At 41.8% G+C, this 72,089-nt stretch overlaps 1 protein-coding gene across 1 annotated transcript; it reads left to right on the top strand.

Moving 5' to 3' along the window:
• The first annotated feature begins 28,206 nt into the window (after nt 1-28,206).
• On the top strand, nt 28,207-51,504 carry ctsc (cathepsin C). Its single transcript, XM_069890884.1, has 7 exons — nt 28,207-28,549; nt 29,169-29,314; nt 36,714-36,871; nt 39,385-39,540; nt 41,214-41,332; nt 49,139-49,270; nt 50,030-51,504. The coding sequence occupies exons 1-7, from the start codon at nt 28,333-28,335 to the stop codon at nt 50,530-50,532; spliced, it is 1,431 nt and encodes a 476-aa protein (XP_069746985.1). The 5' UTR covers nt 28,207-28,332; the 3' UTR covers nt 50,533-51,504.
• Nucleotides 51,505-72,089: the final 20,585 nt, after the last annotated feature.

A 72,089-nucleotide genomic window follows, 5' to 3' on the forward strand; every position in this document is an offset into this window, starting at 1 on the left:
CTTTATATAGCAAAGATAAGGAAACTTAATCAAAGTTTTGGGTTTGAGCCCTTCATAAAAGGTGTGTAGTTTGTACATTGTACAATAATATTGACAATAAACGTTATCATTATATCATAAGGAACACAAACTGATACAGGTACTATTTATTGTCATGTAATAAACAGAACTGTAATTACACAAAATTGCCTTTAGTCTGCTGAAATTCGACATTATCATCGTCTAGTGCTCGTTTTCAGTCAGGGAAAGAAGCAAAAGAATGTCCTCTCAGAGTAGTTGAGTGTCCATGGATTTGTCTCCAGCACTCCTGCAACCTCTGCAGCCATACAAGACTGCAGTTCAGTTCAAACCATTGGAACCTCTGACATGACAAGGAAGCCTTCAGTGCCCAGGGCCCCTTGGGAGCCTTTCTTGGCCTCACCACTGTGAGAGATGGGAAAATTGACCTAAAATTATGAACATGGAAGAAACTAAAGTTCATCAGTAAAATGGCTGAAACCAGTTCAAACAGGATAAGTTTGGGGCTTAGGATGCAGGAAAGCAGAGTCAGCACGATTAACATAAGAATCTTCTATCCTTTGTGACAAGACCATAGGACTAAGATAAGGAATGGTAAGGTACAATAGAATGTAGGAAGTTGAGGTAGTCTGGATCAGATAAGGGTCTCCTAGCCCTGGACAGAAGTACCAAGTCATACATTTCTAATTAGCTAACCATACACAGATTTATACATATGAAATTAGCCAACCCTAGATAGAATGAGTCAACTCTGCATATTAAGAGACTGTAGCCCAGAGAATCAGGAAGGTGTGAATAAGGACAATGACATGATGGGGCACCCACAGGATACCCCCTGGTCCTCCAAGTGTACTGAAACTGCACGTAGGCAGGAAGAATTACCTATGCCAAACCCATCCAGGGGGCAGAAGAATGTAAGGGGGAGGGCATTCTGATACTGAAATTGACTGTATAAAAGTTGGGTGAGCCCCAGTATGTGTGTGTATTCCCAGGGTAAGGGGAAGCACCCAACTTTGCATTGTTGTAGTAATAAATGTTCTTTGTTCTCAATTTTTGTCTCGAGCAATTTCTTTAAAGGTACTTTAATTCCTAACACCACCTTCTCGAACCCCAGATCCATGAGCCAGTCTCCAGCAGCCTACTGCCTGGTGTGAATCCAATTACTTCAAGTTGCCAGAGCCCATGGCCTGTGTGGGTTCTTTGCATGCAAGTTGCTAACAGCCTGCAGCCTGTGTGTTCTTCAGCTGCAGAGCCCCTTGCTGGTCACCATCCTTGGGGGTCATCTCTGCTTCTCCTACTCAACTTGGTGCCCTGCTCCAGTCCACTGCTTCCCTCTAATTTATGGTACAGTACAGGCCCTCATGGCTGCTGCTGTACACTGGAGCTGCCATCTTGGGCTCAGACCCCACAGTCACAGGATTTTAAATAAAACACCATAGGCTCCTTTTATAGGCTGTTTAAAGCCTGTACGGAATTGTCAAGTCAGACAAGGAAGTAGGGATGTTTGGGGAAGCACTGTGTCTCTGCTCCCTGCTCTCTCCAGGTCCATACCAGCAGCAGTGCTGCTGTGAGATAAAGTGAATTATTCCAGGGTAGGGGAACTAAAATTAGAGGACATGGGTGTAAGGTGACAAAGGAAAGATTAAAAAAGGATCTGAGAGTTGGCTTTTCCACACAGGTATGTAGATGAACTACTGGAGGAAGCTGCAGAAATGTATACAAATTTTAAGAGATATTTAGTCAGCTAAATGGATAAGAAAGCTTTAGAGGGATACGGGCCAAATGTGAAAATAGGGCAAGCTGAGGTAGTAGATAACTTGATCAGCATGGATTTGTTTAAGTGAAAGGCTTGTTTCCACACTGTAAAACTCTGATATACACAAGTACATTTGTATCATCATATTGAGAACAGCATTGGTGCTTGTGATGGGGAAGTACAGAATGGACATATTGTGATGTTAATCAGTCCGCATTGCTGAACTGATAACACCACTACCAAATAAGTCCTCCATAATACACCCAATATCATCAATTAGCTGAAGGTTTATACTTGATTGACAAAATATTGATTGGAGTAAATAAAATTAATCTTCATTATACTTTGTGGTGGTTCTTCAAATCTGCCAGGAGCAATTTTATAGAAGGAAGTATCATATATCTTCACTCTAAACTGAAAAAGCTTTAATTCTGGGATATGGCTGCTTTTGTTACCATCTCTCAAAAATGCAATATTATTGAATGAATGCAAGTTGCAATATAAGTATGGAAACCACCCATTAGAGGAAGGAAGGACAGGGAAAGGAACACTCAGTTGGAATATTTATTTAGTGAGGGTATCTAGGGACCAATTCTCCCATGTCCAATGTAGCAAGGAATGTTGGCTTTGCATTCTCCTTGTCACAAATCATCTATTTATTTATTTTTAACAGAGAGTTGTAGGTGCCTGGAATGCCTTGCCAGGGATGGTGGTGAAGGCTGAAACATTTGGGGCACATGGATGGAAGAAAAATAGAGGGTTATGGGGTAGGGTGGGTTTAGTCCTTTTTTTAAGGAACATATTGGTCAGCACAACATTGAGGGCTGAAGGGCCTGTACTGTGCTGTAGTATTCTATGTTCTATAATACCCACATTGGATGTAATGTAGCTTCCTGATGATAGCTGGGAGTCTGAGCTGGCACCCTGCAGTTTATGATGTATTCTAGGAAATGCAGTTTCCCCATTGCATCATCTTTGAGGAATCCAATCTTTACTGGCTCTAAATGCAATCTGTAGAGAGAGAAGCCGAATAGCTGGGTGATGGCATTATGTTAACAAGTATGACCACTAGGAGTGATTTTTTTTGTCCAAAGTGCTGCCCTTCACAACATTGTTGTAAGGTAGAGATTTCTTATGTCTGAGTTTTATCCTGAGAAGCTTTTTAGAAATACTGGCTTAAAGAAGCTGTTGGCTGTCCATTTCAAAGTCATGACAAGGATTTGGTAAGAACAGCAAAAAAAGCTTGAAAGTTTTTATTTCTTCATCTAAAATGTACCTCTTTGTAACTACTGAAATTGAATTTGGTCACCAGTAATATAACTCAAAATTATGACATAAAAATTGTAATAACAGCTGAAGCAGCCACTGCTATTAAGAATGGGGAACTTGTCCCAACCCAATTCACTGAGGCTGCAGGTAGGTGTGAACTAGTGATTCACAGTAAGTTGGTTCTCATTGTATTATTAGCAGATTGTCTTTATTATAGAAATTGAGAAGAGAATCTTTCTGAAATATTGGATGAATATACAGAAGAAAAATTGTATTCATTGCATATTTTACCTCAAAGCAGAATGTTGAATATCTTTCAACAAACAGGAATTTTGTAATCATGAGTGAGCACTGAAAACACAGGCAATGACAAGGTTCATTAAAGCAATTTCAATGGAAAGGCTTGGAATAAGATGTCAAACTGTTTAATTTGCTTGAGAGTCCAAGATCATTGCCACTTTCTCAGGATAGAGCCCATGAGGTGGAAAGACAAGAAGATATGACTATAAATAAAATCAAAGGAATGAAGAAACCCCCGCACAGAACTATGGTTCCAGAGAATGATCATGAGCATCAGAAGGTTAAGGTGAACCCAGAATTGTGGCTGTTACCCAGACATGGCATAATGTCCTGTTCAGAGGAAACAATGTGAGATTATGTGGAAAAACTCAACCATTTTGTGAAGATAAACAAGAAAACCTGCAAATGTTAAGGTGCAGTACAGAAAAGTGCTTCTCTTTCAATCTTAAATTTATTAACATTTCATAATGTACACAGCATAAGGAGAATAGAAATAACACAATTAAAAAGGTTTGACCAAGTCTACATAGTATATAAATTCCAAAGAGTGAAAATGTGACATGAGAAATAACTTTCATAACAAAGAAAACAGATAAAGAAAAACCCACCCATCCACCACCACCCACCCACACACCCAGAGTCAGTTGATGTTTCATGTTCGAGACTTTCTTCGAGAATGAAGAAAGGCTCAGGCCCAAAATGTCGACTACCTTTTCTGCACTGTTACATTTTGTGAAAACTTGTTCAGCAAGCCCAATATATTGGAACCCATCAAAGTGTGCAGTCAAATGCTAGAGTTGCTACAAAGATTAATAATTATTATGATGTATACATTGGTATTTACCACATTCATTTGGGTCCTAAGCCCAGAAAGAAGTGAACACTTTAAACTAATGCAATGAGTAATGCAGGTCACAAAACCATTTCTAAATAAACACCATGGAAAAACAATGACACTGTGAGAGATGAGTACAACTGATATAAAAATATGAAAATGAAGAAACTAAAATTGATACATGGGTAGATGAATAAAGCCAGTGTGAACAGGATAAGACATGGATATTAGAATGCAGGAAGCAGAATCAGTCTGAGTAAGATAAGAATCTCCTAGCCTTTAGACAGAATCAGCAAGTTCACTGTATGAATGAGATAAGGATAGATAATAGAATGTAGGAAGTAGAGTTAGTCTGAATGAGATAAGGGTCTTCTAGCCCCAGATAGAATTAGCAGGTTTGCATATGTAATTAGTAAGCCTTAGACAGTATTAGCCAGTTCTCCATATGAAGGTGAACCAAGCCATGAAAGACCCCAACAATGAAGACGCTGTTTACATCCGGTACCGCACGGATGGCAGTCTCTTCAATCTGAGGCGCCTGCAAGCTCACACCAAGACACAAGAGAAACTTGTCCGTGAACTACTCTTTGCAGATGATGCCGCTTTAGTTGCCCATTCAGAGCCAGCTCTTCAGCGCTTGACGTCCTGCTTTGCGGAAACTGCCAAAATGTTTGGCCTGGAAGTCAGCCTGAAGAAAACTGAGGTCCTCCATCAGCCAGCTCCCCACCATGACTACCAGCCCCCCCACATCTCCATCGGGCACACAAAACTCAAAACGGTCAACCAGTTTACCTATCTCGGCTGCACCATTTCATCAGATGCAAGGATCGACAATGAGATAGACAACAGACTCGCCAAGGCAAATAGCGCCTTTGGAAGACTACACAAAAGAGTCTGGAAAAACAACCAACTGAAAAACCTCACAAAGATAAGCGTATACAGAGCCGTTGTCGTACCCACACTCCTGTTCGGCTCCGAATCATGGGTCCTCTACCGGCACCACCTACGGCTCCTAGAACGCTTCCACCAGCGTTGTCTCCGCTCCATCCTCAACATCCATTGGAGCGCTCACACCCCTAACGTCGAGGTACTCGAGATGGCAGAGGTCGACAGCATCGAGTCCACGCTGCTGAAGATCCAGCTGCGCTGGATGGGTCACGTCTCCAGAATGGAGGACCATCGCCTTCCCAAGATCGTATTATATGGCGAGCTCTCCACTGGCCACCGTGACAGAGGTGCACCAAAGAAAAGGTACAAGGACTGCCTAAAGAAATCTCTTGGTGCCTGCCACATTGACCACCGCCAGTGGGCTGATAACGCCTCAAACCGTGCATCTTGGCGCCTCACAGTTTGGCGGGCAGCAGCCTCCTTTGAAGAAGACCGCAGAGCCCACCTCACTGACAAAAGGCAAAGGAGGAAAAACCCAACACCCAACCCCAACCAACCAATTTTCCCTTGCAACCGCTGCAATCGTGTCTGCCTGTCCCGCATCGGACTGGTCAGCCACAAACGAGCCTGCAGCTGACGTGGACTTTTTACCCCCTCCATAAATCTTCGTCCGCGAAGCCAAGCCAAAGAAAGAAGAAAGAAAGAAAGAAAAGAAATATGAAGGAGACACAGCCCTGAGGGTCGGGAAGGTGTAAATTAGAACAAAGACAGGGTTGTGAATAAGGACAATGAGGATAATGACATGATGAGACACCGACAGGATACCCCCTGGTCCTCCAAGTGCACAGAAACAGCACGTAGGCAGGCAGGATTGCCAAACCTCTCCAGGAGGCAGAAGAATGTAAGGGGGAGGGTATTCCTATACTGAAATGAACTGTATAAAAGTTGGGTGAGCCCCAGTGTATGTGTGTATTCCTGGGGTAAGGGGAAGCACCCAACTTTGCATTGTTGTATAATAAATGTTCTTTGTTCTCAATTTTTGTCTCGAGCAATTTCTGTGAAGGTACTTCTGTTTCTAACAACACTGAGCTACAACTTATCCTATTACACATGAAATAAAGAAAAGTATTATTATAGCTGTCAGCATCAAAACTGGAAATGCTTCATGGTAACCACATCCTTTTGTGCTAATGCAAATAGACCTCAAGATTCATGATGACTGATGATCACACCTACATCAGACCTCATGCCATGTCAGACATGGCCACAAACTTGATTAATGTAAGAGGCATAAGCAATAAATTTTAGATGCTAGAGAGCCATAAGACATGAAAAAATATTACATACATATTTTTTAATTCTTACATATTTTGTAACAAAAAAATTATATAAATATTAAGAAATACATGTACTTAATAATATTTATTAATGTTTGTGGTTTTTAAACTGTTAATTTGTATTAGTTTCAATAATCAAAAAGTACACAAATACTTAACAAATATTTTCAAAATCCTGGCTTATTTTCCAGGAAATCTCTGCCCAAGGAAAGAGTTGAGACTGCCTCATTAAATATTTTTAAGATATTGTAAGAGGTTTTTGCATAGTAGAGGTTTTTAAGAGTCCATAGTCAGATCAGCTGTGATCTCACTTAAATGAGAGCAGGCTTGACAGGCCAAATGGACAATTCCTTCTGTTTCTGATGTGTTCTCATTGCAAATGCTACTGCCACTGGTCTCTGTAGATACCTGCACCATTGCAGCATCCACAGCCGTGCACATGATGCAGGGAGTGCCTAATGCAAAGCTGCCTCCTGTGGCAGGGAGAGGCCAGGGGGCCCACAGCTCTGCTTCCTCTTTCAAGTTGCTGGCGGGATAGGGAAGCAGCTGCTGGAGGTGGAGGCTGGGATATGGAGTGGTCTAATCTCTGCGCGGTCTGGTGCTGACTCTTCATCCAGTGGGGGAAGGGCTAGGTCCCTGATAAGACCTTCATTGCTGCTGCCAGCTCCAGCTCTGTCCTGGCTTAGTGCCTAGAGATCCTCTTTGGGGACCCTCTCCAGCCTCTCCTCCACATTTATGACATCTTGCTTCCTCTCTGCCAGAGTGCCAGCCTTGGACAGACACCCTGCCTCTGAGGGTAGCCTTGCCTCATCATAGCCCCAGCTTCTCAATCTCTGTGGCACTCCCTGCAGATGACCCTCAGTAGTGTTTCAAGATCAAACCAGCAACCACAAAGAAGGCATATCACACAGGGGTAAAGATGAACAATTATTAACAAAAAATTCACCTTCAAACTTTAATTCAAAATCCCCCCTTTTATAACAATGCCCACTGGTTACTATGCAAATTTCTATAACAGTGTAAAACTAATAAATTCCCCAGCCTCAATATAACATATGCAATTAAATTCTAAGTTATATTTCCAACCAGCCCACAGAAAAACTTCGACACAAAACAAACACAAAACACACAAGACTCACAAAACTTCGATCTCAACTGAAGCAAAGATCATAGACAAAATTCAGTTTGCTTGGTAAACTGAAGCCAAAAGATCTTTGAGAGAGAGAGAGAGAGAGCACAAAATTCAAAGTTGTGTTCTTGAGTTGCTTGCTTGCAGAGAGAGAGGAACAACGGGCTTGGTCTGGATCCTTCTGGCTGCCTTCGGAATGTTCATCCCTTTTTGAAATCCCAACATTTTAAACTGTCCTCCAGACCATGACTCTGCTTGGGCCTCCTTCCACTCCACAGCACCACCCCGTGGTGGTTTATCATCCAAGTCCAGAAATTTCTAGATCATTTTCTGCACGTGCCCACTCTCTCAGCAGTCCACCTTCACCTTGGCTCTTAAAGGCAAACTGTCACTTTTTAACATAAACCACACAACACCTAGGTCGATACACAACACAGAACTCTGTAACAGTAGAGAGTGGCCGCAGAGTAGAAGTCTGACCCTCCTACCACACAACGCACATTGGCGATACTCTGCTATGGTGTGGCCCAGCCTGAGCGAGGAGAACCCGAAACCGGTGTGTGCTGCTCCCTCTGCTTCTCTGTAGGGGCTGTTCCTCCAGCCTCCCCTCCTTTTTCCATCTCCTGGTCATGCAGCCTAGGCTGTAACCATCCCAGAACCCCCTCATCTGGCTGCAGGGCTTCAAGAACGCTGGTATCTCCTCCACCCAACATATTTCCGCAAGCCCCACATTACATGTGGCTTAAGAAGCTGCAGTTTGGCCACCCCTGCCACAAGCTTAAAAAATGATACCCCAGAGTCAATAATAGAATATCTTATAGACATCGCTTATGAAGGAATCATGAAAACTTAGAAATCCATTAACAAGAGCATGGTTCCCAACACCACAATGTTTGGTTGAACACAAAATGAAGAAATGTTCAGCATCTTGATAACCACAATGTAAAACCAACCAGGTCCAATTGAAACGTCAGTTACACACATCCCATGGTTCAATATTAATATTGCTTTTAAAGATCATAATTATAAACATTTGTAATTATTAACAACTACAGTAAATCTCCAGTTATGGAAATTGTCATTTTTATGTACTTGAAGCTAACACCCGAAGTTTGATTGTATCTTCACACTGTGAGAGATGAGTAACACTGATCTAAAAGAAAAGTGAGGATTGTGAGAGATGAGTAAAACTGATATAAAAATATGAAGATGAGGAAACTAGTATAGATATATGTGTAATGAATAAAACCAGTATGAATAGGATAAGAATAGATATTAGAATGTAGGAAGTAAAGTTAGTCTGAATAAGATAAGGGTCTTCTAGCCCTAGACAGAATTAGCAAGTTCCGCATATGTAATTAGTAAGCCCTAGAAAGTATTAGCAAGTTCTGCATATTAAGAGGTTGTAGCCCTGAGAGTCGGGAAGGTGTGAATTAGAACAAAGGCAGGTTTGTGAATAAGGACAATAAGGATAATGACATGATGGGACACCGACAGGATACCCCTGGTCCTCCAAGTTCACAGAAACAGCATGTAGGCAGACAGGATTGCCTAATGCCAAACTCATCCAGGAGGCAGAAGAATGTAAGGGGGAGGGTATTCCTATACTGAAATCAACTGTATAAAAGTTGGGTGCGCCCCAGTGTATGTGTGTATTCCCAGGGTAAGGGGAAGCACCCAACTTTGCATTGTTGTATCATAAACGTTCTTTGTTCTCAATTTTTGTCTCGAGCAATTTCTGTGAAGGTACTTCTGTTTCTAACAATACTGTGTGTGCTGCACAACTGTGAGGGCAGATAATTTATATTTGCTCAACAGGGTGAATTCAGGACATTTACAATCTAGATGCATTTTATACATTGCTTTCTTTCTTTGGCTTGGCTTCGCGGATGAAGATTTATGGAGGGGGTAAAAGTCCACGTCAGCTGCAGGCTCGTTTGTGGCTGACAAGTCCGATGCGGGACAGGCAGACACGGTTGCAGCGGCTGCAGGGGAAAAATGGTTGGTTGGGGTTGGGTGTTGGGTTTTTCCTCCTTTGCCTTTTGTCAGTGAGGTGGGCTCTGCGGTCTTCTTCAAAGGAGGTTGCTGCCCGCCAAACTGTGAGGCACCAAGATGCACGGTTTGAGGCGATATCAGCCCACTGGCGGTGGTCAATGTGGCAGGCACCAAGAGATTTCTTTAGGCAGTCCTTGTACCTTTTCTTTGGTGCACCTCTGTCACGGTGGCCAGTGGAGAGCTCGCCATATAACACGATCTTGGGAAGGCAATGGTCCTCCATTCTGGAGACGTGACCCACCCAGCGCAGCTGGACCTTCAGCAGCGTGGACTCGATGCTGTCGACCTCTGCCATCTCGAGTACTTCGACGTTAGGGATGAAAGCGCTCCAATGGATGTTGAGGATGGAGCGGAGACAACGCTGGTGGAAGCGTTCTAGGAGCCGTAGGTGATGCCGGTAGAGGACCCATGATTCAGAGCCGAACAGGAGTGTGGATATGACAACGGCTCTGTATATGCTTATCTTTGTGAGGTTTTTCAGTTGGTTGTTTTTCCAGACTCTTTGGTGTAGTCTTCCAAAGGCACTATTTGCCTTGGCGAGTCTGTTGTCTATCTCATTGTCAATCCTTGCATCTGATGAAATGGTGCAGCCGAGATAGGTAAACTGGTTGACCATTTTGAGTTTTGTGTGCCCGATGGAGATGTGGGGGGGCTGGTAGTCATGGTGGGGAGCTGGCTGATGGAGGACCTCAGTTTTCTTCAGGCTGACTTCCAGGCCAAACACTTTGGCAGTTTCCGCAAAGCAGGACGTCAAGCGCTGAAGAGCTGGCTCTGAATGGGCAACTAAAGCGGCATCGTCTGCAAAGAGTAGTTCACGGACAAGTTTCTCTTGTGTCTTGGTGTGAGCTTGCAGGCGCCTCAGATTGAAGAGACTGCCATCCGTGCGGTACCGGATGTAAACAGCGTCTTCATTGTTGAGGTCTTTCATGGCTTGGTTCAGCATCATGCTGAAGAAGATTGAAAAGAGGGTTGGTGCGAGAACACAGCCTTGCTTCACACCATTGTTAATGGAGAAGGGTTCAGAGAGCTCATTGCTGTATCTGACCTGACCTTGTTGGTTTTCATGCAGTTGGATAATCATGTTGAGGAACTTTGGGGGGCATCCGATGCGATCTAGTATTTGCCAAAGCCCTTTCCTGCTCACGGTGTCGAAGGCTTTGGTGAGGTCAACAAAGGTGATGTAGAGTCCTTTGTTTTGTTCTCTGCACTTTTCTTGGAGCTGTCTGAGGGCAAAGACCATGTCAGCAGTTCCTCTGTTTGCGCGAAAGCCGCACTGTGATTCTGGGAGAATATTCTCGGCGACACTAGGTATTATTCTATTTAGTAGAATCCTAGCAAAGATTTTGCCTGCAATGGAGAGCAGCGTGATTCCCCTGTAGTTTGAGCAATCTGATTTCTCACCTTTGTTTTTGTACAGGGTGATGATGGTGGCATCACGAAGGTCCTGAGGTAGTTTTCCTTGGTCCCAACAAAGCTTGAAAAACTCATGCAGTTTGGCATGCAGAGTTTTGCTGCCAGCCTTCCAGACCTCTGGGGGGATTCCATCCATACCTGCTGCTTTGCCACTTTTCAGTTGTTCGATTGCCTTATATGTCTCATCCTGGGTGAGGACCTCATGCAGCTCTAGCCTTAGGGGCTGCTGAGGGAGCTGGAGCAGGGCGGAATCTTGGACTGAGCGGTTGGCACTGAAAAGAGATTGGAAGTGTTCTGACCATCGGTTGAGGATGGAGATCTTGTCGCTGAGGAGGACTTTGCCATCTGAGCTGCGCAGCGGGCTTTGGACTTGGGGTGAGGGGCTGTACACAGCCTTTAGAGCCTCGTAGAAACCCCTGAAGTCGCCAATTTCCACGCTGAGCTGGGTTCGTTTGGCGAGGCTAGTCCACCACTCATTTTGGATCTCCCGGAGTTTGCGCTGAAGATGGCTGCATGCGCGACGGAAGGCTTGTTTCTTCTCTGGACAGGACGGCTTTGTAAGGTGAGCCTGGTGGGCAGCTCGCTTCTTTGCCAGCAGCTCCTGGATTTCCTGGCTGTTTTCGTCAAACCAGTCCTTGTTTTTCCTGGAGGAGAAGCCCAGTACCTCTTCAGTGGATTGCAGTATGGTAGTCTTCAACTGATACCAGAGGGTTTCAGGGGACGGGACATTTACAATCTAGACGCATTTTATACATAGCTTTAAGTTTAGGCTAAAGGCAGGATCAAGATGTGGTGAGCCACCAAGTAAAAACGATCTGCAGTTTTGATAGAGCAGTAGGTCCACATAAAGTGCTCAAAGTATGTCGTTAACAGAGCAGTCTGATGTGTGGACACAATGTAATGTGCAATCCATTAGCAGGCCCCCCAGAAACCCTGCATAAACTTTCACAAACCTTTACACAGACCTGACTGTTGCTGCTCTCTCCAGAATAGTATCCAAAATGTAGGTGTTATTGAAAGGAATTACCACAGGAGAATCTTGCTTTCCCTTCCTAACCCTTCCACTTCTCTTGGTGATCACCCAGTTATCTGCCACTTGCACCTTGTGTGTGACCACCACACTAAAACTCCCATCTATGATGGTCTCAGAACCTGAATCTTCCTCAGTGAATCCAACTGCAACTCCAACCACATGATGTGATCAGCCAGGAACTACAGCTGGGAACACTTCCCACAAGGAAGTCAGCAGGGACACCGGAAGTTTCCCAGATCTACCACATCTTGCACACTAGCTAAACACTGCTTTCAATGCTAGTACATCCATGACCTGTAAAACAAGCTGATGAAGTGATAGGCATGCAATCAATTACACAATGTAGAGGAAAGCCTACAATCCCTGCCAAGCGACCATTTCACCAGTTGTTCTCTAGTACGGAGTAGGAAATGAGCATACCTCACTTTGAAGACTGTCAATAAATGCTTTTGAATTGATTTAATTTTTTATAGCTATGTGCACTTTGATACAGTGGAAAAGTTTTACATGCAATCCAGGCCACTCAATTCAGATTTAAATGCAACAGGTAGTCCAAAATAAAACAGAAGTACAGAGTTACAGAGAAAAGTCCAGTTAAAATAGTGCAAGGGAAACAATTTTACCAAGGATAACTCCATTCAGGAGTCATAAAGTGAGGAGGAAACTGTCCTTGAATCTACTGGTGCTTCTTTTCAAACTTATGAGTCTTCTGCCTGATGGGAGGAGAGATAGAGAGTGTGACTAGGGTGGGATGCGTTTAAATATGTTGGCTGCTTTACATAGGCACCAGGAATTATAGACAAAGTTGATGGATGGGAGGTTGGTTTGTATGATGCCCTGAGCTGTGTTCTCAACTCTTTTCAATTTCTTGTGGTCTTGGCCAGAAGCAAGCTTTGATGCTTTGGATGGGAATCTTTCTGTGCTCCATCTATAAAAGTTGTAAGATACATTGGGACATGACAATTTTCTTTAGTATTCATGATTGAATGAGGTGTTGGTACTTTTTTTTGGCTACAGCATCATTCACCAATCCTCACTGACTACGATATGCAGATTAGGATGTTGAGGATCCAGTTCCAGATGGTGGTACTGAGGTCCAGGAGACTGGAGATATGTTTTCATCTGGGGCTATGATGTTGAAAGTCTGACATAGGTGTCACTGTTATCCAAGAACACTGGACAGATAATTGCAAGTTATTCCAAATATCTTCTGCTGAAAACGTCCATTATAACTGAATAAAACATACTAAATATAACACATCTGACAGCTTGAAATTATTATGGTAAAATTATTGAGCATCCATAAGCGCATGGTGCTCCAGCAGTAGAAGTAGACACTACTATAATCTGTAACCTAATAACCTTGTATATCTCATCTTCCAGACTGTCAAGATCACCCTGGTTGAATGAAGAGTGCAGTAGGACATGCAGGGAACAGCAATAAGTATTCCTAAATATGATGAGGTACTATTTTAATGAAAATGCAATACAGGATTGCATACATATATTACAACAAAACTGACATGTGGTGCACAGAACCAAGCAACCTTGCAACCAATGGATGAGGGCAAAAACAATGAAGTCCTACCATAACTAGCCATGAATGATGGTGGCCAATTAAACAGCTAACAAGAGAAGGACATTCCAAGATCTCCTTTATTCTCAATGATGGTGAGACCTAGCAGGTGGGAGCTAAAGCATTTGCAACTAGAACTATTGAATAATCCATTTATTTTTATAACTAAGACTGTCAGCATCACAGAATTCTGAGCTAATTCAATTCACGCTGTGATACCAAGAATCAGCTAAGCATCATATGCAGCAAAGTCCATCGGGCCAGACAACTGCACTGCAGAATTGAGGGCTTGCATCCCCATATTATCTGAACATAACATAACATAACATAACAATTACAGCACGGAAACAGGCCATTAGGCCCTTCTAGTCCGCACCGAACCAAACACCCCTTTCTAGTCCCACCTCCCTGCACAATGCCCATAACCCTCCATCTTCTTCTCATCCATATACCTGTCCAACCTTTTCTTAAATAATACAATTGACTCCGCCGCCACTATTTCTCCTGGAAGATCATTCCACACAGCTACCACTCTCTGAGTAAAGAAGTTCCCCCTCATGTTACCTCTAAACCTCTGCCCCTTAATTCTTAACTCATGTCCTCTTGTTTTAATCTTTCCTCCTCTTAACGGAAATAGTCTATCCACATCCATTCTGTCTATCCCTTTCATAATCTTAAATACTTCTATCAAATCCCCTCTCAACCTTCTACGCTCCAAAGAATAAAGACCCAATCTGTCCAATCTCTCCCCATACTCCAGATGCTTAAACCCAGGCAACATTCTGGTAAACCTTCTCTGCACTCTCTCCACTCTGTTTATATCCTTCCTATAATTAGGCGACCAGAATTGCACACAGAACTCCAAATTAGGCCGCACCAACGTCTTATACAATCTCAACATCACCTCCCAACTCCTATATTCCATGCAATGATTGATAAAGGCCAGCATACTAAAAGCCTTCTTCACCACCCTATTCACGTGAGTTTCTACCTTCAGGGAACGATGTACCATTACTCCTAAATCTTTCTGCTCTTCTGTATTCCTCAATGCTCTCCCATTTACCACATATGTCCTACTCTGATTCTTCTTACCAAAATGAAGCACCTCACACTTATCAGCATTAAATTCCATCTGCCATTTTTCAGCCCACTTTTCTAAGCAGCCCAAATCCCTCTGCAATCCTTGAAAACCTTCTTCATTATCCACTATTCCACCTATCTTAGTATCGTCTGCATATTTACTAATCCAATTCACCACCCCATCATCTAGATCATTAATGTATATAACGAACAACAATGGGCCCAATACAGATCCTTGAGGCACACCACTGGTCACCGGCCTCCAACCTGACAGACAATTATCCACTACCACTCTCTGGCCTCTCCCTTTCAGCCAATGTTCAATCCATTTGACTATCTCAAAATTTATACCTAAAGACTGCACCTTCCTAACTAACCTTCCATGTGGTACCTTATCGAAGGCCTTACTGAAGTCCATATAGACAACATCCACTGCGCTACCCTCATCCACATTCCTAGTCACCTCTTCAAAAAATTCAATCAGATTGGTCAAACATGACCTTCCTCCCACAAATCCATGTTGAGTGCTCCTGATCAGACCCTGTCTATCCAGATGTTTATAAGTACTATCTCTAAGAATTTTCTCCATTAATTTACCTACCACAGACGTCAAACTTACAGGCCGATAGTTGCCAGGCTTCTTCCTTGAACCCTTTTTAAATAACGGAACCACATGCGCAATGCGCCAATCCTCCGGCACTATCCCCATATCTAATGACATTTGAAAAATTACCGCCAGAGCCTCTGCTATTTCCTCCTTCACTTCTCTCAATGTCCTGGGGAAGATCCCGTCTGGTCCCGGAGACTTATCCACCTTTATATTCTTCAAAAGCCTTAAAACTACACCTTTTGTAATCTCTATATTCCCCATATTTACCCAATTTGCTTTTTTTTATCCCACATCTCCCAATATCCTTCTCCTTAGTGAATACCAAAGAAAAGAAACTGTTCAATATCTCCCCCATTTCTCTAGGCTCCACACACAGTTTTCCACTCTGATTTTCTAAGGGACCAATTTTGTCTCTAGCTTTCCTCTTACCATTAACATATTTGTAGAACTCTTTTGGATTAGTTTTCACCCTGCTTGCCATAGTTTTCTCGTACCTTCTTTTAGCTTTCCTAATTCCTCTCTTAAGATTCCTCTTACATTCAATGTATCTTTCAAACATCTCCTTAACTCCATGCTTCTTATATCTAATGTTCGCCTCCCTTTTTCTTCGAACCAAGTTTCCAATATTCCTTGAAAACCACGGCTCTCTCAAACCTTTTGCCCCTCCTTTTAACCTAACAGGAACATAAAGCTTTTGCACTCTCAAAATCTGATCTTTAAAAGACTTCCATCTCTCTACTACATCCTGCCCATAAAACAAATTGTCCCAATGCACACCCTGCAAGTCCTTTCGCATCTCCTCAAATCTAGCTTTTCCCCAATCAAAAACCTCAATCCTTGGCCCTGATTTCTCTCTTTCCATAATGACATTGAAGCTGATGGCATTATGATCACTGGACCCGAAGTGCTCGCCAACACTAACCTCCGTCACTTGACCCATCCCATTTGCCAACAGTAGATCTAACACTGCTCCTTCTCTGGTCGGAACCTCTACATATTGTTGTAAAAAACTATCTTGCACACATTTCACAAACTCTAACCCATCCATTCCTTTCACAGAATGTGTTTCCCAATCTATATGTGGAAATTAAAATCTCCCATAATTACAACCCTGTGCTTATCACAAATATCTACTATCTCCCTACAGATTTGCTCCTCTAGGTCTCGGTCCCCTCCGGGTGGTCTATAATACACCCCTACAAGTGTAACCTCTCCTTTCCTACTCCTCAGTTCCACCCAAATAGCCTCCGTGGATGTGCCCTCTAATCTATCCTTCCTAGGCACCGCTGTAATATTTTCCCTGACAAGCAATGCAACCCCACCTCCTCTTGCCCCTCCGACTCTATCACACCTAAAACAACGAAACCCAGGGATATTCAGTTGCCAATCACATCCCTCCTGCAACCATGTCTCACTAATCGCTACCACATCATACTTCCAAGTATCAATCCACACCTTCAGGTCATCCACCTTTTTTACAATACTCCTGGCATTAAAATATATGAATTTCAGGGATTTCCCATTTTTTAATCCCTGTTTTCCCTCATCTTTAAGAACAACATTATTTACTTTTCCTGACAATTGCCCTTCATCTTCTTCCAGAGCATTTCCCTTCTCTATCACCTGCCCATCCATATTCAAATACTTACTACAAACTTTCATTGTTTGCATTCTAACCTTCTCCTTACTGCTCTGTACTATTTTGTTCCCTCCTCCCAACCATTCTAGTTTAAAGGATCCTGAGTAGCCCTAGCAAATACCTCTGCCAGGATTCTGGTCCCCCTGGGATTTAAGTGTAACCCGTCCTTACTGTACAGGTCACATCTCCCCCAAAAAAGGTCCCAGTTATCCAGAAACTTAAAACCCTGCCCCTTACTCCACCCCTTCAGCCACGTGTTAATCCTCCACCTCATTCTATTTCTATTCACACTGTCACGTGGCACAGGGAGTAATCCAGAGATTACCCCCTTTGCGGTCCTTTTTTTTAACTCCCTACCTAACTGCCTGTACTCACTTTTTAGGACCTCTTCTCTAATTCTCCCTATGTCATTGGTACCTACATGTACCACGACCTCTGGCTCCTGTCCCTCCCACTTTAGGATATCTGGAACCTTGAACCAAATTATTTCAGTACAGTTACATCAAACGGGTGGAAGATTGCCTAAGTATTGTGCTGTTCACAAAACAAGACAAAGTCAATCTGGCTAATTACTAATCTATTATACACTCAATTATCACCAAAGTGAGGGAAATGAACATCACAATCCAATCGAGTGACATTTAATCACCAGCAACTTATTGATCAATGCCCATTTTGCGTTTTACCTGGACCACGTGGCTCCAGACTTCATCACAGATGAGGTCTGGAACCAAGTGGTCCAAACAGGCACCAAAGAGCTGAAGTGAGCAGAGAGTGATTGTATTTAATTTTAAGGAAGTAGTTGATCAAATCAAGGTATGAAACTTAATGGGTAGCAAGGGCAATTATAATCAAATGGTTGGAGCAATATATTACAAAGATAAATTGTGTTGTGGTTGCATGAAGTCAGGACATAATTCAAAACATTCCTCAGGGCTGTGTCCTCGGCCTGTCCATCTTCAGTTGCTTCATCAATTACCTTCCTTCTACCAATGCAGAAGCTTAATAGCCTGAATATGCATGAGATTGTCTGACCTCAGAAGCTAAGTAGGCTCAGGCCTGGTCAATAGTTGAAGGGGAGACTGCCTAGGAACACCAGGTACTGTAAGTTTCTGTGAGGGGCACTGGACAAAGTGGCGACTCTCTGTCTGCCTTATGATAGACAAAAGTTGAAGAATTTCACATGTTGTATTATGTGACAATAATGGAACCTTTACAGTACCAAATGGGAATGTACACTGATGATGGCACAATGTTCACCAGACTGAAAGGCTGTTTATTCTCTGCAGTCATCAATACTCCTGAATGGACACCATAACAGTGATATCATGCTGTCATTGCTTGGTGCTAATTGATTTTTTTTTTCTGTTCATTGCAATCCTCATCTTCATAATTCTGCTCTTTGCACACATTACGAATACTAGAGATAACCTGCTGATTTGCTTGCAGAAGGAAGCACACCTGGGCCTCTGCACCATCCTTGGCAACTGGATTCTTGACCTCTTCATCGGAAGACACAATTCGTGTCGATCGGTAACAACATTTCCCATCTCACTTTTACTAGGTATTTTGTGAGAAATAAATTTTATAAACTTAAAGGAAGTGTTGGTGTCTGTTTCAGCAAGATCAATACAACATTCAGATTTGGGCTGATCAGAAATAAGTAATGTTCACACTGCAGATAATGTAAAGAATGATAAAATGTAAAAAATTGATGATAGCCATGCAAAAATGATCAAATGACTGAACCATAAATATTGATGTTTGCAAAGGTTATTTTATCATAGGCCCAACAAATTTGGTAATTCTTTTTAAGGAACTGATTTTAAAGTTTCCTTGGTGGATTTCTGCAGCGGAAATCTACGGTTCAGACATGAAGGGAGGCTTTGATAATTGAATATAGCTTTGTATAACAAAGTCTTATGTGTGGTGTAATTACTTATGTCTGCCTCTGCAGCTTCTTATCAGCACAAGATGTCTTTCGATATCAAAACCAGTATCCTATTCAGAGTTTAAATGTGCAGAGATATAAATAGGTTAAGTGAGTGGGCAAAGGTCTGGCAGATGGAGTATAATGTTGGTAAATGTGAGGTTATCCACTTTGGAAGGGAAAATGGAAGGTCAGATTATTATATAAATGACAAGTGATTGGAGCATGCCAATGTGCAGAAGGACTGGGAGAGCTTGTGCATGAATTGCTAAAGGTTGGTTTGCAGGTACGGCAGGCTATCAAAAAGGCAATTGAAATGTTGGCCTTCATTGCAGGAGGGTTTAGGAACAGGGAGGTTGGGCTGCAACTTTACAGGGTACTAGTGAGGCTACATTTGGAGTACTATATGCATTTTTGGTCTCTTACTTGAGGAAGGATGTACTGGCTTTGGAGGCAGTGCAGAGCAGGTTCACCAGGATGATTTCAAAGATGAGAGGATAAGTCCTATGAGGAGAGATTTAGTTGTCTGGGGCTGCACTTGCTAGAATTCAGAAGAATTGGAAGGGGTCTTGGAGAAATGTATAAAATTATGAAAGGCATCGATGTTGGTAAATTGTTTCCACTGGTAGGTGTAATTAAAACTAGGGGACATAACCTCAAGATTCAGGGTAGTAGATTTAGGATGGAGATGAGGGTGGACTGCTTTCCCTGGAGAGTGATGAATCTACAGAATTCTCTGCTTATTGAAGCAGTGGAGTCTACCTCAGTAAATATATTTAAGACAAGATTGGATAGATTTTTACATACTGTAGTAAGGGAATTATGGGATATGGGGAAAAGGCAAGTAGGTTGAAATGAGCTGATGATCAGATCTGCCATAATCTTATTTAATGGTGGGGCAGGCTAGATAAGCCAGATGCCCAACTCCTGCTCCTATTTCTTATGCTGTGTTTCTTCCATTCTGTCTCTGTATATAATAGCTGCTTAGCACTTCCCTCATCTTGTGATGACAATCTGTACTGCCACCAGGCACCAGCAGTTGAACTCAAAAGTGACAATTGTTACAGTCTAGGGCCAGGCCCTGCAAGCTGTTAAAGCAATGTAACCATCCACTACCACTGCTCTGTACAGAACATTGCTGATCAGTTCAGAGCTAGTAATTCATAGCAATGTTGAACATGGTTCCATGCAAAAAGAAGCATTTGTAGCCACTGGAATCACAGTGGACACGACAAAATAAGCACACAAGGTGTTTCTAGAGTGAATCATAAGGATTTACTCTTCATCACTCACGCAACCTTTTAAAAGCCAGAATCACACGCTTGGCACGTGCTGATTTCATCATGCACTGATATCACATGACCAGTTCGATGCCTCCTGGGAGTTGTGGTGCTGCTCAACACTGTACAGAACAAAGGAGTAAATGAACAGCGAAATTTGGTGTTTCACCAGTCATCATAATGTTTGGCTGATTATACAAAAACAAATGCAAAGATTTGCTTGTCAACTTTGGCTGCAGTATTAAAATTCATGTTTGCATGGAGACAAAAATAAAAAGCACTCCTTCAAAAAAAAATTAGCAAAAGCAAAGTTTGACATTCATTTGAATGTGTACGATATTCATAGTAACTGAAGAGAGCATGAACTCAGGCAACAATGTTTGAATATAAGAATATGGTACAAACAATTTGACCTATTAATCTGGACCCAAAATGCAAAGACTTCAAAACTTGGCCTCTGCACCTTCCTCTGTAACTGGATCCTTGACTTCTTCATCTGACGACCAAAATCAGATTGGTAACAACATCTCCTCCTCATTGACCATCCACACAGGTGCACCTCAAGGATGCATGCTTAATCAACTGCTCTACTCTGTCTACACCATGAATGTGTGGCTAAAGCACAATTAAAATACCATCTACAAATTTTCAGATGACACCATGGCATCACAGACAGCAAAGAGGAAGCATACAGGAATTTTATAGATCAGCTAGTTGATTGGTTCCACAACAACCTTACACCACCATTAGCAAAATTAAGGAATTGATTGTGGACTTCAGGAAGGGGAAACCAGGAAAACACAAACCAGTCCTCATCAAGGGGTCAATACTGGAGAGGGTAAAGAACTTCAAATTCCTGGGTGTCAACATTTCAGAAGAGCCATCATGACAAACTAATCACGAATAAGGCACATCAGTGGCAATATTTTATTAGGAGTTTGAGGAGATTTGGTACATTACTAAAGATTCTTGCAAATTTCTACAAGTGTACCAAGGAGAGCATTCTGATTGGTTGTATCACTGACTGGTATGGAGGTGCCAATGCACAGGAAAGGAAAAAGCTATAGAGGGTTGTAAACTTGGCCAGTGCCATCATGGGAATTAGTCTCCTCTCCTTCAAGGATATCTAGAAGAGGCCGTTTCTTGAGAAAGAAACCTCTATCATCAAGGGTCTCACCACCAGGCCAAGCCCTTTTCTCACTGCCACCATCAGGAAAGAAGGACTGGAGCCTGAGGAGACACACCCAATATTACAAAAACAGTTTTTTCCCCGCTACAATCCGATTTCTGAATGGGCAATTAATCTGTTAACACTATCTTCTTACACAAATTATTATTTTAAATATTGTATTTACAAACCATAATTTATCACAAGTTTGCACCATTATACACAAAACTGCTGCTGCAAAACAACAAATTTTGCGACATATCTTAATGTCAGTAAACCTGATTCTGATTCTGACTACCATACTTCAAGAGAGGGGATAGTCAGCTATGTATTTTAACCTGGTATTTCTCACAGACAGCAAGTATCTCATGAGTATGTGAAGAACTGTTTTCAATTTGTGGTCACAGATAAAAGGAAGTGAAAACACACAATGCTGGAGAAACTGGCGATTGTGACTCAGACATTTTAGGGGACTTCCATCTTTTGGCGTATGTAACAGACACGAACTGGTTGCTTCCTTTGATACATTGGAACAAAGGATGCTCGGAGGGGAAGTAAAATTCAGTTGTCAAGAGTTGTGCTGATTTTCAACAGATATGCCATTTTCCTACACTGTCTTCATATTCCTTTCTTCCCTTAATATTTAGAAATTTACTATGCTCTCTTTTGAGTTAACTCAAAGTTTGTCTCCGTAGCATTTATAGGTTAGAGAATTCCAGATTGATCAATTTCCCAGTAAATAAATTTCTCACCTCACTCCTAAATTCTTTACCATTCATGTCATTTTCCATCCTCACCCACAAGATTGTATCTTCATCCTGTCTATAAAGGACTATTAAAAATGTGCAAGTTTCAATGAGTCTAAACGGAGAATACAATCACCTTTCTCACATAACAGAACTGTGTCATCCACAGAACCAATCAAGTGAATTTTTGCTAGTACCTCTAGTCTATTCTATAACCAAGAAATGAACAATACACAAAACTTAAAGTGTAGTCTGACCAAGGCTTCATGTAACAGCCGAAAGATGCATTTGTTTCTGACTTCAAATTCTCTCATCATGAAGCTTGGGGGAAAAAAAAAATGCTTGCTTCAGGATTCTTATGTGGCCATCTTGCTCACCGAGCTCTGAGCAAGCAACATCAGCCATCTGTCAAACTTCAATTGTCACTCTACTGCAATGACCCTTATGTTACACACAAATGGAAACACAGCTGCAAGAGGGAAGACTTCATATTGCTTCTCCCACTATCTCAACATATTGTTATGCCTGAGATATTATGGAGATTGAGTGACAGGTCAATTATTTCAAGATAATTTAGATGAGAATGTGGCTGTTGGATGCAAGCCCAATCTCTAGACTACACACAGAACATAGGGTCCTGCAGCTGGGGTTCAAGTAATCTTTTTGCTGTCAAAATTGGGTGCTTCATTGGTCACCTTGCTGATCCTTCAACATAACAGAAAATGGGAGATGGTTCCAATTCAAAGCTGTAGAAGAGCTCCAGTCTTGAATGCAGAGCCCAGCCAAGCCTTTAGTTGGCAGATGTGATAGGTTACTTTTCCAAGGAGCAACATCCAAGGAAAGTATGTTCTTTCAGGCATCATGCCAATGGGTGCTGTTGGATTCCTCTTTACATTCAATTTCTCAGCATGATGAATTCCAAAATGAAGAGGGAAATGCTCTTAAAATTAGTAATGTAGCCACATGGAATGCAGTGGAGACCACTATTATTGCTCAAACAATATTTTGTTTCCTGAATTAGTCTGAACTTACCCTCCAGAGAAGATCCCTCACTACATTTTGGAATGTGGGGCATGCTCCACCCTCCAGATCACTTCATAATGGCTTGTTCCAAATTCCTAAGTTTAATAATGGCATGGAAGCAGCCTGATATTATATTGAATGATCATCAATTGAGTTGAGCTTGCAGTGACCAAGATTAAGCATTACATATTCAAGAGTACTTTAATTTTGGTAAAGACAACTGAATACAAAGAGGAGTACATTATAAAAATGAATAACAAGGGCAAAACTGAAAAAGTACCTTTGGTCCATTGGATCAAAAAATAATAAATGTCACACTTTTATTTACAAAGGATGAGATGTTGTATGCTGGAAACTACAGGCCATTTTTGCTATTTTAAAATTTTATAGCAAAACACTGAGAAACATTCAAGGTGGTCAGGCAGATTCAACATAGATTTGTGAAAATAAAATGATGATTGTCCAAATTATTGAAGCTCTTTGAAGAAGGAACATGTCCTATATATAAAGAAGTGGATATACAATATTTATAATTCCAGAATTATATTTATAATCTTATTTGATAAGATGTAGTCAATTATAATTTAGTTCAAAAGTTAATCCATAGTTTTTAATCTATAGTTTTTTGTATAAAGGGCTATAAATGCTCAGCTGCCTAATGCATTCATGAATGAGATTTATACATTTTTGGACAATTTCTGAATCAAAGGTCAACACTGAGGGTTATGAGTGTGAGGTTAGAAAAATTAGTGTTGTAGAGTAGGTTTACATAGGTCAGCTCAACATCATAGGCTGGAAGCCTGCACTGCACTTTAATGCTTTATGTTCTAATTTATATGGGGTGACAAATAGAAAGCTAAAATTTCCAGATCATCCAAATATGAGTAACTTCCACCCCCTTTTATTCACCTTTAACAAAATACAGGGCTTATTAGGGCATTTTGCATTGATAATAAAGATCACCACAAGCAGAAATGCAATGTGAAGTGCCTGAGGAGATTTCTACAGGTGTACCGTGGAGAGCATTCTTGCTGGTTGCATCACTGCCTGGTATGGAGGCATCAACTCTCAGGACAAGAATAAACTCCAGAGGGTTGTTAACTCGGCCTGTGACATCACAGGCACCAGAGTTCACTCCATCAAGAACATCTACATGACGCAGTGTCTTTAAAAAAAAAGCAGCCTCTATCCTCAAAGATGCCCACAATCTAGGTCATGCCCTCTTCTCTCTGCTACCATTGGGAAAAGGTACAGGAGCCTAAAGACGAACACTCAGTGGCATAAGGACAGCTTCTTCCCCACTGCCATAAGATTCTTGAATGATTAATGAACCAAAGACACTGCCTTACTTTTTGTGCACTACTATTTTTTATTTTTAAATATATTATTGTAAGATTGTTCATAATATGAATGTTTGCCCTGCAGAACACTGAATTTCGTGACATGTTCATAACAATAAATTCTGATCTTATTGCACTATTTTCAAGAGTAGAGGAAAATCAGTGGAACTCTGTATTGACGTGCTAGAGAAACTCAGCATATTTCCGTGTTGCACTCCAACACAGCATCTGCAGATTTTCTTGTTTGAACTTCGTATAGGGCTGGTCTAGATGTGTATCTGAAAGAACATTTAAAAAAAAATATTTCTGCAACTTCCCTATGGAAGCTTTGGACAATTTGAAAGCAGACTGGAGAGATCCATTGTCATCCCCCTCCCACTTCATGCTCTTGAACTCACATTCAATTCTACAGGATTTCCCTCCCCCCTTTTATTCTATCATGTCTAATCTGTACTTCCATTATTCAGTGCTGGTAGCCTATGTTTTCACCTATCACCCTCCAGCCTCACTGTTGACTCAAACTCTTCAATCTGTGGCCACGATTAGCGCAATGCTATTACAGTGCTAACAATATGGGTTCAAATCTGGTGCTGTCTATAAAGAATTAACAGGAAAGTCTGAAGATGCTGTGACTTTAGTGCAATACGCAAAAGTGCTGGAGAAACTCAGCAGGCCATTCAGAATCTGTAGGAAATAAAGGATAACCACCGTTTCGGACCTGATCCCAAGGGCTAATGTCGGTTACTCTTTACATCTGATAGATACCGTGTGATCTGTTGAGTTTCTCCAGCATTTTTGTATTTTGCACTATCTACTTTCTCCTGCAGCTTGTGCAGGATTTCCCTGGTCTGCTTTCCTCCCGCCTTCCAAAACATATGTGGTTGCTGGGTCTAACTGGGCTGCCTGGACAGGTTTTTCTGCTGTGTTGTATCATTAAAAGGTTGTAGTGGACTGTGCCTCAACATTTGTTAAGATAGCTCTAGCCGTAGCAAAAAAATGTATTATGTTAACCTGGAAATTGGAAGATAATTTGAAAATTCAACAATGGTATATAAAAATGAATAAATGTATTCCATTAGAAAAAATAACATATAGTTTAAGAAATAATATTGAAATATTTGAACAAATATGGGAGCCTTACATGAAACACAATAGAGAAAACCTACCGGGGACATTCACTACCTAAATTAACGAAAGGAGAAGGAAATGAAAATAATTGACTCAGTGGAATTTCTTGTTTATTTTTATTGAATGACAACATTGTTTGACTGGTTTAATGTATCTTAGATTTTGTACTTTAAATGGATGGGGGGGGGAGGTAGGGAGGGTGGGATGGGAGGAGGGAGGGGGGGGAGAAAATGACACTGTATATATTTGAAAAGGAAAATGTATGTATCATGGTCAATGTGATTTATGGTGTGAAAAATAAAAAATTAAATTTAAAAAAAACCCAGCAAACCATAGTGCCAATTTCCATAGGCCGTCAGCAGAACGGTGAAACTGGTCAATCACTGCCAGTGGATTGCAGAGGGCCCAATCAGAGCCCAGGCATCGAAGGTAACCAATCGGCAGCCAGCCCATACAAGCCATGCCCCAGTGGTGACGCAGCCAAGCAGACTATAAAAGGCAGACCAGCTACTGAATAAACAGTGTTGAATATACTCTACTGGTGTGTGTGTCTTTCTTCTCCTGAAGATTCGAGCTGCAGCCTTAAAGCTTTAACCTAGTTGTAGCTATAGTGACCTCGCTACATTGGTGACCCTGACTAGTCCAAATGGCACTTTGGATCCGAAGATGAATAGCAACCTGCAATCAACACCAGTGTTGAAGCAGCCCGGCTTCTACACATCACAACCACGGGTGTAGTTCCAACAAGCCGAGACGCAGTTTGCCATTTGACAGATCTCCACTGACGACACATGCTACTACTGTGTGGTCAGCGCCCTCGATCAGGACACTGCAGTCTGCATCATCGACTTCCTCCAGCAGCCCCTGAAATAAGGAAGGTATGTAGCCAAAGAGCTATTAACCCACATTCTCGGGCTGTCAAAGCGCGAGCGCACTGCCTGACTCTTGCATATCGATGGTATGGGGGACAGGGCCCCTTCCGCCCTCATGAGTGACATGCTCGCTCTCAATGATGGCAACACCTCCAGCCCGCTATTCCAGTGGTTCTTCCTCAAGAGGCTGCCAAAGGACATCCAGCTGCTCTTCGCAAAAGACTTCCATGACCCCAAAAAGGTGGCTGTCTGAGCAGACCTGCTATGGGTGGCGAAGAGGGATGCCTGTGCTTTGCTTGAGCACCATGTCAACAGCACCCAGTTTGGAAGACTACCAACCGACTGACCACCCAAATGCCACGTCCACTGGTGAGCCATACTGTTTCCATCACCGATGGTGGAGTTCTGAGGCCTGTCAACATCGCTCCCCCTGCGCGTTCCAGGGAAACTCCCAGGGTGGCCATCGTTAATGGCTGTGACAACCGGCCAACTGCATAGCCTCCTCTACATCCAAGACTCGCTGTCGGGCCAACATTTCTTGATAGACACTGGGCATAATACAGCCTGGAGGTCTGCTGCGGCAAAATGTGCCGGGAGCAATGAACGGCAAATGGTTCCAACATCCAAACATTCGGCACCTGCACCATTCCCCTATGTCTTGGGGACAGACAATTCAATTGGAAGTTTATGGTGGGGGCCGTGCAACAACCATTACTCGTTGCAGATTTCCTACAGGCCAACTCACTCCTGGTGGATATAAAGGGATGCCAGCTGGTGCACGCCTGGACATTTCAGTCACTCTCGTTCAAGGGCATTAAACTCACCAGTCCATAATACCTGCATTCAGTACTGCTGACAACGAATTCGCTCAAGTCCTAGCAGATTTCCCCTCCATCACCACACCTCACTTCCATTTGGCAGAAGCCAAACATGGGGTGATGCACCAAATCGTTATAGAGGGCCCTCCCCTCCACACCAGGCTGAGGTATCTCTCCCCTACCCCCCCACAGAAACTCAGCCTAGCCAGGGACAAGTTCAAAAAGATGGAGGAACTCGGCATTGTGCGGCATTCCGATAGTCCTTTGGCCTCCCCTCTCCATATGGTCCCCAAGGCAGCGGGTGGTTAGAGGCTGTGTGGAGACTTCCGCCACCTCAACCAGGCCACCATACTGGACAGATAGCCCATGCCCCATATCCAAGACTTCACCGCCAACCTGCAAGGGGCACAAATACATTCAAAGGTGGACCTCATCAGGGGCTATCACCAAATCCTTGAACACAGGTCATAGCCGTTGAACATGGCGACTGGCAAAAGCATCGTGCAGGCTAAAACGCCCGTTTCCATACAGCGGAGAAACTGGCCAAACACCGCCGGCGGATCGAAGGGGGCCCAAAGAGGGCCTGGACATCCAAGGTAACCAATCGGCAATTGGCCCGGTCAAGCCATGCCCCAGTGGTGATGCAGCCAAGCTGACGATGAAAGGCAGACCAGCCACTGAATAAATTGTACTGGTGTGCATCTTTCTTCTTTTGGGGATTTAAGCTACAGCCTTGGGACTAAAACCGAGAGATCTAACCTCACTGTATCCGTAGCGACCTCGCTATAAAGTATCATTGTTTTGTCTCTCTTTCCCCTGGTCTCCCAACAACACCAGCCCCATGCATCCTTCCTGACTGCTCCCATCCTGCCCGTCTGTGTTTCCACCCGAAATCCTTCTCCCACCGATGTTGCCGGAGCTCCTCCAGCGTCAGGACCTTCAACTCCAGCCATCTGACCCAGAAACGCCCTTAAAGATGAGCGAAATCCCGGAGCAGTCGAGGCGGAAACTCCGGGCAGAGCTCGGGTCGGAGCGCACGCAGCCCGGGGGGAGGGGGCACATGACCTGGCAGCTGACCCGAGCAGTCACATGACGGTGTTCCCGGTCGGAGCTTCGCCGCGTTCCCTCGCTGCTGGACGAATGATGGAGAGGGGCTGGTGTGTTCTCTCGCTGCTCGCCGGGCTCGCCGTGCGCTCCTCGCTTGCGGACACTCCGGCCAACTGTTCTTACGAGGACTTGCTGGGGACCTGGGTGTTCCACGTTGGCCAGGAAGGACAGGACAGAAATGTTGATTGCTCCAAGATGGGTAGGTTGAAGCGAAGCCCTCGCCCAAACTTTGGCCACCCGGTCTTTTTAAACCACTCTTCCTGACCGTGCGAGTTCAGTCATTCGACGAGTTAGTGTAACAAGGAAGCCGGCTGCGAGATCGCTCTTTAAACTTGAGAAGTAGTTGCAAGTTTACAGCCACCAAATATTGGGACGTAACTTTCTGAATTTTAACGCTAGGGGTGGTGGTGGGGGGGGGGGGGGGGTACAAGTAATTCGGGTTGTGTCCCGAGTCTGGCCATCAAATATAATTTTAAACGCCGAGTTTGTTTTTAACGGGAAGTAAGGATTCATTTTGTCCAATAGGAAAAGAGGAGAGAAAATTTGCCCATAAAATAGATTTTACCCCCTTCGAGCGATGAAACCGAAACGGCGAAGAGGGAAATAATCGTCCTGTCGTTACTGAATTGGCAGAAAGTTACTCGGAACTCGCCAAGTTTAAAAGGTTACTTTTTGTGCTCCTTACCATTCTGGGGGCGTAAAAAGTACTTTCTGTTTCTTAAATCTCTTAAAGATGATTTGATACTTTTTCAGAAGTCTTGAAACACCAAAATTTACATTAACAAACAATGTTGTATTGACACCTTTTCTTGCCGTAGGTCGTCCAATAAAATCTGTTACTGTCCATCTCCAGAAGTTTGATATTGTTGAAGGTGATCGTGGGGACTTTGGTTTTTTCACTTTGATTTACAACCAAGGATTTGAAGTGGTTTTTCAAAATTACAAATGGTTTGCCTTTTTTAAGGTAGGTCGCAATTTGTAATATATCATTATAGTTATGCCCTTGCATATTTGAGATTCACTTCTGTTTGATTAGGCCAGGGGTGTCAAACTCAAATTCACGGAGGGCCAAAATTAAAAACTTGGACTAAGTCGAGGGCCGAACTAAATATTTATTGAAAATTTTCAACAACATTTGCATGTTTTCTCTTCTTTCAACATATGTAATGTTAAACTTTTTCTTATTAAAATAAATGTTTAATAATAGTTTTGGATAAACTCTTTCCAGAAGCATTAACAAATGAGAAATAAAATATTCAATAAATAATATTTCTCTAGAGAGGATTTGTCAAACGTTGCTAGTGTGCTGTCAAATAGTAAAATCTGAGGGCTATTGAGAATGTGGGAAAATAACATGATTCCTGAAACAATCAAATGAGTGACTGATTGTGGGCATGAACTCTAGCAGGGTTATTTGCCATGCCCTTTTTCCATTGGTACAGATATCCTTTGATTTACACACTTTTCAAGTTTTATGCCTAATGAGCTTGTATCCAGGTGCAGGACCATTTTTAACCAGGAATATATTTATCACTGTGACATGAAACTATTGGAAGGTCGTTTTATCCTGAGATTAAAGTTCATAATACTTACTCAGGCCTGTGTGCGGGAGGGCGGGGTTTGCGGGCGATCGGGTTGGACAACGACAGTGCGGGGGCATCAGCTCTCGCTGCAGGGCGGCATCTCGGCGGATCAGTGGCCCCGTCACTGTGAGTCGTGGGTCGGTCTGCGGCAGGGAGGGGGAGTGGGCAACGGTCCTGGCAAGGCCAGGCCCGAGGCCTCCGGTTCTGGGCGCTGGGAAGCGTCCTTGGCTTCCCCTGACACCGGCCAGGCCCCAAAACCAGAGTCCACGGTGAGACCCTGCTACGTAAACAGAGGAGGTGGGGGCGATTAGCGGGCTGACGCCAGTGCATTCTGGGATTTGTAGTATTAACTGTGCATGCGCTATACTGGCGCGGCGGCCAGCGGGCCAGCTCTAATACATTTTTGAAATGATCTTGCGGGCCAAATATAATTATAATTTGGCCCGCGGGCCAGAGTTTGACATGTGTGGATTAGGCCATCACTAGTGAATTTTGGGTGAGGTTCTTTTTAAAAGGTCAAGGTTCCATGGCATAAGTGACTTCAAACGACCAAATAACTGTACTTAAAGCACAGGGCTCTACCTGGTTCAATATTTGTCTCAATTAAAATTACAGCAATTATCTGATCGTACTTTATGGTTTGAGTTTGTGTAATGGAATAGAATATTATTGTGTGAAATTTTTCAAGTGGCAGTGCATGTGGTCAGTCAGAAGCAAACACACAAAACCAAAAGACTATACAACACTTTATTTGACATAAACTTCTACAGAGCCAGCTGTGAGGAAAGCTGCTGTAAACTCTGAGAGTGTCTTCAAAGGGATAGCTCAGGCTTGTATCCCGGAGGGTGATTGACACCCGACTGGGTGGGGCTTGGTCTATTCAGGTTGGCAGATTGACAGCCGGCCAGGTGTTGTCTTGTCCCCATGCTCTTCTGCAGGTACAGAGGTTGCCCTCTGCAATAGGACAGTGGTGTACCACCACATTCACCCCCTTCTTTAAAATTGTACCGTGGGGGGGGGGGGGGGAGTTGTAGTCAAAGCCCCAAAACATATATACACAGTATATTACAGATTGAGATGGTCCAGCAGCCGTTGGAGTCTCTGCGACCGTTGTAGGACTCGCTCCTGATCACTGGTTGGTGAGGGGCCTGGGGGCGGGGTCCAGAGCAGCTGGCTTGGTGCAGCATGGAGGAGTGGCCGGGGGGTGGGGTTAAGGCATATTTGTCTTATTGGATGGGCGGGGGCGCGGGTTCGTCCCCCACGGTTGTAGTAAGTCCTTGGTGCCCAAGGATGTCTTGAGTGCCCCATAGCTGTCGGGGGTGTGTGCCAGGCCGGTGTGGACCTGGGCTGGAGGATGCTGTGGTGGGTGTTCCTGCTGGTGCCAGGTCCCTGGTTGAGACAATATCCTCCCTGCCGCTGCCGAACCTAAAGTAGGCGTAGTTGTGGTTCGCATGTAGAAGGAACACCTACTCAACCAGGGGTTTGATCTTGTGTGCCCGCACGTGTCTACGCGGTCACGAGCCATGCTGAGAGAGACGTTCCCGTCACCAATCTCCTGGGGAAGGAAAACAGACATTCATGAGGGGTCTTGTTGGTAGCCATGCACAGGATTGACCGAATGGCATGGAGGGCCTCGGGAAGAGCGTTCTGCCAGTATTCTACGGACCACCCCTTTGACTTAAGGGCCAGGAGAACTACCTTCCAGATCACCCCATTTTCACGTTCCACTTGCCCATTACCTCTTAGGTTGTAACTAGTCGTGCGACTAGCCATGATGCCCCTTGCTGTCAGGTACTGGGGTAGTTCCTTGCTCATGAAGCTAGATCCCCTGTCGCTGTGGATAAATGCGGGGTAGCCAAACATGGTGAAGATCTGTGTCAGGGCCATGATGACTATGGCCGTGGAGGTGTCTGGGCAAGGGATAGCAAAAGGGAAGCGGGAGTACTTGTCTATGACTGTGAGGACATAGAGGTTCCGATCTGTGGAAGGCAGGGGCCCTTTGAAGTCCATGCTGAGTCGCTCGAAGGGCTGAGTGGCCTTCACGACATGAGCCTGGGGTGGGCGGAAAAAGCGAGATTTGCATTCTGTGCAGATCCAGTACACCTCTATCATGGTCCTGATGTCCCTGACTGCATACAGGAGGTTCCGGGACTTGATAAAATGGTATAAGTGGGTGACGCCCTGGTGGCAGAGGGACTAGTGCAGTGCCTGCAGCTGGTCATTATGGAGCGACACGCAGTTCCGGAAGAGGGTGTCAGGGGAGTCATTAAACTTCTCCAGACGATACTGGATGTCGTAGCTGTATGTTGCCAGCTCAACTCTTCAGCGCAAGATCTTGTCGTTCTTAATTTTGCCCTGTGGGTGGTGTTGAACATGAACACCACTGCCCGCTGGTCGGTGAGGAGGGTGAAACTCCTGCCAGCCAGGTAATGGCGCCAGTGGCGGACCGCTTCCACGATCGCCTAGGCCTCCTTTTCAATGGCGGAGTGCCCTAGTTCGGAGCCGTGGAGGGTCCTGGAGAAGAAGGCGACTGGGCGCCCCCCCCCTTGTTTGAGGGTAGTGACGAGAGCTGTATCGGAGGCATCGCTCTCCACCTGGAAAGGGGAGTCCTTGTCCACGGCATGCATCGTGGCATCTGCAATGTCCTTCCTGATGCGCATGAAGGCTGTCTGCGCTTCAGTTGGGAGCGGTAAAGTTGTGGCCTGGCCCAGTGGGCCAGTTGTCTGAGAAACAGGGAACCCACTGTGAGTAGTAAGAGAATGAGCTAAGGCACCTGCGGGTGGCTTTGTGTGTTTGGGGGGGGTGGGGGGGAGGTGGGGGGAGCTCCAGTATCAGGCACATCTGTTCTGCATCTGGGCCAATGACACGTGCTACGATGTACCCCAGGATGGCGAGGTGGGTGGTGCTGAACACTCACTTCTCTTTGTTGTAAGTGAGGTTCAGCTCCTCAGCCATCCGGAGAAATTTCTCCAGGTTGGCATTATGGTCCTGCTGATCGTGGTCCTGCTGGTCATGGCCGCAGATGGTGACATTATCCAGGTATGGGAAAGTCGCCTTTAGCTTGTGCCAGTCTACCATCTGATCCATCTCCTGCAGGAAGACAGAGACCCCATTTGTGACCCCAAAAGGAACTCTGTGGAACTGGTACAGACGCCCGTCTGCCTCGAAGGTGGAATAGGGGTTGTCCTGTGGGTGGATGGGGAGTTGATAATAGGTTGACTTCAGATCAATTGTGGAGAAGACCCGGTAGCGGGCCAATCCTTAAATTGTTGACCATGTCGGCTATCCTTGGTAAGGAGTAGGTTGATGGTCTAGCTTTAATCCATGACCGTCCTCTGCTTGCTTCCCTCTTTGCCCACTAGACTTGGGCTCTATGACACCCTCTGCCAGAATCCGCCGCTCCTCCGCCCTGATGAAGTCTCTGTCCGCGGCACAATAGCGCCTACTTCTTGTGGCAATTGGCTTGCATTCTGGTATGATAAGAGCGCGGGAGGGGTGATGCTCAGTGTGGAGAGGCTGTAGGTTGGCTGTGGCTGGTTGGACGGCACGCTGTGGAGCGTGAGTGAAGTTAGTGGCCTCCGAAGGCGAGGGTGACACTCTCCAGGTGGCATTGGACTTCTAAGCCCAGGAGGACTGGGGCACAGAGTTTGGCCATGACCAGGTGTATGTCTCTCTCCTCATCACCCCCCCCCCCCCCCCCCCACCGTCAGATCAGCCGAGCAGTGCCCGACGGTATTGATAGTCCGATCCTTGGCAGTGAAGGCGATAGAGAAGGTGGTGGGGTGGATTTTTAGCTTTAGTGAGTGAGCCACGCTCGGGTGAATGAATCTCTTTGTGCTGTCACTGTCGATTAGGCATTTTGTTACCTGCCTATTGATTTTTACGTCCATCGTGAAGCACCCGAGATCGTGGGGAACATTCCTGGTCAGGGTGGTGGCTGCTAGGTCCACCTCTGGGTTCAGTCGTTGTTCCCCAATGGTGGAGGTGAGTTGTGGTTGTTGGTGTCCTCTGCAGGCCTCATGAGAAGTGAGTGTTGACCGGTGGTGCTCTTCGTAGACATGGGATGCAACCGGAGACATGGGGTGTGTTGTTAGGGTGGCTTGGTTAGCGCCTGTGTTGACCAGGTTGTCATCGTTGGAGACCTGGGAGGGCCTCGGTGACGGCAGTGTCCACGCCTGTCCAGCCCAAGATGGTGATGCCGCATGGGAGGGTGAGGCATGGCTGGCCTTCTTCCCCAGCTTGATCTAGGGCCACAGCAGCCGAATGTGCTGACCATGCGGAGGCCTGAGGAAGCCTGGAATCGAAGGCTTCGGTGTGCAGGGCTGTTACGTCTAGGGTTCTGACTACCTCCACTCTTTTGGCTAGGGAATAGATATTGTCCTCCAGCAGCTTCTGCCGGATGGCCCTCGGAAGTAGGCATCTCTGATCATCCTCTCAACCTCCCTTTCATTTACCCCGTGTTCAGCCAGATAACATCGGGCCAACTCACAGGGCTCCCAGGTAAGACTCTGCAGTCTCCCTGGGTGGTTTGGCATGGATACTTGGGAGGCACCTTGCAAAGACCACATTCGTGGGAGGTTTGTACATGCTCTCAAGGGTGTTCATTGCTTCTGAGTACTCAGTGCAGTGCCTGGAAGGCTTGGGGACCCAGTTTTGATTGGAGTAAGATAAGCCTCTTTCAATTGGGGTCCAGGATGTCCTCGATGTCAGCCTCGATGATCGCTTCAACCGTTTGCTTCCAGATCTCAAAGCGTGTTTGTGCTTCTGGGTGGCATGGGTTGATTTTGAAGCTCCCGGCACTCAGGAACTTTTCCATAGCAGCCTTAAAAATTTATGTCGAATAAATTGTGGTGCGCTGTCAGTCAAAAGCAAACACACAAAACCAAAAGACTGTACAACAGGCTTTATTTGACATAAACTTCCACAGAGCCAGCTGTGAGGAGAGCTGCTGTAAACTCTGAGAGTGTCTTTGAAGAGCCAGCTCGGGGTTATTTCCCGGAGGGTGATTGACACCCGACTGGGTGGGGCTTGGTCTATTCAAGTCGGCTGATTGATAGCCGGCCAGGTGTTGTCTTGTCCCCATGCTCTTCTCCAGGTATAGAGGTTGCCCCCTGCAGTAGGCCAGTGGTGTACCACCACAGCATGTTGAAAATGTACACCGGTGAAGTTTTGTATCACGAGCAAATAATTGGAAAATCACTCTGCAAGAGTTAAAATGATTTGATGTATAAATGATCAAGGAGTTTTCTAGTCAATATTCCCTTGTTCTCCCAACTCCATCCCCATTCAACCTTGGTGTTACAAAAAATGTAGTGTGGTGCATAGCCGTTTGCAAATTATCCTTAATTTTACTGTCAATAAGTGCTGCTCATTTTGGATTCCACAGCAAGTTGTCATAATTTTAAAGCACGATCCTGGAAGTAATGTGTGCCAATGTGCTGTTCATTTGTGGAGAGCGCAGTTAAAAAGCTGAATAAAAATCTGCTTGAATAATGGTGATGAGAAGCGATCTGAATGAAACCAAAGCAGAAGCAGTGAACTAACAAAATGGGTATTGATTGCAAATCTGCAGTTAGAGGAAGAGAGGGAGTGGGCTGATAATGGAAAGGTAAAGAACTGGATGAAAAATATTTAGTTAAGACATGGAGCAGAAATGGGCTATTCAGCCATTGAGTCTGCCTGCCATTCAATCATGAGCTGAACTATTTTACCTCTCATCCCCACTGGCTGGACTTTTCCCCATAACCTTTGATGCCCTGGCTAATCAAGAACCTATCAATCTATTGTATGTCTTAAAAACACCCAATGAGCTGGCCTCCATAAGCCTGTGACAACAGATTCCACAAATTCACCACCTTCTGGGGAAAGAAATTCCTTTGCATCTCTGTTCTAAGTGAACACCCTTCAATCCTGAAGTTGTGCCCTCTTGTCCTATGCTCTTTCACTATGGAAAACAACCTTTCTACACTTTTTAATCTTTTTGTCTGTGCATTTCAAATGTTTCATTAAGATTTCCCCTAATTCTCCTAAATTCTAATGCTTCGAATCAGAGCTGTCAAACGTTCATCATTTAATAAGCCTTTCATTCCCTGAATCATCCTTGTGAACCTGCTCTGAATCCTCTCCAATGTCAGCACATCTTATAAAGCCTCAACATCACATCCCTGCTCTTGTATTCTCTTCTTCTGAAATGAATGTCAGCGTTGCATTTTCTGCCTTCACCATTGACTCAACCTGTAAATTTACCTTCAGGATAATCTACACAAGGACTTCCAGGTCCCTTTGCATCTGGGAATGTTCAATTTTCTCCCCATTTAGAAATTAGTCTGCTGGTTTATTTCCTTTACCATAGTGCATGACTGTACATTTTCTGACAATGGGCAGGGAAATGGCAAATTGTATACTTTCTCCTAATCTTACCAAGTCCTTCTGGAGTCTTGCAGCCTTCGTGTTTTCTCAATTACCTGCTCTTTCACCTACTTTTGAATCATCTGAAGGCAAATGCTTTGTTGAAAAATAAATAGAGTTGTGCAGAATGAAAGAAGTATTTGACGGTAGAGAAGCAACCACTAATTTTCCAAAAAAGTGAATAGATGGTCTTGTACAACTTGTAGCGCAATCAAGAGAAATGTAAAATTTGTATTTCTAAAGTTTGTATGCATATGTGCTGAATCTATTTGATTAAAATGTCATATCTTTAATCTAATTCTTAAATTATAAGAAATGTAAAATGTTAATGCATATTACATCTGCTGTTTCACTGTTGGTGCCCATTAATAGTACAAGAAAGAAGGCTTGAATGTAACGAGCTATTGTCATGAAACACTACCAGGATCGGTTCATGATACTTTGGGTCGAAACTGGGCTTGCTTTGTTGGAAAGAAGAGTTCTAGGATTGTTCGGACTAATATAGTTCACTCGGATAAAAACCTCTTGCGGTAAGCAAATTGCTGCTCATATAATTAATATGTTTGCTTTATTAATCTGCTCAGATCTTTTGCCATGTGTGGATTCATCTCTGGCCCCATTCCTGAAATTGTGTATTTAAACTAAAGTTTTTTTTTTGCAGATCCCTATATGGTGCTATCGCAATGCAGTTTGCAATAATTGCAACTTGTTCTCTTTGGCACCAAAATTTATAATGAATGCTTCTGAAATTTTTATGGTGATTTATATAAAAAAAAAATGCCTAATAGACTTGCTATTTTCAATACACCTTCTATTCCTTTTTTAGGTTTTATGTATAGAATTTGACATTTTACCTCTTCCTTTAATTTACTTTTCACTAAAGATCTATTTGTGTTAAATTCCAATATTTAAGTTACTTAAAAATTAGTAACTTGCCCTGTCCAATGTATGTTGTTCTGCTTGCCTCAATCTGCAAAGTAGAGTTTAACAGAAGATGTCATTGAATTCTGTGCTACAGTTTCTGAAAAATAATAATGGATTTGATATCTCTACTACAAAATATTGTAGTACTTGATGGAGGTTTTGACTTTAAAAAAAAAATTGATAAATGATAGTTCTGTGCCCCATTTCTACTTAATATTGTGAAATATTAGGAAACTGTAAAAGGAAGGACATGTGGTATTAGTTACTGTGTAGCATGTAAGTATTTTAAGTAAAAACTCCTTTGATCTTGTGACACATTCAAAATATTATTCAAATGCATCCATAATGATAACCAATAGTCATCATTCATCATGTTAGCAGCCCTGTCTTGTCCACACTGAACCATGTGCTCTTCTTCCTTTAGTCCTACTTGCCTGCATTAGGCCCTTACCCCTCCAATCCCCTTCCATCCATGTAGTTATCCAAGTGTTTCTTAAATGAACCAAATGTACCTGTCTCTTTCACTTTGTTCTTAGTGAAGAATTGTTCCCTTGTGTCCCTTCTACATCCCACCCACTTCATTTTCCCTTCCCCCTTACATCTCACCTGTAGTTTCTCCTTTCCACTTTTGATTCTTCTCTTCTAGGAAACAAATTGTCACTATTCACCTTTTATATGCCTCATGATTTTGTAGACCTCAATAAGATCCTAAGGATCTAAGGAACCTAAGGAAAGCAGGCTGTTTTTCCAGTCTCTCACAATAACTCGACTCCCTAATCATGGCAATAACTTTATAACCTCTTCTATATAACTTTATAATAGCATTCTTATAGCTAGGCAACCAAAACCCAACACCATGGTCTTGTGTATCTTCGACATGATGTCCCAACATTTGTAGTCGATCCCTGATGGATGAAGGCAAGCATGCCAAATGCCCTCTTCACCTCTGCTGCCATCTTTAAAGAGCTATGTGCCTGCATTCCTAAGTCCCTCTGCTCCACCATACTATTTTTGGACACTATAGTCAAGTTCTACCTTGGTTTGATTTACCAAAATACAGCGCTTCTCCCCGTTGAATTTCATTGGTCATTCCTGAGCCTAGTTCCCATCTGATCTAGATCCTGTTACAAACCAAGGTCCACTATAGCACATATTCTTGAGTTCTCAAGAAACTTGCCTTGCCACAAACAATCTTGTCTAAATAATTTCCAAACAACAAGGGTTACAGTACTGAACCCTGTTTATGGTCCTCCAGTCTGAAAACATCCCTATGATTTCTATATTAAGATTTTTTTTTGCACCTTTTGCCTCCTAACACGTGTGCCTTAACCTTACACATCAGCCTAATGTGTGGGAATTTGTCAAATGCTTTACTAAGATCCATATACATAACATAACTGCCTTACTCACATTTACCTTGTTTATACCTCTTCAAAAAATTGTGTCAAGTTCTTGGGATACTGTTTTCCAAGCACAAATCCATGTTGTCTTTACTTAATTTTCCCTTGACCATCCAAATGTTGACAGAATCTTAGAGAAACTGCTGGACAGGATTCTGTAAACTATTACTGACATCAGGCTAACAGGTTTGCACATACCCAGATAATCCTTGCAGTACTTTTTAAATAACAGCACTATATTTGCCATCCTCCAGTTCTCTAGAAAAACTTCTATCCACAATTATGAGTTAAAAATATCTGTTAAGGCCCCAATTATTTCCTTTGTCTCCCTACAGTGTTCCAGGAGCCCCTGGAAATTGTTGACCCTGTCGCTTTAGCATCCCCACCATCCAGCAATTAATTTTACTTCAATGCTTCAAACATTCTTCATGCCTTGGGTGCTTTCAGCTGTGTATGTTAAATTTTTTTTCAGTGTGGAATAAAGGTATTCAAAATTTTAATTATTAAAAAATGGTAGGTGCTGTATTTTTTTTTTACTTGCAGTGGGTTTGCCAGAACATAACCCCATCATAAGTTGAGCAGCACCTGAACATTAAAAATAAAATTTAAAATTTATACAAATATTTTGGAGTGATTTACTTGATTACAGGATGGTTTTTTGTATTTGAAATTATTTTAATTACTCTCTCTGGTCCTTTCCCCACTGCTACCTTCATTAGCCTGTCACAGCGACTGTACAAATCTAATGTGGATTTTGTGAACGCAATAAACACAGTTCAGAAATCTTGGACTGCGAAGGTTTATGATGAATATGAAAAATTCACCATTCAAGATTTGATTAAACGTTCTGGTGGTCTTGGTTCTCGTATCCCCAGGTAGGTTTTAAGGTTAATTTATTAGAGCTCTGTAATCTCACACTCTTTGCTGTGATGGGGCAATGTGAATGTCTGTATTTTTAAAAAAAAGCTTATAATTTTAGTCCAATTAACAGTTAATGCAAAGAGGTTTTTCAAATTTCTGAACCTCTAAATTTGTTCCTTGGCTACGCTTTGGGTCTTTTTTCCTCTGGACCCTGGCAAGCTCTTTTTGTGGTGGGGGGGGGGGGTAGGCGGGGAACTATTCTTAAATTGTGATGTACTTGTGAAAACAAATTATTTATTCATTGCTTTACAGGTGACCCCCACACACACTTTTCGGCAGTTTAGGTAACACAGAAACTTGCCTTCTCAGAAGTTTCCAACCACTACCAAAATATCTGAGATCCTGAATAAAAAAAAATATTCTTGGGGGTTGGGGAACAAAAGTAAATACAATTTTATAAAATCATTTCTTTTTTTTAAATTTTTTTATTTTTCACTAAAATGGATGAGGGGGGGTGGGGGGTGGCTTGGGAGGAGGGAGGGGGGGAGAAAAAGTCACTGTATATGTGTGAAAAAGAAAAAGTGTATATCATGGCTAATGTGATTTATGGTGTGAAAAATAAAATCATTTCTTGACGTGTTTGCCAAATGACCCAATATTACAGAAAAACTCACTATAACTATTTTTGGCCAATACTGGGTCAGATTGATGGTCATGACTGCTAGATCTCCTCTGTTGTTTGTTCTGGAATTTGACCTTTTTATAGGTTCATTAGATTGATTTCTCCAAATTGTTCCAAGAAATATTCAAGTTCAAGAGGTGTTCTAATTGAAATATAAAAGCAAAGTATGTACAGTCTCAAAATAAGGATTGGCTATTCAGAACAGAAATTGTGCAATGAGTTTACTTTATTCACCCAAGTGGTCTGTAGAGGGTCAAATACTAGGTACATTCAAGATGGACGTCGATAGATTTTTGCAAATGAGGGATATGGGATAAAAGATTCAGTACAATCCTATTGATAGTGGGACAGATATGAGTATCAAAATGGTTTGATTCTGTGTCCTGTGCTCAAATAGCCTTCATCCAACAACATGCCTTGATGGAACTTTTCTTTTTGGAGCGTTGAAGGATGAGTAGAAACTTAATAGAGATCTACAAGATTATGAGAGGCATAGATAGGGTGGACAGCCAGTGCAGGAATAGCAAACAGCAGAGGACCTGTGTATAAAGTGAAGGGAGAGAAGTTTAGGGAGGACATTAGGGTTATTTATAGGCACACGGATGGAAGAAAAAGGTTATGGGGTAAGGAGGGTTTGTACTTTTTTTTAAAAGGAATATATGGGTCGGCACAATACCGAGGGCTGAAGGACCTGTACTGTGCTGTAGTGTTCTGTTCTAAGCTTGAGGAACAGCACCTCGCCTTGAATTGACCATTTTATTAGTGACACCGACTCATATTGACTTTCACATCTTCAATTAATTGGCTTTTTCAGTTTTTCTCAATTAGCACAGTATGACTACTGACTACATCCTTGCATTTTTGTAATATTTTTTGTGGCTTTGTATTGTCACTTGCTGATGACTCCATTAACCTTCTAGTGTCCCTATAGCTTATCCCCACACCAACATGAACCACCTCCTGCCATTGTCTCTGTCCTAATCACCCTATTTGGTTATCTTACAGACGTCCAAAACCTGCGCCTGTGTTGGAAGAAGTACAGAAGCTTGCAGATTCTTTGCCAGAATCATGGGATTGGAGAAATGTAGATGGAGTCAATTATGTTAGTCCAGTCAGAAACCAGGGTAAATCTGATTGTCTCCTTCTCTTTGGCTTGGCTTCGCGGACGAAGATTTATGGAGGGGGTAAAAAGTCCACGTCAGCTGCAGGCTCGTTTGTGGCTGACAAGTCCGATGCGGGACAGGCAGACACGATTGCAGCGGTTGCAAGGGAAAATTGGTGGGTTGGGGTTGGGTGTTGGGTTTTTCCTCCTTTGCCTTTTGTCAGTGAGGTGGGCTCTGCGGTCTTCTTCAAAGGAGGTTGCTGCCCGCCAAACTGTGAGGCGCCAAGATGCACGGTTTGAGGCGTTATCAGCCCACTGGCGGTGGTCAATGTGGCAGGCACCAAGAGATTTCTTTAGGCAGTCCTTGTACCTTTTCTTTGGTGCACCTCTGTCACGGTGGCCAGTGGAGAGCTCGCCATATAACAGGATCTTGGGAAGGCGATGGTCCTCCATTCTGGAGACGTGACCCACCCAGCGCAGCTGGATCTTCAGCAGCGTGGACTCGATGCTGTCGACCTCTGCCATCTCGAGTACTTCGACGTTAGGGATAAAAGCACTCCAATGGATGTTGAGGATGGAGCGGAGACAACGCTGGTGGAAGCGTTCTAGGAGCCGTAGGTGGTGCCGGTAGAGGATCCATGATTCGGAGCCGAACAGGAGTGTGGGTATGACAACGGCTCTGTATACGCTTATCTTTATGAGGTTTTTCAGTTGGTTGTTTTTCCAGACTCTTTTGTGTAGTCTTCCAAAGGCGCTATTTGCCTTGGCGAGTCTGTTGTCTATCTCATTGTCGATCCTTGCATCTGATGAAATGGTGCAGCCGAGATAGGTAAACTGGTTGACCGTTTTGAGTTTTGTGTGCCCGATGGAGATGTGGGGGTGCTGGTAGTCATGGTGGGGAGCTGGCTGATGGAGGACCTCAGTTTTCTTCAGGCTGACTTCCAGGCCAACCATTTTGGAAGTTTCCGCAAAGCAGGACGTCAAGCGCTGAAGAGCTGGCTCTGAATGGGCAACTAAAGCGGCATCATCTGCAAAGAGTAGTTCACGGACAAGTTTCTCTTGTGTCTTGGTGTGAGCTTGCAGGCGCCTCAGATTGAAGAGACTGCCATCCGTGCGGTACCGGATGTAAACAGCGTCTTCATTGTTGGGGTCTTTCATGGCTTGGTTCAGCATCATGCTGAAGAAGATTGAAAAGAGGGTTGGTGCGAGAACACAGCCTTGCTTCACGCCATTGTTAATGGAGAAGGGTTCAGAGAGCTCATTGCTGTATCTGACCCGACCTTGTTGGTTTTCGTGCAGTTGGATAATCATGTTGAGGAACTTTGGGGGACATCCGATGCGCTCTAGTATTTGCCAAAGCCCTTTCCTGCTCACGGTGTCGAAGGCTTTGGTGAGGTCAACAAAGGTGATGTAGAGTCCTTTGTTTTGTTCTCTGCACTTTTCTTGGAGCTGTCTGAGGGCAAAGACCATGTCAGTGGTTCCTCTGTTTGAGCGAAAGCCGCACTGTGATTCTGGGAGAATATTCTCGGCGACACTAGGTATTATTCTATTTAGTAGAATCCTAGTGAAGATTTTGCCTGCAATGGAGAGCAACGTGATTCCCCTGTAGTTGGAGCAGTCTGATTTCTCGCCTTTGTTTTTGTACAGGGTGATGATGGTGGCATCACGAAGATCCTGAGGCAGTTTACCTTGGTCCCAACAAAGCCTGAAAAACTCATGCAGTTTGGCATGCAGAGTTTTGCCGCCAGCCTTCCAGACTTCTGGGGGGATTCCATCCATACCTGCTGCTTTGCCACTTTTCAGTTGTTCGATTGCCTTATATGTCTCATCCAGGGTGGGAACCTCATCCAGCTCTAGCCTTAGGGGCTGTTGAGGGAGCTGGAGCAGGGCGGAATCTTGGACTGAGCGGTTGGCACTGAAAAGAGATTGGAAGTGTTCTGACCATCGGTTGAGGATGGAGATCTTGTCGCTGAGGAGGACTTTGCCGTCTGAGCTGCGCAGCGGGCTTTGGACTTGGGGTGAGGGGCCGTACACAGCCTTTAGAGCCTCGTAGAAACCCCTGAGGTCGCCAATGTCCGCGCTGAGCTGTGTTCGTAGTCCAGTCAGAAACCAGGGTAAATCTGATTGTACTTTGAAACCAAAGATTTAATAGTAGGATTTATGCATGTTGTTATCACATCATATAGCAAATACAGTTTGAAAATCAGGAGTGCAAGTATCTTTTTGCACCTTTAGTAAACATGCAAAAGGTAGTTTTCTGAAAGTTAGAACCTTGATGAGAATTGTAAATAGCTCTTGTCATCCAACCCAAGGATCTAGTTGGATTCTTAATGAGGAGGATTATCCAATGATTAGCGGTACAGTTTGCTATTACAGCAGCAGCGACCAGGTTTTGAATCGAGCACTGTCTATAAGGAGTTGGATTGTTTTCCCCATGTCTACGTAGTTTTCCTCCTGGTGTTCTGATGTCCTTCCACCCTCCAAAAATGTATAGGGCTTGTAGGTTATTTTGGAGCACGGGCTCTTGGGATAGAAAGGTCTTTACCATGCCACATGTCTAAACTTGAAAATCTGTATTGACTAAATTCTGCCAAAATCGTTCAGAAGAATAGTTGAGCTTGTTGAAACATACAATCTTCACTGGCTGTGATGTCTAGAACTTTGGGCGGGGGGGGAGGGTCATAGTCTCAAAATATAAAACTGCCCATTTGGCAGCGATATGGGAATAAGTTGTTTCACCTAACCAACCAAAAAAAAAAGTGAAGGCCTGGTTATTGAGTATAAAATTCCAAGATTTTTTACATTAAGAAAGTCGAGGAATACAGAAAGCAGTGATGGAATATCAGCTGTGATTTTATTGAAGGGCAGAGCAGATGTAAAGAGCTGAAATGTTCTCCACCAATTGTATTTGATGCTAATCATACTTGCACATTTGATTCAATTGTAGAATTGACTTTGCTCAGAGATCAATATATTTGTTGCCCATATTTACATGACTGTGTATGAATATTTAAATAAATCTCAGGCATTCCCTTCATTAAGTATACAGGGACCTTTAAAATAAAGCCTTATAGTAAGGAGCGCTCCAGTTAAAGATCTCTTGTCCCACGTTTTTCTTTATAGGGATGGGGTGGGGGAGAGGGGGCTATTGGGGGGGGGGGGTCTTTCTCATTTTTTTAATATAAACCACATCTATTTATAATAGACGTGCATTATTGTAAAATTGATTTTTTTTTGTGATTTTAAATTTAATTTAAAAAAAAAAGAAATCGATACATTTGTGGAAATTTACCCAATTTAGTACTTGTGTCCAGAGATGAACCTGTTTTCTGTGATTCCTCTGGACTGAATGTTGCTTGAAAAAAAAAATCTGGTTTGAAGACATCTGGAATTCATTCCTCCTTTATCCAAATAATGTTATAGCGTAAAGCATTTGCTGATATTTGTTAAGACTATGCTCTGAACTTTGAAAACTTAAAATAACAAATGTCAAATCCATCTGAGTTGATATTGAGCAAGATATGTTCATGTAAAAATTTGGTTTTTTTGGTTTCCTTTTACCACTTCTGCTTTCTCACCATATATTATTGGCCAATACACTCAACAAACAACTGGAACTGGGCCCTTTAAAAACCCTTATTCTACTTGGTAACAGAATATAATAGTTGACTCTTTTTTGCCAGCACAGAATTATTTTGGTGTGAGGGTCTAGAGAAAACAATTTTTCTGAGCTGATCTTGGTGTTCTTAGTGGTTATTGCCAAAAGAAACCTGCAAGGAATCGGAGCCCTATTTATCTCCGAATTGTTAACTGCGCCTAGAACAAATCTTACATTGTTGTCACAGTGACCACAAATTATTACAGTCCAGCCCATCTTGCCTTTTGCTTTTTGCAAATAAACTAAATCAACCAGGCCATTGCTCTTCCAGATTCACTCATATTGGGCCAGAATTTGCAGATGATGACAATACATGACATTCTTCATTCTGATGACAAAAAAAATCCATACAACTATCCTAGCACTTCCCTTTTCCCAAAATCTGCTGTACATACAGTGATCACTTGTGACCAGCGGTTGCAATGTTGTCACAAAGAGCCCTTATACAGGAAAGCAGGTCTAAAAGATTAAATAAATTTGCAAACATTGAACCGTTTAAATTATTTATTTGGTTTCTGGGTACTGAAAACTGATAAAAGCAGCAATTACCTTAAAGCTCTAAACAAAACTCTGGTATTTTCAATGAAAAATTTTATCTAATTTCCATCTGCAGTTGGATTGAATTCAAATAGTTAAGCAGATTGCATGTATTTCTGGCTTTTGTCTGTGTGATCTGGCCTTAAGCACAGGGGATATTCTCATGTTGGACAGAACCATTGACTGACTGGCACTTGTGTGATATGAATGTTATTTGCCAATTAACCAGCCTAAGCCTGAATTTTGTCTGTCTGCCTGCACACTGGATAGGACTGTTTCGTTATCAGGTGGAATTAAATTCTGCAATTATCTGGGACAGTGAATACAGGTACACGATCCTTTATCTGGACATCTAAAATCTGGAAAGCTCCAAAAATCTGGCAAATGGGGACCGGCGGCCGGGCGACTGGAAGGGGGTGGGGGTGGATACGACAGTACAATTTGGGTGGGATTTCCGAAATCCGGACAAATCTGAAATTCGGAACACACCGTCCTCCAATGGTTCCGGATAAAGGATCGTGTACCAGTACAAGATATTTTCTGAATGTTCTTGTGATGTGTTATGGCATAGGTCAACATAATACCTGAATGTTCACAAAGAAGCTTACCTGTTATAATTTTATCAGTGCACTTTTAATTATTTAAACTAATAGTGAAATTAATGCATTTAAATTGGCATTTTTTTTCCAATGATTTTAAAATCCAATGGATAGAAAATCGTTCAGGGTTTATGGGTGTGTTTGGCATCAGCCATTTCTGAGTATTTAAAAAGTAATCAATTACATTCAACAAAAGTTTGCGTTGTAAAATCATTGCAAAACTAAAGCTAATTATAAAACTAGTAGGGATGACTTGGGAATACTGCATTTCAGTTAGGTGAGGTCTAAAGTGTTAAAATGACAACCTGTTTATTAGTTGGTGAACTTGAGCCCCAAAAGTGATTTATTTTTTCCTTTTAATAGTGTTTTCAGTTTAATAATTTAAACTGTTCAATGTTTGCAAATTTATTTAACCTTTTATACCTGCTTTCCTGTATAAGGGCTCTTTGTGACAACATTGCAACCGCTGGTCACAAGTGATCACTGTATGTACAGCAGATTTTGGGAAAAGGGAAGTGCTAGGATTGTTGTATGGATTTTTTTGTCATCAGAATGAAGAATGTCATGTATTGTCATCTGCAAATTCTGGCCCTATATGAGTGAATCTGGAAGAGCAATGGCCTAGTTGATTGACATTGAACTATTTATCTGGCTTTGTGTGGCAAGATTGATTGATGCCTGTCATCTGGTCTACAGCTTGCTTCTGGTGGTTGAAAGCATGTCGTAGAGACTTTTAACTTCATAGTGGACTGAAGGACCCAGTTATGTCCATGCTGCCTGTTGCGCTATCCATACTAATCCCATTTGCCTGCATTCTGTCTTGTCTCCTCTCTTGCTTTTTCGAGTACATCTAAACACCTCCTAAGGGTTGTATCTGTCTTCACCACTTCCTCTGATGACATATCCCAGATATCAGCCACTGTCTGAAAGTTCTCCTCTTGGATGCATCTTTAAAATTTCCTCTTGACTTGCACTTAATTCCTCTCGCTTTTGATACCCTTGCCATGATAAGATCTTTTTTTTCCCTCTACCTTTCATGCCTTCCATAATTGTATACACCCTCTCATTACCCATCAACTTCCTTCACTCAGGCAAAGCAAACCCAGCCTATCCAAGGCAGGTAACATTCTAATAAATTTAAAAACACATGCCGGAGAAACTCAAAAGGTCAAATGGTAAACTTTATAATAGCAAAGATAAAGAAATATAACCAACATTTCAGGCTTGTTGTAAGGCTCAAGCCCAAAATGTTGGTTATTTATCTTTGCTACATAAAGTACGCTGTTTGACGTGCTGAGTTTCTCCAGCATTCACTGTGTCTGAAAACATTAGTGTTTTATTCAACATCTTAATTAACCTACTCTGCACTATCTCCAGTACAAATGCATCCTTATGGTATGACCGTCTGAGTGCAGCCTAACCAGTGGCAGTTAAACCGAAGGAAAAGAGTATAGATGACTTACACATTTGTCTCTGAATTTAACATAAATGAGTCATGCTTTATTAATTGTTATTTTTGAACAATACCATGAAATTCAGTGTTTTATGGCAGCATCACAGTGCAAACATACATATTTTAACTTAAACATTACCTCGACACCATGGCCTCGATGGAGTGAGTCTGGTGCCTGTGATGTTGCAGGCTTAGTTAACAAACCTCTGGAATTTATTCTTGTCCTGAGAGTTGGCACCTCCATACTAGGGAGTGATGCAACCAGCCAGAATGCTCTCCATGTTTACGGGAATCTTTGGTGATGTACTGAATCTCCTCAGTCACCTCACAAAGTGGAGCCTTTGCACCAATGTGGAGGCTGCAGGACAGATCCTCAGATGTTTGCCACGCAGGAATTTGAAGTTCTTGACCCTCTCCGCTACTAAGCTCTTGATGAGGACTGGGTCGTGTTCCCCTGACTTCCTCCTTAAGTCCACAATCCTCTTGTTTTGCTGACATTGAGTGCAAGGTTAGTGTTAAACAATTCAACGAATTGATCTATCTCCCTCCTGTATGGTTCCTCATTACTGTTTGTGATTCTTCCAACAGCTAGGCACACTTGTAGATGGCATTGGAATTGTGCCTGGCCACATGATCATGGGTGTATAATGAATAGATTAACACCACAGTAATAGGCTCTTTCAGTCCACAAGCCTGTGCTGTCCAATTATGCTCAATTGACCTACCACCGTGGAAAGTTTTGTACGGTGGGAGGAAACTGGAGCACCCAGAGGAAACCCACACAGACACCGGGAGAATATACAAACTCCTTACAGTGCAGGATTTGAATCCTGGTCCCAATCCCTGATGCTGTAGCATCTTGCCTAATTGCTATGTTAATCATACTTCTCTCTCATATTTTTCAATAATTTTCTATTATTGGTATTTTTAAACATGCAGGTGTGTAAGATCATTGCTCACCTCTGAAAACCTAATTTGCATTTTGCATGCAAACATCAAAATAATGAATTGGTGTAGGATCTTGGCTTTGGTTGGGGACCGTTTGCTCTGCAATTGATTCATCTGGTTGTAAAATACGATTGTTCTTTTGTGTATATTTTTATTCCAAAAATTGATCCCTATTCTAAATATTCTTCCTTGCAAACTAAATTGTGCCCAGTAATTACTTGTCTCTATGCACTCCTTTTATGAACCGTTTCAACACTTCATAACTGGAGTGTGTCCAAATTATTTGGACTAGCCATAATCTTGGTGCTGCTGCATGCTAACAGCATTTCAGAAATCCCTCTTTAATTGGATGGTCTCCAGTTCTTCCAGCTGCTGTTGTGAAACAGGGGACTTTCTTTGAAAGGTGTTATCGAGTTGGCAGCTGCCAGGATGTCGTACTTTTGAAGTAGTGAGGATATTTTCCTGCTGCAGCATGAGGGCTTTGACTTGAAATAAAGATTCCATGTATAGGATGAGGGAAATATTCCCTTAGTCACTTTTAATGTTTCATTCTTTCATGTTTGAGTGAAGGTTTAATTTGCTTTTAGTTTTATTCACTATTCTGTCTGATTTTTCTTCTTTCCATTACTCTAGGCAATTGTGGTAGTTGCTATTCCTTTTCTTCAATGGGGATGCTTGAAGCTCGCATTCGTATTATGACAAACAATACACAGACTCCAATCCTAAGTACTCAGCAGATAGTTTCCTGTAGTAATTATTCACAAGGTATTTAATTGAAATTAGGAATGTTTAATGAAATTTTTCATGGTTTTTTTTTAAGATTGTGACTTTGCAAAGCATTTTCCATGAGTTCCTGTGCTGCAAAGCATGAATTAATATATATTTAAATTTAGAATGTTGTCAAGTGAGGAAATTGGGCCCATTGAATACGATTATTTTGTTAAATTAAATTTTAATGTTCATGCATTCAAATTTTGATTGTTCATATAGTTGCTTGTCAGGGATCAACGTTGTGTTTGCAGGTTACTCTCTCTCGAGTTAATTTGGGATGGCATGTAAAGCTGTAATCATTACTAATCCAGCATTTTAAGGCAGAATAAGCATAAAGTTCTAGAAATTCTCAGCAGATCAGATGTGGGGGGGATATGTTTAATGTGTTTGCTCAATTTATTTTCATTTGCTAATGGATTTTAAAATAGTTGACTTTGCAAATGATGCCCTTGGGTTTAGACTTGGAGACAAATTGTGCATTGCTTTGTGATAAGTAAGAAAATAGTTTCACAGTGGCATTGATCAGAGAGGTATATACTGGACACATTTCTTACATTTTAATATAATTGATTCGCAAGGCGAACTTAGTTCTGAAGTTTTATTTGTCAGGTTTCTAATGAAAATGATTTATTTTGCACCATCATTTTAGTGTGGGGTGGAAGAGTAAGCCATCTCTGCTACATTTTTTTCACCTATGTTGACAATGTGCATATTTATGGTCTATTAATTATAGTTTTTAATCTCCTCCTTCAGGGTGTATGGGAGGATTTCCATACTTGATTGCTGGGAAGTATGCCCAAGATTTTGGTGTGGTTATCGAAGATTGCTTTCCTTACATTGGAAGAGATACTCCTTGCACCATTAAGGAATCTTGCTACCGTTTCTACACTTCTCAGTATTATTATGTTGGTGGGTTTTATGGTGCTTGCAATGAAGCAGCAATGAAATTGGAGCTAGTTAAATATGGTCCTGTATCTGTTGCTTTTGAAGTTTACAGTGACTTTTTAAATTATCATGGAGGAATCTATCATTATACAGGGTTAGGTGATCCATTCAACCCCTTTGAACTTACTAATCATGCAGTGTTGTTAGTGGGCTATGGCAGTGACCCACAAACAAATGAAAAGTATTGGATAGTTAAGAACAGCTGGAGTAAAAATTGGGGAGAAAATGGTTACTTCCGAATCCGTCGTGGCAATGATGAATGTGCAATTGAGAGCATTGCTATAGCAGCTACCTCAATCCCTAAAATTTAAAGGAATAACCTTATGGGTTTGCTGAAAACCAAACTGGAGAAACTATGCATTTTGATTTTCCACTTAACTTTCTTTATCTGAATCTTAAATAGGATATTAAATGTCAAAATCTTTTCATGTATTTTCTTGTTAATATATTTTTTAAAAACATTTCGACATATGGTACGGTAACAGGACATTTCGGTCCATGCTGCCCAATTTGCACCCAATCAATCTGCACCCCTGGTACAGACAAGGGAGAATGTACAAACTCCTTACAGACAGCCTGGGATTCAAACTCCGATGGCTGGCACTGTATAATAAAAAAAAAAAAAAAAAATTGCACTAACCACTAGGCCATCTGTGCTGCCCAACATTTTAAATCTACAGGTGAGTAATAATTTACATAGAACATTGAATTTGGCTTGTATAAATCAACATTTTTAGCCATTTATTTCCAAATAATTGTTATTTCCTTAATACTACAGTACACCAGAGTGCATATAAGGATTGAATTGAATTTTTATTCCCAAATCTTTCTCTGAAATCTGTTAAGACAAAAATTGTCTTATTTTGTAATCCAAAACCAAATGGTTTAAACTATGCATAATTTTTATATAAATTAAATCACTTGAAATGTATGCTACTATCTTCCAATTAAGTCATCTGAATGAACTAATTGTTTCAAATATATAAAGTTATTGCCTTAACTCCTTCTCTGGCTCTGAACAGAGAATTATTCTGAATGCATTGATTTAAATCAATTTAACAATACTAATTTTAAAAAAGGGTTTATATGTTTCCAGTTGGATCATGACAACAGGGTGTTTCTTTGAAGATGCTTTATGATCTTAAAACTTTCTGGGCAAGAGTCTGAATGTATACATGTAAAGGCTATATCCCCATGTATGTAGAAATCGTTTGCATTTGATTTTCATAAATGATAAATTGTCGTGGAAAGCTTCTTTAATAAAATGTTCCAGTGATGAAGAATTGTGTTCATTGAGAAGTTTTCTGACCTTTATTGCTCCTCTTTGCTGCCTTACCGATGGGTGGAACATGAGCAGGAAGATTTCTCGAATCTTAAGAGGCAACGGCTGAGAATCCTTGTAATTGAAAACAGTAACGGTGGAAGATGGGTATTATTGATGGTTCACTGAATATTATTAAATGCAATTGTTACTCTATAAATTTTGATCAGGTCATGGTCCGATCTGCATTTTTAACCAGTTTCTGTGGTGCTCATCTTAAAATTGGCAATAGCTGTTCAAAGCTGGGGGCCCATTTATCATGCTTCTTTCATTAGTAACAAGGGCTGCAGACATCTGTTTATTCTTTGGGGATGAGAGGATGTAGGTTTATCTGTCAAAAAAACCTGTCAAACACAAAGTTAAAACCACAACTTGGAATCTTTGCTAGCCAGAACCACTCAGGTGAGTTTCCTATTCATTTCTGATGTTTATAGCTGTTAATTTTGAGTGTATTTGAATTTTCACAAGTTTGTTTCCTCTTGCAGATTGAAGCTCTGGTCAGGTGCTCAGGATCTGGTATGTCATGAATCTAATTCAGATCTATTCTAAATGATATCTTTACCTACCACTACAACTTTTGTGATCTGGACCCACAATGTTTCTTTCTCAAACTTTTTATTAAACATATTATGGTAAACAATACATGAGGAGAATAAGTAAAAACAGAAATGTTATTATATTGCAATACATAATACATTGTATCATATTTAACAATATTATCCCTTTCTCCTCAATTTGGAATATTAAAAAAAAGAGGGTGAAAAAAATTGTTAAAACCCATCTAACCTACCAAAATAAACAAACAAAAAAAGGCTGGTCAGTCTAAACTGAAAGCTCACTACAATGGATCAGTAGAAATACTTATCTGGCCCATACCAATTTAAAAAAAGAACCAGAAATCCACAACAGTCTGGAAGGTAAAGTCAAAATACAAATGAACTCCTACAAAAGTAGTTTATAAAAGGATGCCAAGTCTCTTCAAACTTGAGTTATCAAAAGTGCAGTTACTAATATTTTTCTAAACTTAAACATAATATTAACTTGGGAGAGCCATTGCATCAAAGTAGGTGAATTAGGATCTTTCCATTTAAATAAAATGGCTCTTCTGGCCAATGCTGCAACCCAATGTGCAGAGGTGAGTACTCGACTCAGCTCTGGAACTTTAATTCCAAAAATAGCAGTTAATGGATTAGGCCCATGATGTTTCTAGCTAGCACAAATTTGGGGTTTTGGACAATCCTCCAGTTTTCATTTCTCAAACGTTCCAACATACTTTAAAAAAAAAAGTTTGCTTGTTCAGAGAAAGATAGTTGAGGGTTATTTTCTGTTCAGAACCAGTTGGGTCCCAAGGGTGCTGAACTAGAACGCTCTGGTTGAAAATTTGAGGCATTAGATTAATATTGTTTATTAATTTATAAATTCCTCCAAATTTCAGGAGGAGCCTAACTACCGTGGAGAGCCAGCAGATGTCAGTGTGCTTATTTAACATGGATTAAAGACTGCCATAAAATTTCAGTTTGAACCATTCCAAATTTTCATCTTGAGGTTTTTTTGACATTCTATTACTGGTATGCAGCAAAGAGTACAGAAATATTGTAGTGAGAACATTGATGGATGCAAAAGAAACTCTAATCAAGCTGTTTGTATGCTGGTAAGCTCATGAACATGATAACAATTCAACTTCAACAGATCTTGAATCCCATTACTTTGCTGGATTTCCCCCTTCGCTTTCCTCTGATCCCATCTCTTTTGCTCTATGATCCACCCATCCCTTACATCAGTTACTTTCATGAAACTCAGCTCAGATTGGTTTTCCTCAACAGATACTTTCCATTTGTTGCTGGCCACCATACCAACTACTTCACTATCTTCTTCTTTCTTTGGCTTGGCTTCGCGGATGAAGATTTATGGAGGGGGTAAATGTCCATGTCAGCTGCAGGCTCGTTTGTGGCTGACAAGTCCGATGCAGGACAGGCAGACACGGTTGCAGCGGAAAATTGGTTGGTTGGGGTTGGGTGTTGGGTTTTTCCTCCTTTGTCTTTTGTCAGTGAGGTGGGCTCTGCGGTCTTCTTCAAAGGAGGTTGCTGCCCTCCGAACTGTGAGGCGCCAAGATGCACGGTTTGAGGCGATATCAGCCCACTGGCGGTGGTCAATGTGGCAGGCACCAAGAGATTTCTTTAGGCAGTCCTTGTACCTTTTCTTTGGTGTACCTCTGTCACGGTGGCCAGTGGAGAGCTCGCCATATAACTCGATCTTGGGAAGGCGATGGTCCTCCATTCTGGAGACGTGACCCACCCAGCGCAGCTGGATCTTCAGCAGCGTGGACTCGATGCTGTCGACCTCTGCCATCTCGAGTACTTCGACATTAGGGATGAAAGCGCTCCAATGAATGTTGAGGATGGAGCGGAGACAACGCTGGTGGAAGCGTTCTAGGAGCCGTAGGTGATGCCGGTAGAGGACCCATGATTCGGAGCCGAACAGGAGTGTGGGTATGACAACGGCTCTGTATACGCTTATCTTTGTGAGGTTTTTCAGTTGGTTGTTTTTCCAGACTCTTGTGTAGTCTTCCAAAGGCGCTATTTGCCTTGGTGAGTCTGTTGTCCATCTCGTTGTCGATCCTTGCATCTGATGAAATGGTGCAGCCGAGATAGGTAAACTGGTTGATCGTTTTGAGTTTTTTGTGCCCGATGGAGATGTGGGGGGGCTGGTAGTCATGGTGGGGAGTTGGCTGATGGAGGACCTCAGTTTTCTTCAGGCTGACTTCCAGGCCAAACATTTTGGCAGTTTCCGCAAAACAGGACGTCAAGCGCTGAAGAGCTGGCTCTGAATGGGCAACTAAAGCGGCATCGTCTGCAAAGAGTAGTTCACGGACAAGTTTCTCTTGTGTCTTGATGTGAGCTTGCAGGCGCCTCAGATTGAAGAGACTGCCATCCGTGCGGTACCGGATGTAAACAGCGTCTTCATTGTTGATGTCTTTCATGGCTTGGTTCAGCATCATGCTGAAGAAGATTGAAAAGATGGTTGGTGCGAGAACACAGCCTTGCTTCACGCCATTGTTAATGGAGAAGGGTTCAGAGAGCTCATTGCTGTATCTGACCCGACCTTGTTGGTTTTCGTGCAGTTGGATAACCATGTTGAGGAACTTTGGGGGGCATCCGATACGCTCTAGTATTTGCCAAAGCCCTTTCCTGCTCACGGTGTCGAAGGCTTTGGTGAGGTTTACAAAGGTGATGTAGAGTCCTTTGTTTTGTTCTCTGCACTTTTCTTGGAGCTATAATTACAACCTAAATGTCATGATCAGTATTCCAAACTGTTAATTCAACTAGTTGTGGCAAAAGCCATGAACATAACCTACCTAAGCATAACTTTGCACATTTGTCTTCTGTAAGCCTCTATCCACTGCTGGTTTTCCTTGTGTACTTGGGCCTGTTTTCAGTCAGTCACACAGTACAGAATAAGCCCTTCAGCACATTGTCTGCCCTAACCATCAAGCATTCATCCTATTTTATTCCCCACATTCCCATCAACTGGTCTCAAATTTTATCTGGAGTCTTGATTGCTTAATCCTCAATTATGCATCATATGATTTTTAATCTTTATAGTTTGCAGTGTATGAATCTGAGCTGGTGGCTAAAAATATCTAATCAAGTGATATGCCTTTGAGTCATTTGCTCTAAACCATGCCTGACTATTCTTGTCTTTATCACATATAAAAACCTAGAGTTGTAATCAGGAGGAAGGCTGGGGAGGTGAGGGCTGGTGCCTTTTGCAATCTTTAACTTACAAGGTATTGTGTGATGAAGGACATGTGGGATAGGACATTTTAGACATGAGCAAATACAGGTTTAAAGCCAGTTTCATCCCGCTACTGGTCACAGGCATTATAATGGAGGATCCAGTTATTGCCAGCACTCTTGGAAGTGGATGGAGAAGGGCATTATAATTGCATGTGTTGTGATCATGTCGGTAGCATTTTATGCCATTTGGCTGTGAAAAGTACATTATTGTGCAATTAGGATGGGTTTTCTGCCTGACATGGTTGAGTTGGTGCAATTATATTACAGGATGATGTGAGCTGGAGGATAGCAAGATGTGTTTAAGGAGGTGAGGATATGCTGGAGCCTTGATACATGATTGGAGATTGCTGGTAGCTGACTGGGGATATAGTGCATTGGGAGTTAGCAGGAAATGGCACTTAAAGATGTGTTCACTAACATTGGGCATGTGTGAAAGGATGACATTTTTTCCAACATTGAATCCTAGTCCACTGGTCTAGTTGTAAACATTCACCTTCAAAGCAATCACTGACTTGTGCAAAAAGCTTGCTGATCTTTTATGGATGGAGGTGTAGTGTAGATTGTAGAGGGTTATGCGGCCTCTATTTGGAATATAGTGGGAATGTGGATTGCTGTGAGTCATGTGACCTTTCTAGGTGAAACCTAATCAGAAATCACCTCACCTGCCAATCAAGGGTTAGAACTGCCCACAGGTGATGCTGATGCACGATTGGTCCTCACGGGTCACATGGACAGGTCTTGCATGGGGAAAATCCTGAGTATGTTCAGTAACTGCTCTCTCTTTGTTTGCTGCTGCTCCATGGAGACCATCAATGAACTCCAGGCTGTATGCTGCATGCAGCTCTGGAGGGCTGAATACAATGGGGTCCATCCAGGATCCTGAGCCGTAGGCTCATGTATACAAATACTCTTTGTTGATGACACGTGTCCAGCCTTGATTCTTCTTGAATCCATCAAACCTATTCTTGAACACAACACCATCTCTGACTGTAGTTTGTCAACTGAGATATTGAATGCTGCTTCAGAAGATCTGTGTGCCTCCTATTTGTCTCTTCCAGCAATGTATAACGACCTTTCAGATTTCATAAGCAAAGGTGACTAAACCATTAAAATTTCATACTTTTGAAAGCAAAGTATTACACTTAGTCATTAGTTGCTACTGCACCTGTGGTCAGACATCCAAGTTTATTGAATGTCTGATTTATAAAAATTGGAAGCAACCTGTTCAGAATTCACTTAAAAATAGAAGAAATAAAAATGCATGCCACATTGCAAAATATTTTGAATTTTGAAATGGTGTTTAAAGCAGCTTTGAAGTCATTATTTTAATGGGGAGAAAATATTGATTGAAGAACCTGGTGCTTTGTATCCATCTCTTCACAGCCAAGTGAAATGTAATCACAGTTGTAAGGTTGCTAATGCAGCAGCCAATTTAAACAGTCAATTTTGCCAAATAGATAATAGCCAAATAAAGGTAAACAAGAAAACCTACAGATATTGGGGTCTTCTTTCTTTTTTCTTTGGCTTGGCTTCGCGGACGAAGATTTATGGAGGGGGTAAAAAGTCCACGTCAGCTGCAGGCTCGTTTGTGGCTGACAAGTCCGATGCGGGACAGGCAGACACGATTGCAGCGGTTGCAAGGGAAAATTGGTTGGTTGGGGTTGGGTGTTGGGTTTTTCCTCCTTTGCCTTTTGTCAGTGAGGTGGGCTCTGCGGTCTTCTTCAAAGGAGGTTGCTGCCCGCCAAACTGTGAGGCGCCAAGATGCACGGTTTGAGGCGTTATCAGCCCACTGGCGGTGGTCAATGTGGCAGGCACCAAGAGATTTCTTTAGGCAGTCCTTGTACCTTTTCTTTGGTGCACCTCTGTCACGGTGGCCAGTGGAGAGCTCGCCATATAACAGGATCTTGGGAAGGCGATGGTCCTCCATTCTGGAGACGTGACCCATCCAGCGCAGCTGGATCTTCAGCAGCGAGGACTCGATGCTGTCGACCTCTGCCATCTCGAGTACTTCAACGTTAGGGGTGTAAGCGCTCCAATGGATGTTGAGGATGGAGCGGAGACAACGCTGGTGGAAGCGTTCTAGGAGCCGTAGGTGGTGCCGGTAGATGACCCATGATTCGGAGCCGAACAGGAGTGTGGGTATGACAACGGCTCTGTATACGCTTATCTTTGTGAGGTTTTTCAGTTGGTTGTTTTTCCAGACTCTTTTGTGTAGTCTTCCAAAGGCGCTATTTGCCTTGGCGAGTCTGTTGTCTATCTCATTGTCGATCCTTGCATCTGATGAAATGGTGCAGCCGAGATAGGTAAACTGGTTGACCGTTTTGAGTTTTGTGTGCCCGATGGAGATGTGGGGGTGCTGGTAGTCATGGTGGGGAGCTGGCTGATGGAGGACCTCAGTTTTCTTCAGGCTGACTTCCAGGCCAAACATTTTGGCAGTTTCCGCAAAGCAGGACGTCAAGCGCTGAAGAGCTGGCTCTGAATGGGCAACTAAAGCGGCATCATCTGCAAAGAGTAGTTCACGGACAAGTTTCTCTTGTGTCTTGTGTCTTGGGTCTAGTGCAGTACAATAATGTAATAGCCAAACAATCTGTTTTATGACATTACTGAGTACTGTATATGTATTAAGGATACCAGGAATGCTCTTTTAAAAATGGTACAGATTTTTAAATCTCTGTCTACCAGATCAAACAAGTGGGACTGTGATTCAACATCTCATCCAAAATTCATCACTTCGATGCCATAATTCAATAATGTATTGAGGTGCCCAGGTCTTTCTTTTCTGTTCAAGTCTCTGAATTGGGAGCTTTGCAAGATAACCACCATTTGAACTACAGTTGGCACTATGCATGGAATTCTACAGTTTATTTACACTATTTGCTCCTGTTCTTGATCAAAAAACAATTTAGCTTGGAATAGTGTTTGATACTTAGCCACTTGAGCTGTCAAGGAGCTGTTCAAAAGGATTTTAAAATCTCAACAAATGCCTTGAATAGATGAGGCCATTTTTGTTTCTTAACTGTTATTGAAATATCTTTTTGCTGCAGAGCTTGTCTCTGCTAAAGTGTGCAAATTGTTATCAGGTAATTTTTGTGTTTTTTTTTAAGTTTTATATTGTGATACCTCGAGGACCCCCTCCAAAAAAAAAAATACCTTGTAGAGGTCCTGTCCTCCTAACTTGCAATTTTTATGTATACATCACTTACACATCACAATTCAACTATTAGCAGACCAGAAAGACTGCGGACACCATGGAGCACAAGTGGGCCTGCTTATTCCTGAGAACATCTGTTCCCAATTTACTTTCCCCAGTTCCTGCCTAATCTTAGTGTAATTAGCCCTTTCACAATCAAATACTTTACCATTTTGTCTACTATCCTTGTCCATAGTATGCTAAAGATCAACGTACAATCCCTATATCTTTTTGAAGGGTGAGATTAAACTGGAGCACCCAGAGGAAACCCACAGAGACATGGGCAGAACATACAAACTCCATACAGCGCCAGATTCAAACCCAGGTTGCTGGTGGTGTAATAGCTTTGTGCTGACCATAATACTTAATGTGCTGCCCTTGCATGGATGTGAGAAAAATATAGTATTATGGGTGTGTGGTAGGGAAGGTTTAGATTGTTGTGGAGTAGGGATTGGCACACTATTGAGGGTCGAAGGACCTGTTCTGTGCTGTAATGTTCTATGTACTGCAAGTTGTAATTGTAAATGTAACAACAAATTGTATCAAGTGGAAGTTGATGGGAGCCAAACAGTACATCCAAAATAAATTTTAAAAACAGAAAATTGAAGGCCATGAGGAGAAGAGCTAAAATTGAAAGGAATTTTAAAATAAAACTCTTTGGTAGCTTTGTGATTGGTACAAAGCCAATGAATTAAGTTACAGACTTGGTGAATGGTGAGGGATTCGTAGATCAAGGTGTGCAGCTTGAGAAAAGTAATGGTCACCCTAACAATTTGTCATCTTTTTGGCAGATTAAAATATGGAGGAAATGCGCCAATTGTTTTCAAGGAGGCTTTTCCTCAGCATTCCAGAAGTCAGTTGCAGCAAACCATTGAGCATGTCCAACTATCTCAGCCACTGCAAATTGACAAAACTTGGAGGCACAAAGTTCTTGCATCAATGTTGCAACCTTCTGGAATCTCAAAATGCTTTAAGATGGAAACTTTGTACTTCTGCAGATGACAATAAACTTATAACAATGTACCGATGTACTGAACTTGCTGTAGTCAACTGATGTGCAAGATGCACCACCAACAATACCATAAATTACCACAGTCATATGAGACAAAAAATATAAAATTATAGATAAATATTCATATTTGTACTGTTGTACAATAAAATTCTAAAATGGCATACTGAGGACTTTGGACTAGCATTTTTCCCACAGGGTATTGGATTTTTCTATTAATACTGTAACACATTTGATTTGAATTTTTTGGATCTTGTACAGTATTATGGATGACATGGTTAGCACTGCATTTAACATAATGCTATTACAGCACCCGGATTCAAATTTGCCGCTGTCTATAAGGAGTTTGTAGATTCGCCCTGTGATCATGTAGGTTTCCTCCTTGTTCTCCAGTTTCCTCTCGCATTCCAAAAATGTGTGGGATTGGTCAATTAATTGATCATGTTTGTATTTGGGCCACATGGGCTCAGAGGCCAAAAGGGCCTGTTACTGTACTGCATCTCTAAATTAGAAACTTCACTGAATCTGGTCAACTGAAATGAATGTTTTTTTTTTCTTTTGGTATCAATCATCTGGTAATGCTGTTAGGCAGGGGTTTTGAGTTTTTATCCTTTTTTAATTTTTCTTTCTAATTCTTAGTTTTTCTTTATATATCATTTAGAATATGAATTGTGCATATGATTTACAATTTATATATGGTTTTGATATACTGAATGTTTTATTAAGTTTGTACTTTTATACAAGTTCTTTATTTTTAAAATATTTTTATTGATTTTAATAAAGAAATGGATGAAGAGAACTGTGACCTAATAAGTTGGAAGGGAATGCAAGAACTTGAAGCCTGGTGAATGGGAAAGGTGTATTACAAGGATCACCTGATGAGCTGGATACCACGACAATGAAATTTCTGATTATTAGATTTTTAAAAAATTCTACAGAGTGAAATGCACCACATAATTTGTATATAAATTGCAAAAAGATGTTCATCATATATTTCAATTTTTTTAAATTTTATTTAAGAATTTTATAAAAGATTACAAAAAAAGACAAAATACAAAATTACAAATACAAAGAAAATGAACAAAAAAGAAATACAATACCCCCCCACCTCCATCTAACAACTGACACTATCTCAGCTATCCTCCCCCACCCCTTGGAGCCTTACAAAGAAAAAAAAACATTTAAAATTAATAAATCAACGTGCCAACTCTACATATCATTTACTTAAAATCAATAGCCATATATTTCAAATATAAACATGATTGCAGTTCACTATGCCATCTTTGTATATTCAATTCTACATCATCTTTCCAAGTTATCGCTATACATTTTCTAGCAACTGCTAACCCTAAAACCAAAAATGCCAATTGTAATCCCGGAATAACAGCATTCATATAACCCAATAGATGTATCATTGGATCCATTTTCAAATCAATTTTAAATATATCTCTCAAAAATTTTGACTTTTTCCCAAAAAATTTTAACTGTCTTAGACATCCATACAGAATGCATAAAAGTACCTGTCTCTTTCCCACACCTAAAACATAAATCTGTTAAACTAAACCCATATTTCTTCAACTTCTCAGGAGTCCAATATAATTGATGAATGAAATTATAATTAGCCATACTATAATCTCACATTAATTTTGTAACACTATCAGTACACATTTGACCATTCCTCCCAAGACAACTCAATATTTAAATCTTTCTCCCATTTCTCCTTTGTCCTAAATACCCCATCTTTTCCTGCAACAACCTACACATATTTGATATAAACCCTTTTGTTTCCTTATCAACCATTAAATTTTCAAACTTAAATTGACTTGGTAAAACTATATTTGCAAACTGTATTTGCAAAAATTTTCAAATTTGATGATGAGCCAAAAAAGAATTTGCAGAAATACCAAATTTTTCTTGTAATCTATTAAATGTAGAAAATTTACCCACCTCAAAACAATCCTGTATAGTAATTATTCCTTTCAATTTCCAGTTCTTCAAGTAAAAATTATTTAAAGAAAACTGAATATTAGTTTATTCTGATGCAACAGTGACTTAGCTGAAATTTTCCCTTTAGAACCTATAAGTTGATCTCGCTTGTACCAAATGTCGAATATATGCCTTAATACTGGTAATTTATATTTTTGTATCAATAAAGGATTCCATTTATAATTAAATTGGGCATGGCAAGATGGCATAGAACCAAGATGTGGGTTCCATCTCTCCCTAGAAGGAATGCCCGAGTTATAAAGACTGTTTAAAAAGTTTACTAGATGCATTATTAAGTGTTGGGGCTGCAAGAAATGAAGAAAGGAAAAGGTCAGAAGCAAAAGAAGTTAGTTATTAAAGTTGTGGGAAAAAGTGAAAAATCTGGGCCTACCAATCAGAAAAAGCACTTCAATCAATTAAGCATGGAGCCCAAGCCACAGAGGATGTCTTCGGATCAACTTGAAAGAAGGTCGATGTCTCCGGGGATTCATCCGGGGATGATGCCGACATCGGTGAGGATGCTCGTGAAATCAGCACCGTGAGCATGGCAGGAGGGTGAGCCAAGCCAGGCTGTGCAGGGGTGCAGGCAGGATAGCGCTGTAGGCAGTGCTTCAATGCATGCTGATGTGCCTGCAAGCACCCACTATTACATAATGGGCCCAATGTTGCATTTCTGTGAGGTCCTAGACAGATTCTGCGGTGTGGGGGGACCTGCTCCACGCCAGACTGATGAAATCGGCCCGACGTGGACTGGGGTTCAGACGCACAGCAGGGCAGCAAAAGAGGATATTCTGGTCCTGAAGATGATGAGGAAGAACAAATGGAATATTTGGATGAAGAAGATCAAGAGCTGTTATTAATGGCAGTTGAAGCAATGGAAGGTAGGCCCAAAACTACAAAAATGGCTTTTCCTTTTAAATCTGTTGTTTCATCTACTTCAAATCCTTCTCCAGGACCTGATGTGGTTACAATGTTTGAGGAGTTAACAAAACAGAATGAAAATATTATGACTTGTATAACTACTGGCTTTCATAACGTTGATGAACAATTTGTTGATGTGAAAAGTAAAATATCAGATGTGCGCGGAGAAATTGCTGCTATGAAAGAAGATCTTAATAAATGTTTGATTGCAGTGGATGAAGTACAGGAAAGATGTAAGAATGTGGAAGATAGAATTGACCAAGTGGAAGAATCGGTATCTGGATGGGATATGCAAAAGAGTAAGTTCATGCAAAAAATGAACTCTTTGGAAAACCAAAATCGAAGGAATAATGTAAAGATAATTGGACTTCCTGAAGACTTTGAAGGTCAAGATCCCACAATTTTTTTTTTTGTAAATGGATTCCAGAAATATTAGGGGTGGAAGCATTTCCGGATGGATTGGAATTGGACAGGGCTTTTCCAGGACAACCTCCAAGAGCAGTTTTACTTAGATGTTTAAGATATCAGGATCATGAGATGATTTTGCATCTTGCTGTGCAGAAAGCTCAAGTTGATCAGAATCCAATAATGGTTCAAGGCAGTAGAGTTTTTTTTTTAATGTGGATTTAAGTCAGGAGGTTATACAGCGGCGTAAGGAATTTAATCAAGCTAAGACAGTGTTATGGAGAAAGGGTTATAGGTCGACATTTAGATATCCAGCAGTGTTTAAAGTGTTTTATGGGCCATCTCAATATCTATTTTTTTGAGAAGCCTCAAGATGCTTTAACCTTTGCTAATTCTTTACCAGATAATAAGATGAGTTTTGATCTTTGAAAATTAATGAAAATCCAGCAATCAACATTCCTAAAGTCAAAAATGGAAATGGAAGTGAATTGAAGAAGATGGAGATGTTGCAGCTGATCGAAGTGGCAGAAGATATAATAAAGCAGTCCGGACAATACATTTAGGGTTTTTATTAAGTCCAGCTGGGGAGAGGTAGATGACCCTGATGAATTGGAAGTCATCTGCCACTAGTGGTACCAACCACACCCGGTCGACGAGGGGTACTGCTTTGCAGTTGGTGGGGGAAGGAAGGGGATTTTTGTTTTTGTGTTTCTGATTGTTGTTCAGGGTATTTTTTTCTTTTTGGGGAGATAGTAATTTTTATTTTAGGTTAGTAAGAAAATGTTTTTTTTCTTTATTAGGTTTAGAGGGGGAGCCAGTTTTTATTGTAAGAGTAAATTGTGTTAAGTGCCACTGTTTAGGTGATAATTAATAATTTGAATTTTGCGACATTTAATGTTAAGGGGTTAAATCATCCGATAAAATGGAAATGTATATTGGATTATATTAAAAAATTGAAAGTGGGCATTGCATTTTTTGCAAGAAACTCATTTAACAGAGAAGGAACATATGAAATTGAAAAAAGATTGGGTTGGACATGTGATTCCTTCATCTTTTAATTCTAAAGCTAGAGGAGTAGTTATTTTGGTAAATAAGAAACTACCATTTACCTTGGATTCTTTTTTGCTAATGCTGGCAGAATTTTAGTGATGAATTGTAAGATCTTTTTGGAAGTTTGGACTTTGATGAATGTTTATGCACCAAATGAGGATGATGGAGTATTCATTATGGATACTCTTTTTTAATTTGAACCAATCGAATGGAAAAATTTTGGTGGGAGGGTACTTCAATTGTTGTTTGGATCCTTTGTTGGATAAATCTCCAAAGATTTTAAAGAGAACTAAAATGGCAAAGAGAATAATTGTGGTAATGAATGATTTAAATTTAGTGGAAATATGGAGAAAATTGAATCCTACAGAAAAAGACTATTCTTTTTATTCTACACAACGTAATTCATTTTCAAGAATTGATTTGTTTTTAGTTTCAGCTCCATTGCGTTAGATTTATACATAGAGTATAAAAGTAGAATTTTGTCTGACCATTCGTTGTTGTTAGCCTCATGTTTGGGTACAGATAAGGTTGGAAATACTTAATGTTGGAGATTTAATAAGATGTTAATAAAAAAACCTAAGTTTATTAAATATAATAGAGAACAAATTATTTTTTATTTACAAATGAACCAAGATTCAGTTCAGAGTAAATTTGTCTTACGGGATGCTTTAAAAGCATATTTGAGAGGTCAGATTATTAGTTATACAACAAGAATTAAAAAACAATATTTGAGAGTCAGAATTTGGAAAAAGTAATTGAAAGGTTAGAAAAGAATTTCAGAAGAATTCTACTGAAGATAATAGGGTACAATTATCTAAATTAAAGTTATGATATAATATTTTGCAATCGTATAAATACAAAAAAAAATGATTCAAAGATCAAAGCAGTGTTATTATGAATTAGGTGAGAGCACAAAGTTTTGGCTTGGCACTTGAAAATGGAACGGGCATCAAGAACGTAATGCAATGAGGAAAAATTCAGAGATTACTTATAAACCACAGGAAATTAATGAGTTTTTTTTAGACTTTATAAGGATATTTATACATCTGAAAGTAGGCAGAGTACTGAGCAAATTGATTTGTTTTTGGCCAATTTAAATTTACCATTTTTGAGTGGAAAAGATATTAATGATTTGGATAGTCCCTTCACAGAATTGGAATTAAAGGAAGCATTGCAATCAATGCTGCGAGGAACATCTCCGGGAGAAGATGGGTTTACAGTAGGATTTTACAAAGAATTTAATGATTTGCTGTTTCCGGTCTATATGGATGTTTTGAAACAGGCGACCAAGATAGGTTTATATCCAGAATCATTTTCAAAAAAGCATCGATTACTGTTATTCCAAAGAAGGATAGAGATCCATTAAAAATGTCTTCTTATCGACCAATATCGTTATTAAGTATAGATTATAAGATTGTGGCGAAAGTATTGGCTAATAGACTGGCTAATTATTTGCTAAAATTAGTACATGTTGATCAAATTGGATTTATAAAAGGTCGATATTCTGTTGATAATGTTACTAAATTGATTTCTATAATTAATGCTGCTAGACATCAAGTTAATCAACCAATGATAGTGGTATTAGATGTGGAAAAAGCTTTTGATAGAGTTGAGTGGAAATTTTTATTTAAGATTTTTGAAAAATTTCAGTTTGGACCACTTTTTACTATTTGGATTAAAGCTTTATATATTAATACTTCAGCACGAATAATGATGAATGGACTGATTTCATCAGCTTTTACGTTATCTCAATCAACTAACAAGGTTGTCCTCTTTCACTAGCACTGTTTGCTTTGGTAATAGAACCTCTTGCTCAGGCTATAAGGCAAAATTTGGACATTAAAGGTATTAAAGTAGGTGAACAAGAATATAAAATTAACTTGTTTGCTGATGATGTGTTGATATATTTAACATACCCTAAAGAATCTTTGAATGTGTTGCAAAATTTATTAAATCAATATTTTCAGGACATAAAGTGAATTGGAAGAAAAATGAAATATTACCTATATCAAATGAGGATTATACAGATTGTAAACAGATTACTAAATTTAAATGGTCTAATAAAATTAAATATTTAGGAGTTGTAGTTAATAGAGAATATCAGGATTTATATACTTTCAATTATTTATCATTGTTCAATAAGATTAAGATTGATCTACAGAAATGGAAAGATCTGCCATTGGGAGAGTAAATTGCATTAAGATGAATATTTATCCTCGAATACAATATCTTTTTCAATCTATTCCATGTATGATACCAAATAAATTTTTTAAAGTATTAAATAAAGCAATTCAATTATTTTTGTGGAAGGGTAAATTGTCTAGGGTTTTCATGAACAAATAAAAGTGGCAGTATGAATGGGGAGGACTTCAATTGCCACATTTTCAAAATTATTATAAAACGGCACAGTTGAAATTTATTAATAGGTTATTTGATGTTCAACCACCACCTGTGTGGGCCAAAGTTGAATTGGACCAAATTTTTGAAAAATATATATTTCCTTTAATTTAAAACAAGAAGTACGAAGACCTAGCACCAGGAGAATTATTTTTAAAATATTTTTATTGTTTAATATAACAATCCATATAAAGATATTGAAAAAGCAAGGCAAAATAATAATGTATATGTAACATGAAATTAAAGTAAACACACAATATAACAAATTTTAAATTCCCTCCCTTATTATTAAGTATAATTGTCTATTAAAATGATTATATGTATAAATCTGATAAATACTATGATAACAAATCATATTATACCATAATAAAATCTTTTTTTTAAAAAAAGGGATATTATCCAGGATAATCATAATAAAACCCCATAAATCCACATATAACTTTTTCAGATGAGGATTGGTTTTCCATTCTTAGTTTGGTCAATGAATCTTCATTTTGTGCAAGGCGCTCTTTATTACAATTTAAGGTGATACACAGAATACACGAGTCTAAACTTGAATTATCCTGTTTCTCTGTGGATGTTGATCCATTTTATGTAAAATTTTTGAAGCCTCACTGATTCATGTTTTGGGAGTGTCCTAAATTAGGAAGATACTGGCAGAATATGTTTCATTCTTTGTCAGTGTTTTTTAAGATTAATTTAGATCCTGCCCTTTAACTGCCCTGTTTTGGTTTCTTACATGAACCAGATAAACTTCTATCAGCATCTCGAGAAGGTTTTAACTTTTAGCACGTTGATAGCCAGATGAGCAGTTTCAATGAAATGGAAAGATGAACTCTCACCGACTCATCCATAATGATGTAATGTCATATCAAAGTTTAGAGAAAATTTGGTGGTGTAGCGGGCCAAGCGACCGCACAGTTAGACAGGCCAAATCACCGCCCCAGTAGTCTGACACAAGATGGCATAGGCCCCCATTCCCTTCAGAGGAGAAACCCACAGTTGACGACACATGTTGCCTGGGGGATGGTGCCACTTCCATGTTGCGCGCTGATGTCACTTCCTAAGGCCAGTGCACCCCTTACCAGAAGTGGGCAGTCTCCTCAGGCAGCATGAGTAATTCAAAATTAAGTTCAGTTGCTGGTTCACCTCATGCTGTGTGGCCGTCTCTCATTTTGGTAGCACTGCCATTAGAAGACTCTACTGCGAATGACCCCGATGGTTCCAACATCTTTGGAACCCTCCTCAAATGCGACAAAATGCAGGATGCTATGACTGCTACAGTTGTAACAGCTGCGACTAATGCTGTGGGGGTGTATTTGCCTCCCTTCTGGGAAAATCAGCCCAGGAATTGATTACAACTGACCGAGTCACTGTTCCAGATCATAGGCATTGTATCAGAGGATAACAAGTTCTGGCATGTCAGCGCCATGGATGCTGCTACCACAGCAAAAGTAAGCTCCTTCATGGAAAATTCTCCTATGGAGTGCAAGTACAAACAATTCCAGCATTTCCTCATCAATTCCCTGGAGCTAAGCCAAAACCAGTGTGCCGTCCACATCTTGTATATACAAGGCCTAGACAATATGGACCCTTCTGAGCTCATGCATGAAATGGTGACTTTAATGGACTGACACACAAACTATTTCTTGTTTGAGGCCCTGATCCTCTCCAAGCTACCGGTGCATGTTTCCTCAGCAATATCTGACATGGATTTCAGCACCCTACACCTGGTAGCCAAGGAAGCAGACAGACTTCCGCACCCCACAATAGAGCTCCATACATGTGCAACCAATCTATGCTATTGGTGCCGCCGGTTCAGCCCCCCTGCCGGGCCCTCCAGCAAAGCCACAGCCCAACTGCGACATAACAAGTGCTCAGTCAGAGCAATTATGTTTCTCTCACTGCAGGTGGGGCCATAATGCCTGGCGGTGCATCCCTCCATGCTCATACCCTAACAAGAAGTCAAGCATAGTGGCGGGAAATGGACAGGCTGGCTACTGATAGTGGCCTCAGCAGTTGGCACACATAAAGCCCTACTCTACTTCAGAGACCAGAGAACAGAGAGGGATTTCCTTGTCGACACAGGTGCAGAGATAAGTCTCATTCCGCCGACCTATTTCCAACTCAAACATAATTCTAAGGGACTTCCCCCTACAGGTATCCAACCATTCCTTCATTCTGAGTTTCAATAGACAATAGGAGCTGGAGTAGGCTCTTTGGCCCGTCGAGCCAGTACCGCCATTTTACAGATCATGGCTGATCACTACTATCAGTAGCCCTTTCCAGCCTTATCCCCATAACCCTTAACACCTTTGCCCACTAGAGTCTTATCTAACTCTCTTTTGAACATAATCAGCGAATCTGCCTCTACCACCCTCTGTGGCAGAGCATTCCACAGATTCACACTTCTCTGGGTAAAAAAATGTTTTCTCATCATCCTAAAGGGCCTACCCTGTATTCTTAAACTATGCCCTCTAGTCCTCGTCTCCATCATTGGGAACAAGTAATCCGACTTCACCCTGTCTATCCCCCTGATAATTTTGTATACCTCAGTCATGTCCCCCCTCATCCTTCTAAACTCCATCGGATACAAGTCCAGTTTTTCTAGCCTTTCAGCATATGTCAACCCCGCCATCCCTGGAACTAACCTTGTAAATCTGCGCTGCACACCCTCTATAGCTAGTATGTCCTTCCTCAAAATTGGAGACCAGAACTGGACGCAATACTCCAGGTGGGGTCTCTGTACAACTGCAGAAGGGCGTCTCTGTTCCTATACTCCAATCCCCTCTTTATGAAAGCCAACGTACCATTTGCCTTCTTCACAGCTTTCTGAACCTGCATGTTAGCCTTCAGTGACCGGTGAACAAGTACACCCAGATCCATTTGCACCTCCCCACTCCCTAGCTTGTCTCCATTTAAATAATACTCAGCTTTCCTATTATTGCCCCCAAAATGGATAACCTCACATTTGCTTACATTGAACGTCATCTTCCATTCAGCAGCCCACTCCCCCAACCTGTCAAAGTCCCTCTGCATTTTCCTGACATCCTCCTCACACCCCACACCGCCACCCAGTTTAGTGTCATCTGCAAATTTGCTCATGTTATTAATAATCCCCTCATCCAAATCATTTACATAAATTACAAACAACTGAGGACCCAATACTGATCCCTGTGGCACTCCACTCGTCACATCCTGCCATCCTGAAAAAGACCCGCTTACTCCAACCCTTTGTTTCCTATTTCTTAACCAATTTCCTATCCATGTCAGCACCTTACCTCCAATACCATGCTCCCTGATCTTGCCCACTAGTCTCCCGTGCGGTACCTTATCAAAGGCCTTCTGGAAGCCCAAATACATCACATCCATTGGCTCTCCCAAGTCTACCCTCTTTGTCACATCCTCGAAAAATTCCATAATGTTAGTCAAGCATGACTTACCTTTAAGGAATCCATGAGCCCTTATACTATTATTTCTGCCTAAGTGTTCTGCTATTACTCCTTTTATGATAGACTCCAATATCTTCCCCACCACCGACGTCAGGCTGACCGGTCTATAATTTCCCGTTTTCTCCCTCCCTCCCTTCTTAAAAATCGGCACCACATCAGCCACTCTCCAATCCTCAGGGACCTCCCCCGAATCTATGGAACTTTGGAAAATGTTGACCAGTGCCTCCACAATTTCCATAGCAACTTCTTTAAGCACCCTGGGATGCAGCCCATCAGGCCCTGGGGATTTATCAGCCCTCAGTCCCAACAATTTACTCACAACCTCCTGCTTCTGGATCCGGATATCCATTAGATCCCCTACTTCCCCAGGAAAGTTCCCCAAGTCTCTTGATACCGCATGACCATTACCCCCTAACTGACCATAACCTCTATCCTCCTTGGTGAAGACAGTTGCAAAGTATTTGTTAAATTCCTCAGCCATCTTGTTTCCGGTAATAATTCCACCCTTTTCCATTCTTAATGGACCAATTTTAGACCGAACCAATTTCTTCCTCTTCACATATTTAAAAAAGCTTTTGCTATCCTCCATTATATTATTTGCTAATTTCCTCTCGTACTCATTTTCCCCTCTCTTATGACCTTCTTAGTTACCCTCTGATGCTCTTTGAAGGTTTCCCAATCCTCTAACTTCCCACTCCGTTTCGCTATCTTATACTTACTCCTGCTCACAATCCACGCCGCGGACATTGTTTTCCACTGGTAGTGTACATTTGCATCCATGGGACAAGCCCTGCTCTGAGCAGATTTCCTCCGTGCACATGAGCTCATGGTGGACGTGAACAGATGCCGTTTAGTTAACGCTTTCACATTCCAGTCATACCCCCACACGCTACAGAAACATTCCTTTCTGCCATTAGGAATCCACGCTCTAGACCATAACAAATATGCTCTCCTACTGGCCACATACCCATCACTGTTGGCACAAAACTTCCATGACACTAAACCAACAGATGGCATGGATCACCACATTGAAACCACCAGTGTATGCACAGGTACGGCACCTCCCACAGGACAAACTCCTCCAAGCCAAAACAGAGTTCGCTGCCATGGAGGAGTTGGGTATCATCCGCCATTCAAACAGCCCTTGAGCGTCCCCACTGCACATGGTCCAGAAGATCTCCGATGGTTGGCACCCATGTGGCAAATACAGACGACTCATCTATGCCACCATCCCAGATAGATTTCCCATCCCACATGTCCAGGATTTTGTCAAGAGGCTCCAGGGCTGCTGGATTTTTTTCCAAGGTGGACTCATCAAAAGATACCATCAGATTCCAGTGCATCCCAATGATGTCTTGAAAACAGCCATTGTTACACCTTTCGGGCTTTGAGTTCCTTTAGATGTCTTTTGAGCTAAATAACGCAGCCCAGACATTTCAGCATCTCATGGACGTGGTTGGCAGGGACCTCTATTTCATCTTTGTTTACCTGGATGACATTCTCATTGCCAGCACACACAGGATGCACCTGACTCAGCTTTTTGACAGATTCCAGGAGTTAGGACTCACAGCGAACCCAGCTAAATGTCAGTTTGATCTGGAAACTATCAATTTCCTGGGACACCGTATCTGCTGGATAAGGTGGAAGCCATCCAACATTTTCCCGGACCGAGAACAATCAAAGGCCTACAAGAATTCCTAGGGATGGTGAACTTCTATCATCATTTCTTCCCAGGAGTGGCCACCCTCATGCAACCCCTATTTGACCTCATCAAACTCGGTGACAAAGTGCTCCAATGTACGCACGAAACCATTGAATCATTCCAGGCAACCCAAGCAGCACTGGTGCAGACCACATCTTTGGCCCATTCAGACTCTTCCTCCTCTTGCCCTTACAACAGGCACATTGGTCAGAGCGGTCAGCATGACATTGGAGCAGTGGATCGATGAGTAGTGGCACCCCTGGCTTTCTTCAGCATACATCTCCAGAAACCAGAACTCAAATACAGCATGTTCACCCATCAGCTGTTAACCTTGTACCTGCAATACAACATTTCTGGTATGTGTTAGAAGGAAGGGTTTTTTTGCTTACACAGACTACAAGCCACTCACCAATGCACTCAGCAAGGTCTCGGACCTGTGGTCGGCGAGGCAACAATGACACCTTTCTTACATTTCCAACGGGCATTTGCCACATCTCAGGAAAATCCAATGAGGTGAACAACGTGCTGTCCAGACCAGGCATCGCTGCTACCTCAGGAAGGCTCAATGTTGCTCAGCTAGTCAAAGACCAGACAGAGGATGCTGACATCCTGGCCTATCGGACCGCAATCACCAGCCT

This window comes from Narcine bancroftii, chromosome 7 (genome assembly GCF_036971445.1).
Source record: "Narcine bancroftii isolate sNarBan1 chromosome 7, sNarBan1.hap1, whole genome shotgun sequence".
Lineage (NCBI taxonomy): Eukaryota > Metazoa > Chordata > Chondrichthyes > Torpediniformes > Narcinidae > Narcine > Narcine bancroftii.

Bases quoted from the DNA above. Each gene is read 5' to 3' on its own strand.
- ctsc (XM_069890884.1), top strand. From the start codon at position 28,333: ATGACGGTGTTCCCGGTCGGAGCTTCGCCGCGTTCCCTCGCTGCTGGA. The intron at 39,541-41,213 runs GTAGGTTTTAAG...GTTATCTTACAG, and splicing joins CTTGGTTCTCGTATCCCCAG to ACGTCCAAAACCTGCGCCTG. The intron at 49,271-50,029 runs GTATTTAATTGA...CTCCTCCTTCAG, and splicing joins CTGTAGTAATTATTCACAAG to GGTGTATGGGAGGATTTCCA.